Source organism: Schistocerca americana, chromosome 2 (assembly GCF_021461395.2).
Source record: "Schistocerca americana isolate TAMUIC-IGC-003095 chromosome 2, iqSchAmer2.1, whole genome shotgun sequence".
NCBI lineage: Eukaryota > Metazoa > Arthropoda > Insecta > Orthoptera > Acrididae > Schistocerca > Schistocerca americana.
Window position 1 is genome coordinate 639,773,904 of NC_060120.1, and position 72,089 is coordinate 639,845,992.

The following is a 72,089-nucleotide window of genomic DNA, read 5'->3' on the forward strand; positions in this document are numbered from 1 at the left end:
AGAAGGAACAGTAATTTTTTGGACGGAAAATATCCAGACCTACCAATTCCTTTAACAGTTAGACGAATAGGCCAATTATTTCTATGAATCTTTACTTGTGATATTAAACTTTCTGTTTTATGATTCATGTTCAGCAATTTAGCATGATCTTTGGGGGAGAACAGAGAATCGCATGAATGAAATGACTCTTTAAGCTCTTTGGTGCAGTTAATTGTGGGACTCTCGCTAGTGGTATGATTGTTGTATCTAGAAAATAATTTTATCGTTTAGTTAGTACAGTCGTCTTTGTACGAAATGACAGAAGAATTGCCATTATCTGCTTCAAAAGTGAGGTAATTTCCTTCTTTGAGCTTCCTATTAATTCTCTTCTCTGCAAAATGAAAATTGATTTTTCTTTACTTTCTGACTGCTGTCACCAATTTCTTTCGCGACGAGCTCGTTAGCTTTGCATCCTAGCCAAAATTGTTCACATTTGTCGACCTTGGCTGTATCCATAGCAGTGAGATATGTAACACTAGTCTAATGTAGAGGATTTTTGGTTTTATACAGGGTGTTTGAAAAAAAATTATTTGGATTTATTGAAAGAAGATATACAGATTGATTTAGTGATCCTTTGTAGGGAAACACATCAAGTTTTTTACCTTAAACTAAAGATGTTGTAAGTGGCTTCCGTTGGTTATCCTGCACACGTCCCATTGGAAGTAAATTTCTTCCCAAACTCGCTGTGGCGTTGCAGGTGTAACTTGTTCAGTGGTGGGGTAAATTCTTGATCTAGGTTCAGGTAGAGAAGCTGGCACAGGAAACACACACACTGTATCCTTGATGAATCCCCATAAAAAAATCGAATGGTGTCAGATCTGGGGAACGTGGGGGCCATTCAGTTAGCGCATTACCGCCAATCCATTGACCTGGAAAGTGGTCACTGAGAAAATCCCAGACGTCAGCCAGATAGTGTCATGAAGTAAACATTTTGTTCTTGATTATCCTCATTGATCTGTGATTTCAAAAATTATTCGAACATATCCAGCCGCGCAGAGTGGCTGCGTGGTTTGAGGCGCCATGTCACGGACTGCGCGGCTTCTCCCGCCGGAGGTTCGAGTCCTCCCTCAGGTATGGGTGTTTGTTCTTAGTTAATTTATGTAGTGTGTAAGTGAAGAGACTGACGCCATCAGCAGTTTGGTCCCTTAGGAATTCACACACATTTGAACATATCCAGGTATACTACCCCTTTGATAGTTCTCTCACGAAAAAAAAGAGACCGAACACTTTGTTCTTGCTCAATACACAAAAAACGTTCAGTTTACGGCTATCAAGAACATGTTGCAATGTTTTATATGGATTTTCACTACCCCAAATCACAAAGTTATTTGTGTCAACCTTTCCACTTAAGTGAAAAGTTGACTTGTCACAAAAGATGATTTAGTCCAAGAAATGTAATAGATTTAGCATATCCGCACAGAAGTTCTTGCGAGCAGTTTTATCAGTGTCTTTTATTGCTTCTACGGGCCGGCCGAAGTGGCCGTGCGGTTAAAGGCGCTGCAGTCTGGAACCGCAAGACTGCTACGGTCGCAGGTTCGAATCCTGCCTCGGGCATGGATGTTTGTGATGTCCTTAGGTTAGTTAGGTTTAACTAGTTCTAAGTTCTAGGGGACTAATGACCTCAGCAGTTGAGTCCCATAGTGCTCAGAGCCATTTGAACCATTTTGCTTCTACGATTGCTAATCTGTGTGGTTTCAAATACAAACGGTTTCTCTACATATGCCAAACAGTCGTATGTGGGATTTGCAGTTCGACAGATGCACACCGGGTCGATTTCGTATGCTTGCTGACAAAACGTCTCAATCCCTCAACGACATCGTCCGATGTGCTTGGACGACCTGACGATCTCCCATGTCTTACCGAGCACCATGTTTCTACAAAATATTTATGCCACTCATAAATTGTAGGCCTACTAGGAGGATGTTTAGCGTACTTGGTACAGAAACTACGCTGAACTGTTGTTACAGACTTCGATTCTTCAAACCAAGACACACAGCTAACACACCTGGGTCCAGTGAACGCAGTTATATTTAACGAAACTGACGCTAGCGCTCCTTACGGTGCGATTCGGCACTAACCAACTACGCGAGACAAAACTTACTGTATATCCCTACAAATTGACACTACAATCACCTATGTAGGTACTATGAATTAATTTATATGAATTTTCAAAGTTGTAAATTTCTTTTTAAAACACCCTGTATTTAAGACCTTTACGTAAAATTTTCAGTTCTTCTGCAGCAAAGATATGTTGACTTTGTTAATGACTCTTCATAGAAAGTAAAATGACGGACGTTAACTTTTTTGCAACGAGCTTTCCGAGTATATCCAAGGTCTCAAAGTTTTTTTGTGGTGTCGTTGTATGATCAGACCAAGTTTCACATTTAACTGTTAAAATTCAGCCGCCAGTTGAAAAGTTGTTTTGCATACCGGTTTCGATAGAATAATTATTTAACCAAAATAAAAATAGCTGTGCAACTGACAGCTGAATTTTATTCTGAAAAATGCATCTATGGCACTGCACACACCCCACAATATTATGCTGTCAAAAAGGAAACGATTAGTGAATTAGTCAAAATGAAACCAGCTGAGTAAATTCAAACGCAGATTTATGATGTTCTGAATATCGCTTTCATTTGTGGTCTACAAATGTTTGTTAGTGAAAATAAAAGTGCTGTGTAACACCTGATGCTGCTTGTCGTACTTTCTGAGCTGTTCACATAATATGATTAACCTCCAGAGTTCTAGCAAAATGGGTGGTAGAAATCTTTTCGAATTGTCACTTTCAATCATGTCTAGAATATTTCTCGCAGGAGAATATGACCAAGGATTGTCCAGATCCCAGTTACCGCAGCTACAATATGGGGAGTCACAAACTACTAGCTCATTGAAACGTATAGAACGAAGGAGGACTCTGTTGGCTGATTCAGGAGAGAAGAAAATGGATCTGAGAACTATGGGACTTAGCATCTGAGGTCATCAGTGCCCTAGAACTTAGAACTACGTAAACTTAACCAACCCAAGGACATCACACACATCCATGCCCGAGGCAGGATTCGAACCTGCGACTGTAGCAGACGCACGGTTTCAGACTGAAGCGAGTAGAACCGCTCGGCCACATCGGCCGGTTCAGGAGAGAAGAATCTGGATAATACAGGGATACGTTGTGGTTGTTTCTTAAGATGTTGAGTGAAAAATCTCAAAGACAAAGGTCGAATGCTTAACTTCACAGCAGATACTATCACTCAGGCTTCTTACAGATCATACATTTCTGCGGGTTTCGAAATCATTCGCTTTTCCTCAGGAATTTTCGTTCCTCGTTTTTCTTTCTTTTACCGTGTACAGCGGGCTTCTCTGTGGGAATCAGCCCATCTGTCGTATTGCAAACTCTGTCCACAGGCCTCGTCCCTGTCAATTCATTTTGCTGTATTTCTTGATTGTCCCTTATACCGACGTCTTGCCATTCTTTTTGGATATTTCTCAGATTAATTAGTTCGTGCAATATACTTTTTCTTTTTGTATTCTTGCCAATGCTTCCTTTGGTATTTCCCTATTCTTAATTAGCAGACATCCGCCTCCACAGCTAAATGGTCAGCACATGTAACTGCTATGCGAAAGACCTGGGTCAGAGTCCTGAGAGTGTCAGGAAGTTTTTCTTAGTAGGAGAATGGAATGGGGTGCACTCAGCATGTTGAAGGCACCTGAGGAGCTACTTGAGCCTGAAGTAGTCAAAGATCTAGAAAGCTGAAAATAACCAATAGCGCAGTGCGCGAGCCTTTGCCATTCCACACAGCATCTGGGTGACACCGCTGGCACAACACGACACGGCGACCAGTCGGTACTGTATGGAACGTCAGCCACCACACCAAACTGATTAATTGGCAGGTACACTATGTCATTATAAATACATTCAAGACTGTATTTTCTATATAGTGTATAAGTTTATATGCAAAAACATATGAAAGCTTGCTTGACTGACAATAAAAATGGTTAACAACGGAAAAGAATGGCAACAGGAATATGCTCCCAGAGTTCTGCTAGAAAATCTCTACTGTTCAAAGCTTCAAAAAGACGAGGACCAACATACTTCCTGGATGGAACGTCCGAAGTTTTACCAGACACGGTAAACTTCAGTCAGGAGACATTCGATATACAACAGTTATGAAAAGAACTAGTTCGGAAACTTCTGAAACCGAAAATACGCTTTTCATAAAAACGATACATCACTGGATAATCTGTTCCACGTAACCAAACAGTTAGTACAGGGCACTCCCATGCCTGGGCATCACGTTTCTTGCCCTGTATGTAATGCTCCATGAAGCCTACTATTCCTGAGAAACATTTCAGCGGAGATTTGCAAAAGTTTTTGTCGTTGGCTATCTGAATGCAGTGTTTGTCCCATGCATCTTATATTTGGTCTACAAGGTACCGATTTGATGGCCATGGTGGGATCCTGGTGTGGTAAATATCTTCCGACAAACCATCCAACAGAGTGACGTGGCCCTTTTGCATATCTTCGTACTATTAGTTCCTACTGAACACCTTTTACATGTTACAATAGCAAAAATTCCTCTACAAGAACAAGGAGTTGTCAAGGAGAAACTCTCTTAATTTATTTTCAAATTTTACTTTGATGTCTGTCAGACATTGTATGTCAATGGGTTGGTAAACAAAAATTTTTGTTGCAGCACTGCGCAGCCCTTTTTGTGCTAAAGACAATGAGGTAGTAGCTACCAATTTTCTTCTGATATTGTAATTATGTACCTCGTTGTTCCTTTTGAATTGTAGTAAATTGTTTACAACAAACGTCAAGAGGGACTAAGTATACTATGAAGCAATACTCAGAATGCCCAGCTTCTTGAACTGATGTCTACAAGCAGATTTTTAGCAACTAATGCTATCTTTCTCAAAGGTGCGGTACCCCAGAACATTACTCCATATGACATTATTGAAATAAAATATGCGAAACGTGTCAACCTAATGATTTGTCTCTTCCCAAGAGTTGCAATTATTCTAAGTGGAACTGTCGCTTAACTAAGTTCTTTTAGGAGCTCCAAAACGTCTCTTTCCATTTCAAATTCTCATTACTACCTAAGAACTTAAAAATTTCCCCCCTATTTATTATTTCCTTACCACGTGTTGTGCTTATCATTGGTGTAGTATCCTTAGATATGCAAAACTATATATGTTATATCTTTTTAAACTGAAGGTAAAACCATTCGCAGAAAACAAATGAATTATTCTTTTAAGAACATTGTTTACCATTCCTTCTGCTTGGATTGATTAAGTACAAGGCTAGTGTCACCTGCAAAAAAGAACTAATTGTGCTTGCTGTGTATTACATGGAAGATGGTTTACGTATATGTGAGACAACAGTGTTTCTAAGACTGAGCCTTGTGGAACCCCATACGTGATTTGTCCCCAGTCAGAATTATGTGCCCAAACTATACTGGTCGAATTAATAAGTAAAACTTTCTGTATTATTTTGGTTAGACAAGACATTATCCACTTTTTGGCTATACTAAGAATTCCATAAAGCTTCAAATATTCTAGGAGAGTCCTGTGATTCACACACATGCCTTATATACTTCGCAGAAAATACGAACCAGCGCTGTTTTATTTTATACTGCTCGTAAAATTTGTTAAGTGAACATGTAAATGGATTTCTCAATAGAACAGCTCTTCTGAAATCCTAATTGTTATTTGCTGAGGATATTATTGTTACTAATGTGAAATGATAGATTATTTGACCTTAAGAATTTTGAAAAACGACGTTAGCAGTGAAACAGATCTGCAGTTAGATACGTCTCTCTTACCACCATTCATAATAAGAGTTTAATAACGGCATGTTTCAGTCTTTCTGGAAAAATGACTTGAATTAATGATGCATTAAATTTTTCAGATAACACGGGGGTTATTGTGAGGGAACAAACATTTAGTACTTTATTTCTTTTAGTACTTTTATTTTTGTGAGAATGTATAATTTTCTTAATTCGAGAAGAGAAAGTTGGTGATTCATTCATATGACTGAATTTTACGATAGGTATTTTTTCCACATACTGCTGCGATTTTTTTCTGTAACTGTTTTTCTCTATACTATGAACTGTGTTTAAGAAATGATTATCAAATAAATTTGGTGTCTGTGACTTATCATTTATAGCTCTTCCATTCACTTGAACAATGATATTATCCTGTTCTGTGGCTGGTTGTCCTGTCTTTCTTTCTACTGTATTCCATGTGGCCTTACGTCTGGTTTTGGAATTAGTGATTTATGGTATGTGGATGTTTCTTGACTTTTTAATATTTTTTGTTATTAATTTTGAGTAGTTTCTGTAGTGCACAACTACTGCGTTATTTCTACCTGTGAGCATATATATTTCGCTTATCCTTCCACGACATACTTGAATCCCTCTAGTGATCAATTGTTATTTGCAAGACTGTTTAGCTTTCTTTCTGTTTAGCTTATACAGCAAACTATTTTCAAATAATGATGTGAATTTATCATGGAATATATTTAGTTTTATGTCAGAATTTACTTCGTTATGAATTTCAGCCTACTTATCTCTCGTAAACTATTCTTAAAAACGTTTGTACTGGAGCCATTAATTATTCTAACTGATGTTCACCGATGAGTATGCACAATGCAAGTCACTATGTTATTTTTCCTAACTGTGCGTCATGATCAGAGAGAGTTACTGCGTAAACAGTTATTTTCGTGCTCTGAGCTTCACCAAAGAAAATATTACCAATCAGGATCTTACTACCTCTATCCAACTGTTTAGGAGACGTAATTACTGGGATCAAATTGTAGGATCCAAATAAGGTTTCCAGGCCACTTTTCCTGTCAGAATCCTTTAGAAAATCCACATAGAAGTCACAAAGACTATTACCTGCTTGCTATTGTCTGACAAATTTCACAGTAAGGAATCAAGATCCCTCGTAAGCAGTTCAAAATTTCTCAGTGAGGCCCTACATATAATTACAATTAAAAGTGAACTATTTTTCAATATGAATTCACAAACACACGCTTCTATATGCTCATCACTACAAAATTTCAATGTTTTTGAATTCGTCTTAATATATGTAACAACTCTCCTCTTACCATGTTAGTTCTGCATGAGTAATCTGTCAGAGTGTAGCCTCTTACAGGTAATATATCTAACCTGAGGTTACATGGTGCTCAGATAGGCACAGGATCTTTTATCTTTTCAGAGATCTCTAAATTTTCCAAACAGGCAAGACATTCTTCTACCTTATTACTCAGTCGTCTGATATTTTGATGAAATAAGTTGAATTATTTGCGGGAGTCTTCTGCTACTTTTATTTGTTTCAAAACAGGATGCCTAACTCCGAACATGGAAGAAGGTACCTCTATGACGCTAGTAATGACAGACATCTTGCTATGTGTGATTGTGGCACACCGTACGTTATCTGCAAGAAGCTCATCCAGCCAGTCTTTCCCTCTCCTAGTCAGGAGTAGGAAATGTCTAGCATAACCACATCTCCCAATTGTAGCAACAGGCACTGCACTCACATGAGATTTTATTTTGGGATAGCACCAGCCTTAACAACTCAGTATTCCCACAGCTTACAGCATAGTTAACCCAGATCTGATCATTGTGCTGCAGGAGCTCCATAAAAATCACATTTGTGTGTGTAGTTGTACTCATATTTCATCCAGGTCACCTCTAATGCTGTAATTACTGTCCGTGACCAAGTTGTTAACCGCTCCACCTACTACAATAACCTGATCCTCTTTGCCAAACCCTTGCACAAATTACCTATATCCTTCGTCACCTTGGCTTCACAGTACTTGTGACCTGGGACCCTGTTCCTTAGTTTGTCATGTAACATGTGGACTACACATCTGCCATGGCTACTACCTAGCAGTGAGGCCCTTTCCTTCCTACTGTCTTTCTTTGACTGAAGTTTGCTGCATCCTACTGTGACCTATAGCTGGATGAGTCTTTTCCCGTCCTACTGCAAGTAACTAGTCAAGGTCGCTCGATACTCTAAGCTCAGATGTAGATGAAGTTGAAGGCCAGTTCGCCTTACGCCCATTGCCTGTTACTTTTACCCAGTTCCCACAATCTTTTTCTCCCTTCAGCCTATCTGGCTCAAATCTCAGGTAATCTAATTCATCCTGAATGGCGCAAATATTTGCCTCCTGCTCAGCGATTCGCTGTATTGTCTGCAGAACGTACAGTTCCGCAGGAAAATCTCGATTAATTCCCCATTCATTTCGCCACTAAAGTCAGAACAGCGAAATTCCAACCCGCAGTCTAGAGAGACCACTCCCTCTTTGACCATCCTACGAAAACATCTACACTTCTCACACATCGCAACGTGGAATGCACTCAAAAAATAGAATTAAATCGCTTAACACACTTAACAGTACACGAATTTCCGTTACTTACGAGCCACAAGGTTACCGCTTCAGGTGTATGACATAACGTAAAAAGTTAGTTATTTCCGCTTACAAAATGAACTCAGCACTCGCATAACTCCTGTATCTGTTAATTAACTTAATTACAGTAGAATCTAACTTTTAATTTAACTTTAATGTACGCAAACTGTATGTAAACATATTACCAGTGTTGAGGTTTCCAAATCACGCAGCTTAAAATTTACGCTAATATCCAGAAATATGTACTTAGTAATCTATGGACACGCTCTACTTAAATTGTTGGAAAGAAAAGCAGAAAAATGAAAAGGGATTCTGTAAGTTAACTGTATCAAAAAGTAACCAAAAGGACTAGAACGCAACCTTACGATCTTACAACGTTTTCTGGACTAAGAACAAAAGAAAAGGTGTATCTTTAATGATAAGCTTAAAAGACTCATTAACAAACTTATGTAATGAGTAATTTGTACTAAATTAACTGTTTTTACAATCTAAATAACTTATCTTTACGGGAGCGCAAAAACTTTGCATGGTGTAAAAATGTCAATTGTTCCGTGCCCGCAGCGCACGTTTCGTAGGGAAAACTGAGCTCTTGCAGCAGTGGCGAGCTCTGCTGATATCATTAGATATCGTCGTGCAGTTAATGTCCGGTAACACAACTATTGCCGAGAGGCAAGTTTTACATTGTGGCACATGCTTATGACGAATTGTGATGTCAGTGAAGTGTTGCTATACCAATCACAAAACAGGTTATGGCAAATTACAAGCCGCTGAGAGAGGACAGTGTGTCCGAATTGTCTTGAGGTGTCCGGGAGTCGTATCGTGCAAAACCTTAATCTACAAGGGTGTCCTACAGGTAACACGCTGCTCACAGCGAAATTCCAAACACGATCGAAATATATATGGTTTTAATCCTCAATAACACAGATATGAGCTGAACACATCATTAGCTAGATCCCTAAGAAAAATGCGCGATTCATTTTTCATTTTCCATTTAATGTTATTCTATAAGTTTTTGCAATACATTTTCATATATGAATGTTGCATGGCATGAGTAAAAATGTTACTTGTTTGCTAGCAGTATGAAATTGATATGATACAAAAATAACTGAAGCCTTATGGAATACATGAAACGAATCATAGGAGTCGACAAAAGTAAATTATTGCAGACAACTGAATGAATAGTGTCGACTTTTATGCAAAATATTCGTAAATACCACAACTATACTTACAGGAAAGAATGAGAGTTGGCACTGAACTTTAAACACTTTAATATAACAACAATGTGTTTAAACAGATGACATTATGTATGCCACTAAGACGTACATTTTATAAACAAATGGTAAATAAAATGTTTGGTGCAGAATACGATGGATCTTCACTACATTTTAGCTGATTAGAATAGCGTCACTTAATTCGGTAACTGCAATGGAGGTGCTCATCCCTATCCAGACGACGGCCCGTGAGGAGCGTCGGTTTGCAATTTTATGTGAACAGCATAAATCCCTCTTCCACTCGCCTAGTTATGGACTTATTTTTCCTCGATAAACTTAACCGAAATTCATCTACATCCACGCGGATACTCTGAAAATACCATTGAAGTGCCTGGCTGAGAGTTCATCGAACCACCTTCTCTATCCTCTTTTATACCAATCTCGTATAGCGCGCGGAAAGAACGAACACATATATTTTTCCGTACGAGCTCTGATTTCCCTTATTTTATCGTGGTGATCGTTTCTCCCTACGTAGGTCGGTGTCAAAAAAATATTTTAGCTTTCGGAGGAGAAATTTGGTGATTGGAATTTCGAGAGAAGGTTCCGTCACAACGTAAAACGCCTTTCATTTAAAGATGTTCAGCCCAAATCCTGTATCATTTCAGTGACACTCTCCCATATTTCGCGATAGTACAAAATGTGTTCCCCTTCTTTGAACTTTCTCGATTTACTCCGTCAGTCCTATCTGGTAGGCACCATGCAGCAGTATTCTAAAAGAGGACAGACATGAGTAGTGTAGCAAACTCCTTAGTAGATCTGTTACACTTCCTAAGTGTCCTGCCAATAAAACAAAGTCTGTTGTTAGACTTCCACATAACAGACTGTATGTGTTCCTTCCAATTTAAGTTGTTCGTAATTGTAATTTCTGGGTATTTAGTTGAATTTACGCCCTTTAGATTAGACTGATGTATCGTGTAACCGAAGTTTAAAGAATTCCTTTTATCAATCAAGTGGGTGACTTCACATTTTTCATTATTTAGGGTCAGCAGCCAACTTCCGCACCATTCAGGTATGTTTCCTAAATAGTTTTGAAATTTGTTTCGATTTTCTGATGACTTTATTAGTCGATAAACGACGGCGTAATCTGCAAACAACCTGAGACAGTTGCTCAGATTGTCTCTCAAATAGTTTATATAGATAAGGGCCTCTTAAACTACCTTGGGGAATGCCAGAAATCACTTCTATTTTACTCGATGACTTTCCGTCAATTTGTACGAACTGTGACTTCTCTGACAGGAAGTCACAAATCCAGTCACATAAGTGAAACGATATTCCATAAGCACGAAATTTCACTACAAGCCGTTTGTATGGTACAGTGTCAAATCCCTTCCGGAAATCCAGAAATACGGAATCGACCCGAAATCCCTTGTCAGTAGCACTCAACATTTCATGCGAATACAGAGCTAGTTGTGTTTCACAAGAACGATGTTTTCTAAACCCATGTTGACTATGTGTTAATAGACCGTTTTCTTCGAGGTAATTCATAATGTTCAAACACAATATATATCCCAGAATCCTGCTACATATCGACGTTAATGAAATGGGCCTGTAATTTAGTGGATTACTCCTACTGCCTTTCTTGAATATTGGTGTGACCTGTGCAACTCTCCAGTCTTTGGGTACGGATCTTTCGTCGAGCGAACGGTTGTATATGATTGTTAAGTATGGAGCTAATGCTTCAGCATACTCTGAAAGGAACCTAATTGCTATACAGTGTGGACCAGAAGACTTGCTTTTATTATGTGAATTAAGTTGCTTCACTACTCCGAGGGTATTTACTTCTACGTTACTCATGTTGGCAGCTGTTCTTGATTCGAATTCTGGAATATTTACTCCGTCTTCTTTTGTGAAAGAATTTCGGAAGGCTTTGTTTAGTAAATCTGCTTTGGCAGCACTGTCTTCGATAGTATCCCCATTACTATCCCCATTGCTTGCCGCTAACATACTTTACAAACGACCAGAATCTCTTTGGATTTTCTGCGAGGTTTAGAGACAAATTTTCTTTGTGGAAAATATTATAACCATCTCTAATTGAAGTCTGCGCTAAATTGTGAGCTCCTCTAAAAGATCGCCAATCTTGGGGATACCTGAAGTATGGTTTGATTTACTGCACGCCTTTTTTGTGAATGCACTGAATGCCATGTAGTGTTAAGAGACTCAAGAAAAAATATTTTTTTTCACTTTGGAATAGATAGGAATACTGTTGCATTAGACGAAACTAATGTTCCCTGCAGGGTACGCAAAGTAGGCTAGCACCAAATTTCAACGGATAGAGTAAATTCTGGAACTTTTAGAGCAAAAAAGGACTATTTAACATTTCAGGAACGTAATAGTAAGCAGAGTGTAATGTATTTTAGAGCCACTGCAACAGTTCATTCGCCTCGTATAACGATAAGATCTGATTATTCAAAAATTATACGCAAATCAGTAGGGCAAATCAGTAGGGCATATACCAAGGATGAAGGAAAGGAAGTGCTTTTGCGGCACAACATAAATGCTGTATTGCTTGACTATCCACATTTAACTTGACGATTCAGGTCGGTGTATGTACCGAAGCCGCAGTTCTGGTAGCTCTAAAATGTGACGCTATATGTAACTTTTAAATTTCTGAGGTGCACAAAAAGTCTACCACCCACACTTCCTTTCATTACCAGACAGACTATTCCCTGGGGTCTCAGTATGGGTCCTATGAACACTATGAACAGATCCCGTCTTTCATAAACGTATCCCATACATTCCTGTTACCTCCATTTCGATTCGGTACCTCCTCAGCAATCCTTCCTATCTGATCCCCATAGTTCTTTTGTAGCTCCACATTTCTAGGTTTTATTGTCTTGTTGTCTGAAATATTTGCCACCTACGTTTTACTTCCACACAATGCTGCATTTCGGACTAATACCTTCAGAAAAGATGTACTAACGCCTAGATTTATATTCAATGTTAATAGATTTCTCTCTTGCAAAATCACATTTCTTTGCTGTTACTAGTTTGCATTTTATTCCCATCTATTTCAGCCATCGTATCTTACGATCTGCGTTCAATGAGCAATGCAACACATTTTCTTTCTCAGCCAGTTATGCTGAAAAAATACGTAATGCATTATGGGACTTAATAGAATATATCCACTTCAACCCCTAATAGTTCCTCGAAGATTCTATAGGTGGGAGCACTTTTCGTAGCCTTGAAAGTGGCGTCTGTAATGGAGGTGCAATTCAAGCAGAGGACTGTCACTGAGTTTCTTTTGGCAGAAAACCACGCCATTTCAGGTATTCATAGGCGATCGCAGAATGTCTACTGAGACCTGGAAGTCAACAAAGCACGTCGAGTCCTAGGGCGAGGCGTCTGTCCTCATTGAAACGTCATTAGACTATTCTTGCTGATCGACCCTACAGCCGGATCTCGCAACTCGCACCTTGCACCTATTTGGGCCAATGAAGGATGCACTCCGCGGGAAGCAGTACATGGATGATGTGAAGGTTATTGATGCAGCAAGACGTTGGCTGCGTCATCGACCAGCAGAATGGTACCATGAGGGCATACAGATCCTCCCAGTAAGATGGCGTAAGGTGCAGCATTAAACGAAGATTATGTGGAAAAATAGGGATGTGTAGCCAAAAGAATGACGAACAGTATGTTGTACTGAAAACTTGAATTAAACCAACATGCTTTCAGAAAAAAAAATGTTGCAATACTTATCGAAAGCCCCTCGTATTTTGCTGACCATATATCAAAATTTATCTACTACTTCTAGTGTCTGATTTCCTAACCATCTAGGCATCGCCGGATTTAATTCGACTATATTCTATAACTTTTCTTTTTCTTTTGCACACATCAAACTCACATCTGTTTTCAAGACAGTATCCATTCTCCCCAACTGATCTTCCAGGCCATTTTCTGTATCTGACAGAATTACGATGCCGTCACCAAATGTCGAAATTTTTATTTTTTCTCTCAGAAAGAAGCTGTTCTAAGTAGTGAGTATTCCTTCTTAGTATGTGGAAAATATCTACTCGGTCATTTACAGTGGTTACTGAGAATGACACCTCTGATTTTCGTGTCTCATCCGGTATACTTTACTTTTTGACATTTGTGTTGTTTCGTTTTTCTTCTATCTTGCGAGGTTCCATTGGCCATATTAATGTTAGGTATACACTAGTATGGTGAGACACGATACTTTATCAGGCTTTTTTTTTTGTCTCCTGCTGTGCAGTTCTGTGAAACCCGTTTCGAATTACCGGTAATAATCCTTTGCGTTATAGTGTTTCGACTTTTTCTGTTTAATTTGGATCACTGCTATCTGTGTTTTACGTTTATGATCCCCATGGCCGATGTTGCGAGGTGTAACGTGATACAGCAATCAGATGTAGTTAACGAAGTTGAAGCTCCCTGCGAAACGAATCTGTGGAGCAAGCGCGTGTGAGATCGAATTGCACGTGGCCAATTTGGCTTACCAGGTCGAAGCGTAATAGCCTTTGTGTAACAAGGATAGCTACAGAGGACTGGATTCTGTGGCTGCGAGGCCGGTGATACGAACTAAGTGATGAAAAATGTCGACCTCTCAAAGCCCCTTCATCCTATGAGCTAGTTTGCCGTTCTGGTCGTCCGATTTTTCCTAACATATGAATGGCTTCCGCCGGTGAATTATACAATATACAGTGCTATCAAGGACGCCTAGGAAAGCAGAGATTACTGTTCCAGGGTGCCGAATCTTGTACTTTCCCGAACTGGCTTACAGCTTTCTGCGAGAGAGCGAGTTGATTCCTCATAACCACAAATTCTATCACGTGAAGCACTGATAACATTTAATGTATTCAGCATTGAGCGTCTAAATTAAATAAATATAAAGAGAACGACAAACAGACGAGCAAGAGCAGTCGCGATCATATCTGCTTTCGCGAAATATTAGTTTCGCGAAATATTGCTAATATGAAACTTACTGGTACACTGAAGTTTCATGACAGATGAGAACTGTAACTGAAACCTCATTTTCCTCTGTCGTGGGCAGTGCTCTTACGAGAGTGACTGCGAATGGTGGTTGCGACTTACAGCGGCAATGCTTAGTCGGTAAAGACATTTACGATCGAAAAAAGCGATTTCGAGACACACATCCAGTTCTAAACACAGTTTTGACTTACCAGTAAAATTGGCTGCAGAATAAAAGATTCATCGTATTCATGTTCCCTATTTGAACGCGTCCGCAGATCAAGGGTAAGAAATTAATTCCGCAAAATATGTCCACGCTGAACAACACAAATTACAGATGAAAAAGTAGTACATGCTCTATTTTTCGACCTGGAAAACAGTTATTCATCACCATAAGATATATATCTTCGTGTGTTGACAATGTTGTCGATCCGATGGATAATAATAGATCTGGGTTTCTATGCATCTGACAATCAGATATATTGGTAGATGTGCCTGAAGAAAAGCCCAAAGACCATATTTTTTAAATTTCTGGTATAAGAATTTGCGAGCGTAATGAATAATCGATTGCGCACTAAACACAACTGAAAATACTACACTGATATCAAACAAGAATATTTGTTTGTTTCCTTGATTCGCACATGAGAACACTGCGAGTCGCGAGTCTTTCACTTGTGGCCTAGTAAAGACCTATTAGGATTTGCCATGGTATACACTGCAACGCCGGAAATGCATACCCTCCTATTTCCATCTATTGCACTGCAAATTTTTTTCCTTATTTTGTTACCTGAAGATACAACATTTCTGTGTCTTTGTATATTGTAATTGTTTTACTATTTGTATATATATGCATTTATGTCGATGTATAATTGGTTTGTTTTGTGAATATTATTTGTATTTATACGCAGGATCTGGCCTAGGGAAAACTATGCTATTGAACGAATACATCGATAGGTCGTGTGGAGAACCAAAGTGTTTAGGATCTTTGGTGATGTTAACTCTGTCGCGTGGAGCGCAGGCAGAGGGGAGTCTGGCTGGGGTAGGGCGGTGGAGCAGGTGTGATGTGTGACGCTCCCGCGAGCTGCCGCGCTTTCGGGGTTTGGTAGCATGTAATTGCGCTCGATTTGCTATGATAGTTTCTGACACGGTGTCGCGGACGGGAAGAATTAGCTGGCGCACGTCACGAGCCCGTTTCGCCTGGTGACAGTGTCGAGAAGAAGGCGCGCCAACATCCAGCTTCTGCAACAGCGACGGCCGACAATGAGTGACTGTCGCCAGCTCCTCGACCGACGACTTCAAACCTTCAATCAACCAACAAGGAAGACTGGAAGCACGTAAAGTTTTAGAACTGTATGGCAGACCTCACAAAATTACAGCAACTTAGCATGAACCTTTTTGCTCATTGTCCCAATTGCATTACCAAGCAGGGTCCCTTCCTTTTCCGGAATGAACCCGAGTGTCGTTGAAATTCAAACGCCAGCATTAAAGTAATATCATTCCATTTCGCTGCTTTAATTTCAAAATTCAGTTAAAGTATTCATAGCTGGCTACAATATTTAGATTACACAAGCACAAATTAAGAGTGCGAGTTTTGTTACCATATTTTAGCTTACCTGTGACTGCAGCTCAGCTTGGTACGTACTAAATTTTACTGTTGTTAATTGTCCAGAATCATTTAATTCAAGTTCAAAGTTAAATCTCTTATTTCTAAATTGCGTAGATTCAAGTAGCTTTTGAAATGATTGTTGAGGTAGCCCAAGTCTAACCTTATTTTATTGAATTTCGTAGTGCTTCTGAAACAAATCTCACTATTAATTTCAGTCACTAAATTAACTTTCAATTTTCCGGTTTTATTAATTATTTTGCTAAATTAAGTCAGAGTGTAGCGAAATTTATTACTTCTGACAAACTTTCAGTTTTCACCCAACACGTGTCAACCTTCAGTTGCCACGCTTTTAGTGCTAATTATATGTGCAATAACCTTTCTTTTTCAGTTATTATAGCAGTTGTCCATAGGACTGCCGACCGTAATTTTCGCCAAATCTCAAATATCTAATTAACGCCAATTAATTGTTAACGTGACGACCGCACATTTACTTTCTTTATTAATTTTATCCTTTTCTCAAAATTAATTTCCACCAATTTCATTTGCATTTTTCCTTTCATTTGGATGTAACCCTTTCCTCCCTCTTTACCGACAGATTAACTTCGGTGACGATTGCTTTTCCCAAACTTCCATTAGGTACACGCGGTTTAATTTTTCGCTGTCATTAAGGTCGATAAGTGAGGGGGAGGTTACAACACTACTGGCCATTACAATTGCTACACCACGAAGATGACGTGCTACAGACGCGAAATTTAACCGACAGGAAGAAGATGCTGTGATAGGCAAATGATTAGCTTTTCAGAGCATTCACACAAGGGTAGCGCCGGTGGCGACACCTACAACGTGCTGACATGAGGAAAGTTTCCAACCGATTTCTCATACACAAACAGCAGTTGGCCGGCGTTGCCTGGTGAAACGTTGTTGTGATGCCTCTTGTAAGGAGGAGAAATGCATACCATCACGATTCCGACTTTGATAAAGGTCGGATTGTAGCCTATCGCGATTGCGGTTTATCGTATCGCGACAGTGCTGCTCGCGTTGGTCGAGATCCAATGACTGTTAGCAGAATATGGAATCGGTGGGTTCAGGAGGGTATTACGGAACGCTATGCTGGATCCCTAGGGCCTCGTATCACTAGCAGTCGAGGTGACAGGCATCTTATCCGCATGGCTGTAACGGATCGTGCTGCCACGTCTAGATCCATGAGTCAACAGATGGGGACGTTTGCAAGACAACAACCATCTGCACGAACAGTTCGACGACGTTTGCAGCAGCATGGGCTATCAGCTCGGAGACCATGGCTGCGGTTACCCTTGACGCTGCATTACAGACAGGAGCGCCTGCGATGGTGCACTCACAACGAACCTGGGTGCACGAATGGCATAACGTCAGTTTTTCGGATGAATCCAGGATCTGTTTACAGCATCATGATGGTCGCATCCGTGTTTGGTGTCGTCGTGGTGAACGCACATTGAAAGCGTGTATCGTCATCGCCATACTGGCGTATCACCCGGCGTGATGGTATAGGGTGCCATTGGTCTGTCACCTCTTGTTCGCATTGATGGCACTTTGCACAGTGGACGATACATTTCAGATGTGTTACGACCCGTGGCTCTACCCTTCATTCGATCCCAGCGAAACCCTATATTTCAGCAGACTAATGCACGACCGCATGTTGCAGGCCCTGTACGGGCCTTTCTGGATCCAGAAACTGTACGACTGCTGCCCTGGCCAGCACATTCTCGAGATCTCTCACCAACTGAAAACGTCTGGTCAATGGTGGCCGAGCAACTGGCTCGTCACAATACGCCAGTCACTACTCTTGATGAACTGTGGTATCGTGTTGAAGCTGCATGGGCAGCTGTACCTGTAGACGCCATCCAAGCTCTGTTTGACTCAACGCCCAGGTGTACTGATTTCTCAGGATCTATGCATCCCAATTGCTTGAAAATGTAATCACATGTCATTTCTAGTATAATATATTTGTGCAATTAATATCCGTTTATCATCTGCATTTCTTCTTGGTGTAGCAATTTTAATGTAATAATAACAATAATAGTAATAATAATATAAAATCGGTAAAAACAGTCTACGTCGCTATAATTATTTTTAAAATGACCAGTTTCGGCCTAGGCTTAGGTCATCTTCAGGGTCCGCAGCTCGTGGTCGAGTGGTAGCGTTCTCGCTTCCCGCGCCCGGTTTCCCGGGTTCGATTCCCGGGGTGTCGTCGTAACTGCCGTCTGCTTCACGTCTGCTGTGCAGCGAGCTACCTTAATTTAAGTATTAGCTGTATTTTTCTTACTTGTCACTTCTTCTTCCGTGTGTATTTGCTTTTAGGAATCTTTAATTGTCGAGTGCTATTAATAGTTCCATAGATTTCGTGTTTGTTTTGAATACAGTCAGAGAGAGTCCCTTTAGTCAACCATAGTGCCAGTAGTGCTAGTGTTTGTTTTCAATACAGTCCAGAGACAGGTAGTGCTATTTTCATTGTTTTCTGCAAGAAGTGCCTAGCAACCACAGTGTAGTGAATAAACAGCCGCCTTTAGTGAATTAGCAGTCTAGTTAAAGGTTGATTAACTCTCTTCAGTAAATTGATTCCTTAGGATGGACAGGATGTGTGACTGCTTGTACGGACGCAGGAGGAGCTGGCCACTGTTCGCGAACAGCTGAGCGTGCTGATGGCCGCGGTCAGCCGTCTTCAGGCTGCTGCCTCGGAGTGTAACGGCAGTGGGGAGTCTGGTGCGTCGCAAGGTATACCCCAGGTGTTACATGCTTCACCCACTGTCTCTGCTGTCGAGACATCTTCGCGTGTACTGGGCGCGGTTGGGCCACCATCTCCCCAAGGGGTGTGGCGGGTTCAGCGGCGTTCGCGGCGCACGAGGCGGAGGGTCAATGTGGAGGCTGGCCGTGTGGCATCGCCCGCTCTGCCTGTGAGTGGACATGTGGCTGCTCCTTCAGCAAGGTCCGAGCAGGCACACGGGGGGAGGGGTTTATTAGTTATTGGGAGCTCCAACGTTAGGCGGGTGATGGAGCCCCTTAGGGAAATAGCGGGAAGGTCGCGGAAGAAGGCCACTGTTCACTCTGTCTGCTTGCCGGGGGGTCTCATCCGAGATGTGGAGGAGGCCCTACCGGCGGCGATAGAGATCACTGGGTGCACCCGACTGCAAATTGTTGCTCATGTCGGCACCAATGACTCCTGCCGTCTGGGTTCAGAGGTCATCCTCAGTTCGTACAGATGGTTGGCGGAATTGGTGTAGGCGGAAAGCCTCGCTCGCGGGGTGAAATCAGAGCTAACTATTTGTAGTATCGTTCCCAGAACCGATCGCGGTCCACTGGTTTGGAGCCGAGTGGAAGGCTTAAACCAGAGGCTCAGACGATTCTGCGGAGAACTGGGGTGCAAATTTCTCGACCTCCGCTATCGGGTGGAGAAATGTAGGGTCCCCCTGAATAGGTCAGGCGTGCAATACACGCCGGAAGCGGCTACAAGGGTAGCGGAGTACGTGTGGAGTGCACATGGGGGTTTTTTAGGCTAGAGAATCCCCTCCCTAGGCCCGACAAGACGCCTCCTGAGACGTAGCAAGGTAGGAGTAGGCAAAATGCAACAGGGAATAACAATATTAATGTGCTAATAGTAAACTGCAGGAGCGTCTACAGAATGGTCCCAGAACTGCTCTCATTAATAAACGGTCACAACGCTCATATAGTACTAGGGACAGAAAGTTGGCTGAAACCAGACGTAAATAGTAATGTAATCCTAAACTCAGATTGGAATGTATACCGCAGAGACAGGCTGGACAGTGAAGGGGGAGGCGTGTTTATAGCGATAAGAAGTGCAATAGTATCGAAGGAAATTGACGGAGATCCGAAATGTGAAATGATTTGGGTGAAGGTCACGGTTAAAGCAGGCTCAGACATGGTAATTGGATGTCTCTATAGGTCCCCTGGCTCAGCAGCTGTTGTGGCTGAGCACCTGAAGGATAATTTGGAAAATATTTCGAGTAGACTTCCCCACCATGTTATAGTTCTGGGTGGAGATTTTAATTTGCCGGATATAGACTGGGAGACTCAGACGTTCATAAAGGGTGGCAGGGACAAAGAATACAGTGAAATTTTTTTAAGTGCTTTACCTGAAAACTACCTTGAGCAGTTAAGCAGAGAACCGACTCGTGGCGATAACATATTAGACTTTCTGGTGACAAACAGACCCGAACTATTTGAAAAAGTTAACGCAGAACAGGGAATCAGCGATCATAAAGCGGCATCGATGATTTCAGGCGTAAATAGGAATATTAAAAAGGGTAGGAAGATTTTTCTGTTTAGAAAAAGTGACAAAAAGCAGATTTCAGAGTACCTGTTGGCTCAACACAAAAGTTTTGTCTCAAGAACAGATAGTGTTGAGGATCAGTGGACAAAGTTCAAAACCGTCGTACATAATGCGTAAGATGAGTATGTGCCAAGCAAGATCGTAAGAGATGGAAAAGAGCCACCGTGGTACAACAACCGAGCTAGAAAACTGCTGCGGAAGCAAAGGGAACTCCACAGCAAACATAAACATAGCCAAACACTTGCAGACAAACAAAAATTACGCGAAGCGAAATGTAGTGTGAGGAGGGCTATGCGAGAGGCGTTCAATGAATTCGAAAGTAAAGTTCTATGTACTGACTTGGCAGAAAATCCTATGAAATTTTGGTCTTATGTCAAAGCGGTAGGTGGATCAAAACAAAATGTCCAGACACTCTGTGACCAAAATGGTACTGAAACAGAGGATGACAGACTAAAGGCCGAAATACTAAATGTCTTTTTCCAAAGTTGTTTCGCAGAGGAAGATTGCACTGTAGTTCCTTCTCTAGATTGTCGCACAGATGACAAAATGGTAGATATCGAAATAGACGACAGAGGGATAGAGAAACAATTAAAATCGCTCAAAAGAGGAAAGGCCTCTGGACCTGATGGGATACCAGTTCAATTTCACACAGAGTACGCGAAGGAACTTGCCCCCCTTCTTGCAGCTGTGTACCGTAGGTCTCTAGAAGAGCGTAGCGTTCCAAAGGATTGGAAAAGGGCACAGGTCATCCCCGTTTTCAAGAAGGGACGTCAAGCAGATGTGCAGAACTATAGACCTATATCTCTAACGTCGATCAGTTGTAGAATTTTGGAACACGTATTGTGTTCGAGTATAATGACTTTTCTGAAGACTAGAAATCTACTCTGTAGGAATCAGCATGGGTTTCGAAAAAGACGGTCATGTGAAACCCAGCTCGCGCTATTCGTCCACGAGACTCAGAGGGCCATAGACACGGGTTCACAGGTAGATACCGTGTTTCTTGACTTCCGCAAGGCGTTCGATACAGTTCCCCACAGTCGTTTAATGAACAAAGTAAGAGCATATAGACTATCAGACCAATTGTGTGATTGGATTGAGGAGTTCCTAGATAACAGGACGCAGCATGTCATTCTCAATGGAGAGAAGTCTTCCGAAGTAAGAGTGATTTCAGGTGTGCCGCAGGGGAGTGTCATAGGACCGTTGCTATTCACAATATACATAAATGACCTTGTGGATGACATCGGAAGTTCACTTTTTGCAGATGATGCTGTGGTGTATCGAGAGGTTGTAACAATGGAAAATTGTACTGAAATGCAGGAGGATCTGCAGCGAATTGACGCATGGTGCAGGGAATGGCAATTGAATCTCAATGTAGACAAGTGTAATGTGCTGCGAATACACAGAAAGATAGATCCTTTATCATTTAGCTACAAAATAGCAGGTCAGCAACTGGAAGCAGTTAATACCATAAATTATCTGGGAGTACGCATTAGGAGTGATTTAAAATGGAATGATCATATGATGTTGATCGTCGGTAAAGCAGATGCCAGACTGAGATTCATTGGAAGAATCCTAAGGAAATGCAATCCCAAAACAAAGGAAGTAGGTTACAGTACGCTTGTTCGCCCACTGCTTGGATACTGCTCAGCAGTGTGGGATCCGTACCAGATAGGGTTGATAGAAGATATAGAGAAGATCCAACGGAGAGCAGCGCGCTTCGTTACAGGATCATTTAGTAATCGCGAAAGCGTTACGGAAATGATAGATAAACTCCAGTGGAAGACTCTGCAGGAGAGACGCTCAGTAGCTCGGTACGGGCTTTTGTCAAAGTTTCGAGAACATACCTTCACCGAAGAGTCAAGCAGTATATTGCTCCCTCCTACGTATATCTCGCGAAGAGACCATGAGGATAAAATCAGAGAGATTAGAGCCCACACAGAGGCATACCGACAATCCTTCTTTCCACGAACAATACGAGACTGGAATAGAAGGGAGAACCGATAGAGGTACTCAAGGTACCCTCCGCCACACACCGTCAGGTGGCTTGCGGAGTATGGATGTAGATGTAGATGTAGATGTAGAGGTGGTCAGGGATTTTCTCTGCCTCTTGATGACTGGGAGTTGTGTGATGTCTTTAGGTTAGTTAGGTTTAAGTAATTCTAAGTACTAGGGGACTGATGACCATAGATGTTAAGTCCCATAGTGCTCAGAGCCATTTGAATCATTTTTTTTTCATCTTCAGGCAGCACCATGAGCTGAATTTTGCGAGGTATAGAACAGTCAGTTGTCCTCAATCGCTGAAACTGCAGTTTTAAGTATCGTCAACTACAGCTGATGGCTTAAGCCATAAAATACCCATCGCGATCTAAACTGTTTTTTCACTGATTTTATGTACCTTATTAGATCGCTGTTTCCCAAGAATATTATCAAAACTTTTGAATAACAATAATAATAAGAGAATAATAACCAACAAGCATGGAACAACTTGACCTGACGCTATGGAAAGGAGTATAGGTAAAAGAATACTCTCAAATGTTCTTTGTTGTGTAGTATAACGGTGGTCCATTAGCGCCCAAATGTAGATCATAATAATAATAATAATAACTGATTAATTTATAAAGAACATTTCTATCTGGCACTCTACTCAGCATAGCTTTCTTACAAAGTAAGAGGTCAACAAGTGTTCGCATTGGCAACGGCCTCTACTTTTAGCGCAGATGTTCAACATATATTTTTCGCTGCTTGGAAATTCACATTTCTCTCTCTCTCTGTCTTAGCAGTTCTTGTTTCAGCAAGGCGTCACAATTTTTGCATTTACAGCAGAGGCAACGAAGTCAATTATCCCGCTTTACTCTTTTTTTAACCGAGATGAAAGTGCGGTGCGCATAAAGCAGGGTTGTCGCTTTTGCTGCCTGAAACTTGCTTCATAAAGGCGGACGTAATCTAATTTGCTGCACGGGGCTGTCCCACAAAATAACACACGCTTGCTGTCTGTGTAACGGCAAAATCGGGCAGTTGCTGGATTTTCGCGATTCGGTTATAACGGTGGTTTGAAGAAACCTTTGGTGTCAGTTAACTGGCTGAGTGGCGGACGGGGTTTGCGTATGAGGGATGCGTTATGGTGTGGCGTTGTAACACACGTAACACTTCGTTTGAGAGGGATGGTTGCTTCACTCAGGACGTGTGCTCACATCTACCGTGTTGATCGTATCCTAGCAACAAACGTCTGATCTCCAGAAAAAAAAGAAAAAGGAAAAAAAATGAGATGATCGTGTGACAATATTGGCCTGGTGTATTTTCCCTTTATTTTATTTTATTGTATTTCATTTTATTGGCGTTTGGGAGGTACCCATTCGCCCATATCAACAGTGGTATGTGAATTATGACGATACGAACGTGAGGACAACACAACACCAAATCCCCGAGCGGAGAAAAACGTCGATCCGGCTGGGAATCGAATCTGGGTACCTTTGTATGGCAATCTCCCACGCTGACAGCGCACCTACGTGCGCTGACGTCTGGCAGTGATCACCCGAAATTTGTATGTTTTTCTGTTTGACGCCACATCGGCGACATGTGTCAATGACGGTGAGATGAAATGACGCGGACAACAGAAATCTTCGAGCCGAACTGGAATGGAACGTGGGACACTGAGATCTATAATGAGCGACATTGCATATCTGCTACCTTATATGAGTGCTGATTAAGCATGAGGACTGTTTTAAAATCTAAGTACTCTCCCAACTCGCTGAAATCTGCTATGGGGAGGCTGTGGTGTCTTCTAAACTCTAAAATAAAACAAATATTAAGCAATATCAAAATGTTCAATTATCACACATAAACAATAAATTTACAATAAGACTTACATTAAGCAAAATATAAATAATGGTGGTGGTGTTCCGTATAAATCTGCCGTAATTACAGAAAAGCGTCCACCTTGGCTATTCCTGAAACAAAAAGGTGCCGTCCCATTCACCAGGAGAGCTGAGGAACGTAATTCTATGTTTGTTTCTTCGGTTGTGTCATATAGTCGATACAACCGTTCAATTTTTAATTGATATTTAACTTATTTATTTATTACGATTCAAATATTTTATTCGTAAAATCCGCTCTTCCCGCAGATGTACCTTTAAACACTATTTTGTTTATATTGGTTTTAATATAAAACAGTTTCTCCTTTGTATGTTAAATTAATCATAATGTACGAGGACGCGCTAAAAAATAATGACTCCAAATTTTTATATGAAAACATTTAAAAACCTTTTAAGTGATACGAGCATTATCACATTTTACATCCTTATTCTTCTTGTCTACATATTTGCAGACTTCTGCCACTAGAGGGCTCCGATTTGTAGCGTGCAACACGGCGGTGTGGAATGTAACTATGACGGTGCGCGACACACAGAGCTCTGTAATCGAGTTTCGAATTCAACAGACATGCAACATCCCCTCTTTTAACATGACAATGCCGGACCATACACGAGCGCTGCGATATCTGCAACAATCAGGTGCCTTGGGTTCACTATCACTGATCACCCTGCATACAGTACGGAGTGGGCCCCTTCCGATTTTCATCTATTTGCAAAACTTAAAGTGCACCTTTGTGGACTTCGCTTTGATGGTGATGAAACGGAGCAGAACTGAGGTTGTGGCCCCGTCAACAAAATGAACAAACTGGTCTCTCGTTAGGAGGAATGTGTTCTTCGTAAGGGTAACTAGGTTGAGAAATAAATATAAAGACGTGAAGAATAAAGATGTAGAATGCTAATGACGTTTGTCTTATTTAAATATGTTTTAAGAGTTCCACATAAAGAATTCGGAGGCATCGCTTTTTTAGCACGCCATCTTATATTAATGTCATTGCAAAATTGTTTGAGTGAATTATTCCTTCCTTTCTTAACAGAATAAAATAAAACTCATATTATTTATAAAATATCAATGACAGATAAATTATTTGTAAAATATCTCGTCTTAAAGTGATTCAGTGCTATTTCCAAATCTGTTCTTGGAAGTTATGGAGAATTTAAAATTAGTATTGCTATTTTATTAACACTAATTCACATGTTGTGTTTGCATAACTGTTGCCTGTGTAAAATATATTTTGTTCTCTTCTATCAGCCGAATGAATTTTACTTTTAGAACAGTCGTTTAATTGAATTTCAGTATTGCATCATAAATTTTCTCGTTGGTACTTGACACAATTTTTGAAGTAGTCAGATGAATAGGTTCCCCGTGAAAACTATTATTCTTTTATGAGCTTTACTGGTTATTGATTCTCACTTCATGGTGGTAAAATATGGGGTGATAATTTTAAATGATTTCAACATTCGAAATACAGACTTATTACCTGACTCTTCAAATACAGTTTCACAAGTAGTGTTTGGATTCTATGGAATCAGGAAGCAATTAGCAATATTGTGCTGCTGGTATCAAATTATCTAATGCATAAAAATGAATTTGTGTAATATCAGTTTAAGTTAGGTTCATTGTCCGTAGTGGTGGCGATAGACTTTTGTTTTGATACCGGTAATCGAAAGCCGGTGAGAAATTGTATTGCAAGCTGTGTTGTAAGTAGAAGATACCTGTAGAACGTTCTTTGGACAAACCGCTATATGACAGACAACGTCATTAAGTAAGTCCGCGAATGGAAGAAACATTGGTTTCTTGGGGAGGTAACAAATGCATTGCTTTTGAAACCATCGAACACTTCCAGACGCTGCAAGCATTGATAAATAGGGAATTACTTCTAAATGGCCCAGGCGATGAAGTGGAAGTGGCTTTCTGTAGTTACACCGAGACACAAGGCGAGATGTGGCAGCGAAACCTGAGAGCTGGAGGCAGCCTTAGAGGCTGCTCTGTTACTCGCCATCTATATGAGTTTTAAGCTTCGTTTCTTTAATGCCACATGATAACCACATTGTCTTAGCAACTACTCTATAAATTTTCAGAACGATAGTATAGTGAAAGGTTTTGTCAGCAATTCGTGAGTCACAGAGAGACGGAATTTTGTGAGAGCAAAAGATAGTTGTCCGTTATGTTATTCAATGAACAAAATATTCTATGTCGGACGAAACCCTTCATGTCAGTTAACAAAACGTGATTTAGATGGTTTTGTTCATTAAATCCATCATTCATCAATACAAAGCCACCTAAATTTTGAGGTGTGTGCAGTGCGAATCAGTCCCGTCACGAATATCTGGCTGTCATCATGCGGATTAGTAGCTTATCACCCGCTGCTTCACTCGCATAAACTGAATTGTCTGCACAGATTTTCTTGTGTATATTTAGCCGAAGTCTTATGTTGTTCACAAACCGCAACGTCTTCTAAACTTTGCACGATAATTGAGGCCGTAGAAGCCTGGTTCAAAAATGGCTCTGAGCACTATGGGACTTAATTTCTGAAGCCTGGTATTAGCAGAACTTACTTCTCACTAAAAAGCGATTCTCGTAGCTAGGTCTTTGTTAATCTTGCACTTTGAGTTCATGTAGTGATATTTCCATGGAAATTTTCATTCCCTAACACATCTTTTTCATTAAGTCAAATACAGATTTTCGTAGATTTAGCTTTAAAAATGTTTCAATATAAAGAAGTATTACCATGATAAATTTCATCCCGTATTTCTACTCCTTGGGGGATGAATTTTGAAAAACGCGGGAACACGCTATTTTTTATTTCCATCTCAGAAGCCAAATACAAATTTTCATAGAAGTTGTTTATTTTACCCCCTTGGTTGTTGAATTTCCATAAATTTTGAAAAATTTGTTCTTATTTCTGACCAAGAAACCAAACACCAATTTTCGTAGTTCTAGCATCAAAATAGTCTTAATAGTGACGTATTTTCAAAAAAATTTTCATTCCCTAATTCACCACCGTAAGGGTGTAATTTTGAACAGTTCCTTACTAAACGATGCCTACAATGTTTCTATCCTTAGCGGTTTGGGCTGGGCGATGATAAGTCAGGGGTTGAATTTCCCAAAACACTGAAATACATAACGTTTTAATTCCAGCAAAGACGTCAAAAACTATTTTTCATAGATGTATATTAAACATGAGTTATTAGTTCTCTAATAATGATATGTTTCCAGAAAATGGTTCAGCCAATATTTTACCCTCATACGGGTTAAGTGTCCAAAAATGCAGAAACACGTATTTCCTTATTTATTGACGGAGAAACCAAATACCAGTTTTCGTAGCTCTAGCTTCGAAACTGCATTCATAGCGAAATATTTCCAAAAAACCTGTCACGCAATGTTTACCCTTCATAGAGACAAAATTCCGAAATATCGCTTCTTAACCGATACCTACAGCATTAGATCAACATTGTCGCCGTACTTCAAGTTTCTGTCCTTAGCTTTTTGGGCTAGGCAATGACCAGTCAATCAGTCAGCCACACAGCCAGTTAGGACATTTAATTTGATATGTAGAGAGAACGTGTCATTCTGCATTACAAATAAAGTAAAAATAAAGTTTTTGTAGTTTCATTCTGGCTCAGTTTACATAATCCATCAGAGTATGGTATATTGTTAACACTATTTGTCAGCACGATTAAATGAATACCTACAGACGCAAGTACGAGGAATAGTAAAGCGCTAAATCGAAAGCACAGATGAAGATTTTATTTAGCAGTATAAGGCGGTCTTAAGGAGACTTAAATGGCAGTCTGTGAAACATGAAAACCATTATACTAAAACATCATTCTTGAGCGTGAACACGAATGTACTCAAAAATAGAAGGATCCTGAAGGATATAAGCGATTGGTCGACCTGTAAAACTTAGTGCCCTGAATTCGCAATGGCTTATTCGAGTGCTATACTGATCTGGGTTGAAGAGAGGATGAACGCAGTTTCGCCAAAGAAAACAAAGGATACCTGCCACTTATATTTTAAGGATGTTTTATATGCAATGGAAGTTGAGAGGGGCAAAATCATTCCCGTAAGGCTATGGAGCAGTGCAAAAACCGATTTTATTTTATGGTGATGAAAGAGGTCGATAGCTGCCTGAAAAACAACGATCGCACAGTTTTCTTCGTTCGTGTTACTTGGGATAAGAAACAATGACGTAGCCGAATGAACGTGTCCGAAAAGTGTGACTGCGAAGGGATAACATAAGCAATAATAGCAGTTGACTTAAACCGTCGAATGAACTAATGATTTTTTTCAGACACACGAACGCTATGTTGAGGAATGATGGTGGACATATTGAGCATTTCCTGTAAAGAACATCATCTTTGCTTCGACTTACTTTGTTATGCTATTTATTGCTATTCTGATCAGATGAAGCGCCATCTGTCGGACATTTTTTTAACTTTTGTAATTTTTTGGTTCTAATAAACCCCCATGTCATTCCAAGCATGTGTGTCAATTTTTACCTCTCTATCTACATTATTCCGTGGTTTATTAAGTTTTCAAATTTATACAGAATTTTTGATCACCCGGTATATCCATTTGTTTACTGACGCATAAAAAAAGGCAATGACGCTATAAGCTAGAGCTGTTACAAAACCACGTACCACTGATTTTCACGGATAGGAATGCTAGAGCTGTTACAAAACCACGTACCACTGATTTTCACGGATAGGAATGCAATCACATGTATTCAAACAAGATGAAAATGTAATATATACTAGCGAACCTGGCAGTGCTTGGCAACTGCTCAATGTATTTGGGAATAGGATATATTTCCTAATCTCCTTCTCACTCGTCTCTCTGTCCGTCTCATCTTTCCCCTCTCTGTCACCTCAAGTCTTGTTTAACGTTATTGTAAATTCAGGTTCCCTAACCATTAGCAGGTAAGTTATAGATACAACCTTCCTTTTTTCTGGAAAACCGACTGTGAAGGAGAAAACAAAACAGCACATCACTGTGTATACAATTTTTGGTTATACAGGGTGATTCAAAAAGAATACCACAACTTTAGGAATTTAAAACTCTGCAACGACAAAAGGCAGAGCTAAGCACTATCTGTCGGCGAATTAAGGGAGCTATAAAGTTTCATTTAGTTGTACATTTGTTCGCCATTTCAGCCAATAAAGTTTTTGGTCCCTTTTTCTTCGAAGGTGCTACTGTAACTGGACTACAGTATCTGGAGATGTTAGAGAATTGGCTGTTCCCTCAGCTCGAACAAGAAGCACAACAATGAATATTTCAGCAGGATGGAGCGCCACCACATTGGCACTTATCTGTCCGTAACTACCTGAACGTAAACTACCCGAGGCGATGGATCGGCCGCCAGGCAGCCCGTGACAGAGCACTTCATCACTGGCCTCCAAGAAGCTCTGATCTTACCCCCTGCGATTTTTTCTTATGGGGGTATGTTAAGCATATGGTGTTTCGGCCACCTCTCCCAGCCACCATTGATGATTTGAAACGAGAAATAACAGCAGCTATCCAAACTGTTACGCCTGATATGCTACAGAGAGTGTGGAACGAGTTGGAGTATCGGGTTGATATTGCTCGTGTGCCTGGAGGGGGCCATATTGAACATCTCTGAACTTGTTTTTGAGTGAAAAAAAAACCTTTTTAAATACTCTTTGTAATGATGTATAACAGAAGGTTATATCATGTTTCTTTCATTAAATACACATTTTTAAAGTTGTGGTATTCTTTTTGAATCACCCTGTATATCATGAAAACAATATATATCGGAGAAGAACTTTCCCGCCGGCCACGGTGGTCTAGCGGTTCTAGGCGCTCAGTCCGGAGCCGCGCGACTGCTACGGTCGCAGGTTCGAATCCTGCCTCGGGCATGGATGTGTGTGATGTCTTTAGGTTAGTTCGGTTTAAGTAGTTCTAAGTTCTAGAGGACTGATGACCATAATTGTTAAGTCCCATAGTGCTCAGAGCCATTTTTGAAGAACTTTCCCTAATAGTTTAAATCCTGTGCTATCTCAGTTGCAACTGACTGCAAGAAAGAAAACAAAAACGCTCCTTTTCTCAACAGAATATATCACAAAATGTTCTTCGCGACACTCAGTTTTAACAGAAACCCTGCACATTCTTGTTTACAAAAATATCATCTAAAAATTTGAAGTAAATCGCTCAAGAACTGTCTGAGATATTTCGTTATAACTTTTCTCTTTGTATACTGTATGTATATTTATATGCCAAATACATTAAAAGATACATAGCCTGTGTCTGTCTGATTGTTAAGTGGATTGTGTAAGGATATGAAGTGAGTCAGTCAAGTACTTTTCGAGATTTTTGGTAACAACGTTGAACGATGAGTTGTCTTTAGCTAATAGTATAAATACCCATTTCTTTCTGGCATAAAATGAGGTAACCGTTATCTCTTATTCCAAAGCTTTCGTCGAATTGACATTTTGATCAGTATCAGGACAGAATTATTTATGAAACAGAAAGCTGTAATTAATCTTTCAACCGTTTCTAACCGAATCAAAACATTTCCTTTTACTCACATCCATACATGCACAAGTTCCGTAATTTGTCTATATGCCAAGTATCGAATGTCAGTGAACAATGGCTATACATCATATTCGAGCAATGTGCATGATGGTTGTGAAAGCGCTATACTTACATTACGTCCTGTGGCAGAGCATTCTTTCATCCCACTTGATATCGTTTTCAAGGAAATTTAGGTTGTCAGTAAAAAGGCTGAAAATTTAACTCATGATACGGAATACTTAAAAATTATTTCCATGCAACAATGATCAGATTGTAAATTAACTTCCACGCAATCGATTGGAAGGAAACCCTTTTCAGGATACTGAAAACAATGGTAACTGCCATTTTAAGATTCAGCCCTAAAACGGGATGATAACAAAAGAAACGAAATTTGCAAACTGTATCGTAACAGCGAATTGCACTAAAATAGTGACTATAGTGAAGCTGCACGCTACACTTCAGTTATTTCACGATCACCAGTACAGGAAGAAATATCTATGAAGTGCGGAAAACTTTAAAACTTGAACAGTTTACTGGTTCAGACATCATGAGAAAGACTGGATGAAATCAGAAAGCCTTCTTTGCTCTGAAACTCTGTCTGGCCGACAAGAGAGTTCAGCGAGGGATCAACTTGACTGTGAACCAAATGTGGGAAACACTGTTGAAAACTCGTGAATTACTCGTATTACAGATGTTAATAAATTAGTGACTCTTACGAGGGTTCCAAGCAAACATGCTTTCAAAATGGACATCGTAAAATAAGGGAAAATTTTCTGTTTCAGCAGGGAATAAGTGAACAGTACACACAATTATTCAGTCATAACATATGGCATATTACGTAATAGTAACGAAAGTAAAAAGTGATATTAATCTGTGTTTCCATCTTAACAAACACTAGCGCAAAGGCCATTGTATACATTAAGTTGTTGAAAAATTCGTTGTATCCAATTTGTGAATAACTCGCAAATGAAAAATTATTTTATTTATGTGAATTTGTGGTAAGGCGTTGAACTCCTTTTTCCATCTTATCCATAAAACGCAATTCCATGTTTTCACCGTAAGGAAACACTGTGTTTTGAGTTTCCAGCAGTTGGCATGACGTGTTCTGCAACTGAACGATTCATTTGTTTAACACATAGTTCACGTTTTACCGTAATATTTGTTAGCCGATATCAACTCTTGGGGGACCAACAAAAACAGTATCATTATTTTTCGTTGTGTTGTATTTCAAAGTTATTGGTGGCTTTCTAAGGAGAAAATGGTATACATAAAGCAAAAGATTCTGTGACAATAGCTATTCATCCTTGATGGATTATTACTAACTTTTGGAAATAATTCTACTGGAAAGTGTATGTATACAACTCATTAAAAATTATTAAAAAGAGAACTTCTCGCTGTTTAACAACTTTCTACATCATCTTGTTGCTTGAAACTTTTTGCGCTCTTGCATACTTGTTAACTTGAATGTGTAGACCAGAAACGGTTACTGTAGTACGTATAAAGAATAGCCAATTTGGTTGGCCACCAGAGACGAGGGCTCGCCTGTCAGTATCGCAGATTATTTCCTGGTACCACTGTTCATTTAGTTCTAAGAGTATGCGGACACGCCTTGCGTGGAGACTGGGGACTGAACCCAATAAGTCCACGTTATAATAGTTGATGCTAAGCCCTGTTTTAGGTATCTCCCAGACTGTTATTATAAAACTTTTAATCTTATCTTCTTAATCTTCATAGATAATTCCAAATTTTAATTTTGTCCAATGCAAATTGAAAAAGTATTATATAAATGGAAATGTCGTGTGGCTACGGCCTCCCGTCGGGTAGACCGTTCGCCTGGTGCAGGTCTTTCGATTTGACGCCACTTCGGAGACCTGCGTGTCGATGGGGATGAAATGATAGGACAACACAACACCCAGTCCCTGAGCGGAGAAAATTTCCGAACCAGCCGGGAACCGAACCCGGGCCCTTAGGATTGACAGTCTGTCACGCTGACCACTCAGCTACCGGGGCGGACAGGTATTATATAAATGTAATTGTCAGCAAGATAACCAAGAAAATAGACAAATTAGTAATTTAGTACAAAAATGTATTGACTTCGTGCGTGAGACTATGTCTTTCAGGAGCCATATTCAGGATCCATGTAGTTTGTGATGTTAGTATCTGGAGGTTTGTTGTGGCAGGGTGTACTTGTTTACTAACTCTGTAAGGAACACTTTTACATGTGAGCTTATCCTTTCCCTGCTGAGGATTAGAGAGTTTCGTATGTAATCTCTGTGTATTTTTTCATAAGAGACGAAGATACACATTCAGGAAGCACAAAATGTAGTTTTTAGTTTAAACTTTTTATTCAGTTCAGTAGTTTCGTATTTTGTCAACAATTAGGACAGGACGTGTTTAATTCTATCGGAATCTGAATGAAGTTGATGGAACATTTTTACCTCCATACAGATTAATACTTAGTTTTAAATACAAATAACCGGGCATTTTTGAGTCTGTCAATATAAATAGGGTCTGCAGTTTTGTTATTTGTCTAAGATAATATCTTTTAGGTAACTTGTATGCTCTCAGTAGTGCCATATTTGCAGTTGAACGCATTTGCAAAGTGAGGTGAGGGGAAAAAGGTTAGCTTATATGCAGATGATTTATTAGTTTGAACTACGAGGTGCGGCTAGAAAAAAACCGGACTGATGCTGGAAAAAACATTTATTTACAATTATTTACAATTTCATGTTATCTCCTTCAATGTACTCTCCTCCTCGGTCTCTACACCGCTCCATACGAATTTTCCACTGTTCATGGCAATGCTGCAGATCATTTTCGCTAAGTCCATACATTACTTCCGTCGCTTTTTCTTTTGCTGCTTCAACAGTCTCAAATCTAGTTCCTTTCAAAGCTGACTTGACTTTAGGGAAAAGAAAAGAGTCACAGGGGGCCAAATCAGGTGAGTAGGGTGGATGATCTAAGATGGGAATGTTGTGTTTTGCCAAAAACGTCTTCACTGACAACGCACTGTGAGCTGGGGCATTGTCTTGGTGAAGGATCCATGACTTTTTTCTCCACAAATCGTTCCGTTTTCTCCGTACTCGCTCACGTAGGGTAGCCAGGACGCTAATGTAGTAATGCTGACTCACTGTTTGTTCCTCTGGTACCCAATCAATGTGCACAATCCCTTTGATGTCAAAAAAAAACAATCATCATTGCCTTGAATTTCGATTTTGACATTCGTGCTTTTTTTTGTCGTGGAGAACCAGGAGTTTTCCAATGCATCGATTGGCGTTTAGTTTCGGGATCGTAAGTAAAAAACCACGATTCATCGCAAGTAATAACATTTTGTAAGAAGGTGGGATCACTTTCAATGTTTTCCAGGATGTCAGAACAAATCATTCTTCGGCGTTAATTCTTTTCAATTGTGAGACACTTTGGAACCATTTTTGAACACACTTTGTTCATGTTGAAACTTTCATGAAGAATCTGCCTAACACTTTCCTTGTCAACTCCTGTTAACTCAGACACTGCTCTGATTGTTAAACGGCGATCTTGTCGAACAAGTTTACCGATTTTTTCAATGTTTGCATCAGTTTTTGCTGACAACGGTCTGCCAGTGCGAGTGTCATCACTGGTGTCTTCGCGGCCATCTTTAAATCGTTTAAACCACTCAAACACTTGTGTTCGCGATAAACAATCATCGCCGTACACTTGTTGTAACACTACAAACGTTTCACTTGCAGATATTCCTAGTTTGAAACAAAATTTGATGTTAACACGCTGTTCTTTCTGTACACTCAACATTTTCCGACGCACAGACAAAACGTCAACTACTTAAAACAGACGCCACGGGCAGACTGAGTGCAGGAGGCAGATGAAACTCGAGCAGTAGGCGGAGCGAGAGTCACGTGACAGGCCACGCGACTTTCAGCATTATTGCATTCGTTTTATTGTTTCACCAGTACTAGCCCGGTTTTTTTCTAGCCACACCTCGTAAGATATGGAAGAAAAACACCACTACTCTGGATTTACTTTTTAATCGCTTAGCAGGGAACATCACTGGCAAGTTGGCAAAGCCTGATTTTGGCTGCGTTAATATTAAATTTCTTAGTATGTGGTAAGTAGTAATGGAGTGAACCAAATCCAGAAAAGACGGAGACTGACCACTTCCAAAAATGAGAAAACAATAGAATGGATATGTGGGTTTATACATTGCTTACTGGAGATGTTCTCCAGAGGAAATTACGAATTGCAAACCCATGATGAAACTTTTCAAGAAAGCAGCAGGTTGGATAGGGTGTGAAGAATGTAAAGCAGGTTTTCAAAAAAATAAGAGAAGCATTGATTAACTCTAAGCCATTCAGCATTCCTGACTTATCAAAAGAATTTCATATTAATACTGATGCTTTAGCTTAAAGGACATCAGCAGAAATCTTTCAGGTTGAGGGCGGAAAAATCAAATAACAAGAGGAACTATTGCTCTACCTATAGAATACTCACTTGTTGTGAGTGGAGATATTCGATTACAGAGAAAGAATGAGTGGCAGTAGTATTGATTTTTCACACGTATCAGTATCTATTAAACGGTCATACAAAGGTCTTTCATATCAAGCCATTGCAATTATAATCCACAGCAAATTGTTGAACAACCATCTGATTCAATGGGCATTATTTCTGCAAGATGTGACTCTCGAAATTCGCTGTCTGAGAGGACATGACACTTATTTGTGGATGCACTGCCTCGTCTTCCAGTTCGAATGTGGAAGAATAACGAGTTGTGAAATACAGACGCTGAGATTATTTCTTTCTAGAAATATGCACATTACAATAAAGAAATAAAAGAAATTATGAAGAAAATTAAGGAAGAAGAAAGAGAAGAGCTTGGGATTGGATGAGTATTATGAAGGTTGTGTGAAGTGCATGAAAAGTGCGAGTGCAAGTGCGAATGAAAAATTAATACTTCACTATGGAGTATTGTTCAAAATTCAATGTCAGGAATCGAGCTGTGGAGATTATGTATTCCAGCTGTATACATGGTGTCCTTAATCAAATATGTTTACACTGGATATGATTATTTCAACACACATAAATGTTTTAAACATTTGAAGAAACTGTATTCCTTTAAAGTGATGAGCAGAAATGTGCAAAAAGTTATCCAGAAGCGTGAGCCATAGGGTAAGATAAAGTGGCCGGCTTACAAAACCGTATATCTCGATTATTCAACAGTATCAAAAACGTTGTATCCATTGATTTGAATTGACCATTACCACAGGGAGGATTACAGATTGTTTTGGTAGTGTTAAAGGTCTGGTCAAAATTTACAAAACTGTATCCGATAGTCAGAGCTACTGGGAAAACAACAACGTGTGTCTTGAGACACGAATATTTTGTCAGTGAATCTATTATCAGACAATGGTACATAACTTCAACTGAAATATTTCAGGAATTCTTGTTGGAGAAGGGTGTAAAACAAGTGTTTTTTTTCAAAGTTACAGGCGTAAGTGAAATAAGGCATCAGTTGTACTGTGTTTGAAAGTAAGTCATAGAATGTGTGTGATAACACATGTACAGAGTAACAAAACAACTGAAGAAGCGTTTTTTAAATAATATTAGGGCCGTTACGCAGTCATAAGGTGAAGTACCGAAATGCATAAGTGCTACAAGATCCAGTTTATACAGAAATCATAGGGTTACTCGACGTGCTGGAATCGCAGAGAGGTGTACCAGCTCAAGAAACTAATAGTGTACACAAGAACCTATTCCTCCACTGAATGAGGATAGATTTTTCTACAACTGAAATGTTTTATGTGAGAGAATGAGTTAATTTTTGAGCGAGGATTGTGAGCAGATGGGATCAGTCAGAAAGGTGTTATGGTAGAAAGTAGCGGGATACAATGATACAAGCTGTGTTAATGCTGGGCTCAGAAACTAATATTAGTCTTATTTGGGAAGAAGTATGGGAAAGAACTGAGGCTTCAGAGGCGTTAATATTCCCAGTGGCTGATGTCGATATTAAGAATATTACTAGATGATAAAGAAGTAAACACTGTGGGAATTTTCTGTCAAAAAGTAATGTGTGATAGATGCAGTCAGTGTTGGTTGTTGGCAAAATGAGTGAGGACACTATTTTGAGAACTTATTTGATAATAGAAAATTGAATACATTTATATATTGCTGAAGAAAAAGTAGAATTTAGTACCAAGCACAGAAGAAAGAGGCATATTTCCAGAAAATGTGAAGATAGATGCCACTATAAAATTGAAGAAGAAATATAAGTATGAAATCTGTATACAGTGTATGATAAAACTATCATTTTTTGATACATTGTTTAGTTTTAGTACTGGTCTACTAATTATTTTCTGTGAGTTGTACAGAAATTAAGATATGTATTATGAACATTTCCGCAGAGTAACTCATTCATTCCATGCACATTTCAAAGGAAGTAGTATAAACACATAAAACTAATTAAAATCAGAAGAGTTTTATTGAATGAGTACTATCAAGTGAAGTTTAGATTATTGGGAGCATATGAACTGGCATGCAAGAAAAACGGAAGGTAACTGATTTTTGTTGCAGGCGACAACATTAGTAAGTAAGAGAGTGAGTTTGGTTTGACTGAAGGCAAGATCCCAGTATTTTGTGTCCAAGAGGGCATGTATGATAGGCGAATGTGGCCCCTAGTGTTGTTGCGAGACTAAGAGGCAATCGTCATTCAGGAGGAGAACAATGTTATTTATTTATAGCATAAGTTACCTAGAATGAGTAGCCAGATGCAATAATGACTGTGTGGACGACGCGGCCTATTCTACACCTTATTTTAGATCTATACGACGATGCTATGCTGATTATATTTATATGTTTTGAGGATGCCATTATGGGCTTATCACTTTAGGAGATGGTGTAAAAAAGACCTGAGGATGTTCATTACGGACTGAAACCGGTCATCGTCTAAAGAATTCATATTGTGATCAAAGACTGGAATAAAAAACATTTGACAGTATTGGATCACTGTTTGTATAGCGACCACGTCGCAGTTGGTGACTACAATATTTGTAAGCAGTTACAGAGACAAAGTCTGCTCACTGAGTGCTTTCTTTTTAAACCACATTCTTTTGTGTTTCCGTGTGGAATTTGTTGTGTCTTGGTGTGTGATGCTGGATGTGCAACCAATTTTAAACTGGAACACATTTTTACAGTCTGCTAACAGCAGTATTTTTCTCTTTTAAGCTACCACATAGACACTAAAAGAAAAGGTATTTAACAGTGATACACGTATGAGAAAAGGTCTCAGATTCTATGAATGAAGGGTAATTAACGAAATGAGCTGCGTTTGGTCTCTGAAACAAATCCAAAGATGACAAATGAAAATTTGTTCCGGCCGAGGACAAGAACCAGGATTCCCTGCTTAACGTGAGCGATCGCCGTGAGTGCCTCGGCTATCCTGGGACGCCTGCCATTCAGTCCAAATTAGCATCAGAGTCGCCGATCGTTTCAGGTTGGAATTTATAGTTTCTACCAGTCACTTAATTTCAGATACATGTATATTGGCTATTAAGTGTACTGGCGACCGTCTGTTGGTTTCAGTCTAGCTTCAATCAGGAGTGTATTCACTTCGCGGAGGAAGACTGATTCACGCGGTGATTTTATATATTTACTACTGACAGTAATGTCCGCCCCCGGTAGCTGAGTGGTCAGCGCGACACAATGTCAATCCAAAGGGCCCGGGTTCGATTCCCGGCTGGGTCGGAGATTTTCTCCGCTCAGGGACTGGGAGTTGTGTTCTAATCGTCATCATTTCATCCCCATCGACCCGCAAGTCGTCGAAGTGGCGTCAAATCGAAAGACTTTCACCAGGCGAACTGTCTACCCGATGGTAGGGCCTCGTCACACGATTAACAGTAATTAACTTCCACTGCCTTAATTCCTTTCTAGATGACAAAATGAATTTTGGAACTTAACCTATAATTTCTTTGGGTTCTGAGAAGATATACACAGTGTTTCCGTAAGAGCGTGCAAAAATGTAACAGGACACAGAGAATGCTCCACTGAATAATTTGTGGTATGGAAACTGGGGTCCGTCCGCAGCTCGTGGTCGCGCGGAAGCGTTCTCGCTTCCCGCGCCCGGGTCCCCGGGTTCGATTCCCTGCGGGGTCAGGGATTTTCTCTGCCTCGTGATGACTGGGTGTTGGGTAATGTCCTTAGGTTAGTTAGGTTTAAGTAGTTCTAAGTTCTACGGGACTGATGACCATAGATGTTAAGTCCCATAGTGCTCAGAGCCATTTGAACCATTTTTTTTTGTATCCTTAGCGGAAAAATATGCACAAATTACGGAATGAAATTCGGTAACGCACACCATAGAAAAAAAAGCTCACAGATAAATGTGTTACCTTGGAACCCGGCCGGTGTAGTTGTCTTTCCTGTTCTTGTCGTGCTGTGTTCTCGCATTATGATGCTTATGGTAGCATGGCGGTTTCATGGTGTTCAGCAGTTTGTTGGTTTGTGTGATAGATGGCATTTCTCAGCTTTTTAAAGGGGTGTTCTAACGCTGTGATCAGTAAGTTCATAGTTTCTTTATCTTTAAGCTTTTCTTATTCTTGTTGGTCCCATACACAAATTATAAGTTTTGATTTCTCAGTGTGCCACAGGGTCGTCAGGATGTAGAATATTAGCGACAATAGCGTTTTACACCCTTCGACATTGGAGTATGCACCAAGGGGTGTAAATCCACCAACAAAGTAAGGCTGTCATCTGCATACATATTACTTCCTCGTTCAGGTGCGGAAACAATGTATCAAAGACAAATCACTAAAATACGTCCCGTAAGTTGCAGGGAAATATCCCGGAAATATATTCATTGTCTGATGCCCATTCTCGGAAAGTCACGGAGAAAGTTAGTGCAACAACATCGAGAAACTTCCGTGCACTGCTGAAGGAACTAGCACGAATTCGGGGTCGACTGTAGAGATATAGCATTATTATGAAGCTCTTCCTCCGGAGCGGACAAGAAAAACAAGAAACAGGGAGGATAAATATCGTTAGAAGGCAATCTGAACTGCGAAAGAGAAATTACCTCGACCTAAAAGCGAGAGAGAGAGAGCCCATTTAAGTTTGGCTCCGGGGAGATAATATCGCGGCAGGCTGCGACTACTGGCGCGTATACACACAGACGGGAAACCGGCGCCCAATCGGCCGCGAGGGAGCCGGGCCGCAATTAACGACTCATCAGGCGCTGCCAGGGGTGGCTGGCGGCTGGCGGCTGGCGGCTGGCCACAGCACGGCACTCCGTACCGCGCCGCACCACTTTGCAGGCTGCGCAGCTGCCGCCACTGACCCGGGCCGAGGGCGCTGCAGGGAAGGCAGCGACAACCGAGGGCGCTTGTTAGCGTACTAATGTTGCGGGCTGCGCGCTGTACAAAGCAAGGCGCCGCTGCTCCGTCAATGCTACACCGGCGTGGCCAACGGGGTGTACACTGAAGTGAAAAAAGTAATAGAATAGGGTCACGCACGTACATAGAAGGAGGCTGGATATCGCACACAAGGCGGCGGAGGTGTCATTTGTACACTACTGGCCATTAAAATTGCTACACCAAGAAGAAATGCAGATGATAAATGGGTATTCACTGGACAAATATATTATACTAGAACTGACATGTGATTACATTTTCACACAATTTGGGTGCACAGATCCTGAGAAATCAGTACACAGAAAAACCACCTCTGGCCGTAATAACGGCCTTAAATGTAGGGTTTCCCAGGGATCGAATGAAGGGTAGAGCCACGGGTCGTAACACATCTGAAATGTAACGTCCACTGTTCAAAGTGCAGTCAATGCGAACAAGAGGTGATCGAGACGTGGAACCAATGGCACCCCATACCATCACGCCGGCTGATGCGCCAGTATGACGATGACGAATACACGCTTCCAATGTGCGTTCACCGCGATGACGCCAAACACGGATGCGACCATAATGATGATGTAAACAGAGCCTGTATTCATCCGAAAAAATGACTTTTTACCATTCGTGCACCCAGGTTTGTCATTGAGTACACCATGCGACCATCATGATGCTGTAAACAGAACCTGGATTCATCCGAAAAAATGACGTTTTGCCATTCGTGCACCCTGGTTCGTCGTTGACTACACCATCGCAGGCGCTCCTGTCTGTGATGCTGCGTCAAGGGTAACCACAGCCATGGTCTCTGAGCTGATAGTTCATGCTGCTGCAATCGTCGTCGAACTGTTCGTGCAGATGTTTGCTGTCTTGCAAACGTCCCCATCTGTTGACTCAGAGATCGAGACGTGGCTGTATGATCCGTTACAGCCATGTGGATAAGATGCCTGTCATCTCGACTGCTAGTGATACGAGGCCGCTGGGATCCAGCACGGCGTTCCGTATTACCCTCCTGAACCAACCGATTTCATATTCTGCTAACAGTCATTGGATCTCGACCAACGCGAGCAGCAATGTCGCGATACGATAAACCGCAATGGCGATAGGCTACAATCCGACTTTTATCAAAGTCGGAAACGTGATGGTACACATTTGTCCTCCTTACACGAGCCATCACAACAACGTTTCACCAGGCAACGCCGGTCAACTGCTGTTTGTGTGTGAGAAATCGGTTGGAAACTTTCCTCATGTCAGCACGTTGTAGGTGTCTTCACCAACGCCAGCCTTGTGTGAATGCTCTGAAAAGCTAATAATTTGCGTATCACAGCATTTTCTTCCTATCGGTTAAATGTCGCGTCTTTAGCACGTCATCTTCGTGGTGTAGCAATTTTAATGGCCAGTAATGTATCCAGGTGATTTATTTGAAAAGATTTCCGAAGTGATTATGGCCCCAGAGAGACTGTGAACGCGGAATGGTAGTTGTATCTAGACTCATAGGACGTGCCATTTCGGAATTCGTTAGGCAATTTAATATTCTGAGATCCTTACTGTCAAGAGTGTGACGCGAATACCCAATTGCGGACATCATCTCTCACCACGGACAACGCAGTGGCCGATGGCCTTCACTTAACTACCGAGGGCAGCGGCGTTTGCGTAGATCTGTCAGTGCTAACTGACAAGCAACACTGCGTGAAATAACCATAGAAACCAATATGGGGCGTACAAGGAACGTGTCCGTCAGGACGGTGTGACAAAATATGGCGTTAAAGGGCTGTGGTAGCAGACGACCGACGCGAGTGGCTTTGCTAACAGCACGACATCGCCTGTAGCGTCTCTTCTGGGCCTGTGACCATATCGGTTGCACCGCAGACGACTGGAAAAGCATAGCCTGATCAGATCGGTCCCGAGTGCAGTTGGTAAGAGCTGATGGTAGGGTTTGAGTGCGATGCAGACCCCACGAAGCACTGAACCCAGGTTCTCAACAAGGCGCTGTACAACCTTGTGGTAGCTCCATAATTGTACGGTCGGTATTTACATGGAATGGTGTGGGTCCTCTGGTCGTACTGAACCGATTATTGACTGTGATTATATACTGCTACGTGGAGACCATATGCAGCCATTCGTGGTTTGCATGTTCCCAAACAACGATTGGATTTTTATGGAAGACACCGTCGTTCACGACTGGTTTGAAGAGCCTTCTGGACATTTCGCGCGAATGATTTGGGCACCCAGATCGCCCGACATGAATACCATCGAACATTTATGTGATTATATCCAGAGATCAGTTCGTGCTAAACAATTACGGACGTCCAAGGAGGCAGTATAGCTCAATATTTCTGCATGGGACGTCCAACTACTTGTTGATTCCATGCCAGGTCGAGTCGGAGCACTACGCCGGGCCAAAGGAAGTACGACACGATATTAGAATGTATCTCACCACAGTTGTCACCTCATTGTATGGGCCCTGCTGCGTGCATAATAGCACGTGACACTACACGTCTCACGAGTGCAAGTGGTCTTCTCCAGTTGGGAGCGAGCTACTGCTTCAGACGAGTTTTCTTAACTTTGCGTTCAAATACATGCAAGCCCTCGATAGCACACGATAATATTAACATATTTAGTTCGTACCTTTTCACTGATATACAGCACGGAGCCGAGCGTTCCCATTGTAAGGCGAGCAACGATACTAGTATGACGTCATAAGTTCGTTGCAAGGCCCCGTATTTCTCGTGGGCCTCTTACACCGGCTTCCTAGCTTACAGATGTAGTTCTGAGTGTATGACGAGGCTGATACTAGAGTGCTAGTCGGTGGGAACCACTCCTTTCAGGTTTTCCAGAATGGACTACTCGGTGCAGCACAATGAACAGAGTCAGCATGGAGCGTGTGTGTGTGTGTGTGTGTGTGTGTGTGTGTGTGTGTGTGTGTGTGTGGCACTAAGGCCTGGCTCTCTTCTCGGAGCCAATGCCTGCTTTGTTCATTTGTGGATTCTATCTTTTTGTTTGCTCATTCTTTCCTGTTATATTTTTTTGAAAACGTTGTAAACGCGTTCTTGTGTGGGCATATCACATGTACTTTAATGAAGCTGTGTTTTGTGAAGTCGTTGAGGATGAAGCACGAAGCTTCATGCATTGTATACAATTAAAATGAGTTCCATTAGAGGATGAGTGATGTCTAGAATAAATTCCATGCTATATAGTCCACGCTTCAGACGAAAAGCGTCCAAACTTCATCGTATGAAAACTAGGTGGTTGTGTTCTTGCTTGCTTCAGTTCAACTGCGAGAAAACTATGTACTCCGTCAAACGGGAACTGAGCAAAAAACACCGTCAGTTTTACGTCTAAGTTATCAAAAAGTCCGCTATTTTTGAGTCTTTAGGTCATGGGAACTCGCATTTTTTGGTGGGCTAACAGCCAGTTGTGTAGCTTATCATTCATTCTGTATCTTTTTCGATGACTGTTGTAAATTTATTACAATAATTAATCAGAATTTGCATTGTGTTTCTCCTACGGGCCGTCAGTGCATTTTCTCTGGAGTTGCAGGAATAGAAAAGCAACTGGAATCACTCAATAGAGGAAAGTCCACTGGACCTGACGGGATACCAATTCGATTCTACACAGAGTACGCGAAAGAACTTGCCCCCCTTCTAACAGCCGTGTACCGCAAGTCTCTAGAGGAACGGAGGGTTCCAAATGATTGGAAAAGAGCACAGATAGTCCCAGTCTTCAAGAAGGGTCGTCGAGCAGATGCGCAAAACTATAGACCTATATCTCTTACGTCGATCTTTTGTAGAATTTTAGAACATGTTTTTTGCTCGCGTATCATGTCATTTCTGGAAACCCAGAATCTACTATGTAGGAATCAACATGGATTCCGGAAACAGCGATCGTGTGAGACCCAACTCGCCTTATTTGTTCATGAGACCCAGAAAATATTAGATACAGGCTCCCAGGTAGATGCTATTTTTCTTGACTTCCGGAAGGCGTTCGATACAGTTCCGCACTGTCGCCTGATAAACAAAGTAAGAGCCTACGGAATATCAGACCAGCTGTGTGGCTGGATTGAAGAGTTTTTAGCAAACAGAACACAGCATGTTGTTATCAATGGAGAGACGTCTACAGACGTTAAAGTAACCTCTGGCGTGCCACAGGGGAGTGTTATGGGACCATTGCTTTTCACAATATATATAAATGACTTAGTAGGTAGTGTCGGAAGTTCCATGCGGCTTTTCGCGGATGATGCTGTAGTATACAGAGAAGTTGCTGCATTAGAAAATTGTAGCGAAATACAGGAAGATCTGCAGCGGATAGGCACTTGGTGCAGGGAGTGGCAACTGACCCTTAACACAGACAAATGTAATGTATTGCGAATACATAGAAAGAAGGATCCTTTATTGTATGATTATATGATAGCGGAACAAACACCGGTAGCAGTTACTTCTGTAAAATATCTGGGAGTATGCGTACGGAACGATTTGAAGTGGAATGATCATATAAAACTAATTGTTGGTAAGGCGGGTACCAGGTTGAGATTCATTGGGAGAGCGCTTAGAAAATGTAGTCCATCAACAAAGGAGGTGGCTTACAAAACACTCGTTCGACCTATACTTGAGTATTGCTCATCAGTGTGGGATCCGTACCAGGTCGGGTTGACGGAGGAGATAGAGAAGATCCAAAGAAGAGCGGCGCGTTTCGTCACTGGGTTATTTGGTAACCGTGATAGCGTTACGGAGATGTTTAATAAACTCAAGTGGCAGACTCTGCAAGAGAGGCGCTCTGCATCGCGGTGTAGCTTGCTCGCCAGGTTTCGAGAGGGTGCGTTTCTGGATGAGGTATCGAATATATTGCTTCCCCCTACTTATACTTCCCGAGGAGATCACGAATGTAAAATTAGAGAGATTAGAGCGCGCACGGAGGCTTTCAGACAGTCGTTCTTCCCGCGAACTATACGCGACTGGAACAGGAAAGGGAGGTAATGACAGTGGCACGTAAAGTGCCCTCCGCCACACACCGTTGGGTGGCTTGCGGAGTATCAATGTAGATTACAATCAAAGCGATTTTTAGAGTGGAATTGTACGTACCTATTCGTTAGAGCGGTCCCATATTGGTCTGGCGTGTTTTTCGTTTTATCGATCTGTATTAATAGGAACAGTAAAACATGAGGAATAAGCAGTATAATACCAGCGACTGACCAACACTCATGCGTGGCGATAGCAGCCGGCGCCGCCCGGGCCCGTGCTGTAACTGCTAGAGTTCCCATTTTTCTTCGTGTTTTACTGTCCCTTTTAACAGATATAGATAAAAAGAATATAGAACTGGATTAGTTGTGACTGCTGTGTTGAATGGGTAAGCAAAAATCCACTTTAAAATCTTTTTGTTTGTAACGGTAAACAAACCAACGCTTTCTATCGACGCTGGGCGTCAGATGGAGAACATAACGAGAAGTATTTGTTTGGGCGGACTCCAGCTACACGTTGCCAAAAAGAAACTGCAAATATCTGCCGAAACACCAGAGAAAATGCGTCCGATGACTCTTAGGAGAAGTGACCTCTATAAATTCACAGGATAAAAAATTAGTCACCCCTAGAGAAATCAATATATGCATCGTTCGGTGCAGTGTACTTCCAGGAATTGATAAGAGCTTGCATTAGGTTATGAAATGAGTCCACAAGGTTGTGTAGGTACGTCACATCGAGGTGAAGGCCCTCGCCGAGTATTTGATCGCGCAACCCCATCAAACTGCGGGAATGGTGACATCGGCGCTTCACGCGCAGTTCCTACATGTTCCACAGATATTTTTATGCGTTCAAAGCAGGTGATTTCGCAGGCCAGTCAAGATTTAATAGGGTGGGAAAGTGTTCAGAAAACCAGTCACATATTGGTCTAGCCAGGTGAACTTTGCTTACACAGGAGCATAAAGACGACAACAGCAACGATCTTTTGCGAGTTGTCGGACTCTGAGTGTTTACTGCGTGTAGTTACCGTCGCAGTGTTCTCTCGCTGACAGGCGAGGATGGACCTTCATTCACTGCGTGCACCAGTTGATTTCGGGCATGGCACAGATTTTGGTTCACAAAAGCCGTGAAACACGTCTCCGGACTGAGTAAGCGTCTTTCCCCGATCACAGTTCTGACGTCGTGTTTCGTGGCAACGTGTGTTTCATCACTGCTTGTAGAAACGTTCATTCGTCAGCCGCGAAACATTAACTGATCCACCTACTTCATACACTGTATGTCCTTGGACACAGCCAGACACGACTGCCGCTTTTCGCCATTCTGTCACGTCTTACATTTATCCATGTTTGCGTACAACGTTTACTTGAAACACGAATATCTTTCTGGTCGTTACTTCATTGTGGTCACGTAGAGGCAGTGTACGTGTGGTTAAGAATGTGACTCGATCGCTGCGCGTCTGTAAAGGTTTAACGATTCATCTGTGCGGATGGGGTTATACGAACAGAACAATATTCACTGCTAACTGGTTATTGTACTAGTGTACAATATGTCTCTTGATATTTTCAAAAATATCAGGAGACCAATATATCGTTATTTCGAAGGTATGATTAACTGCTCTCGATAAATCAACAAAAGTGTCGATGTATCGACGGAGAGTAGATCGACGTACGGGCCCATAAAATATCCTATGCACACTGTAAATATATGTAGATTTCAGAGCAGTATATTTAATTACTGATTTATTATTAGATATTCTGTACATCAACAAGCAAGCAATCTGCCTGTCGCCCTTAGAGCAAGAATTGAAAGGAAAACGATGCACGTTCACACATGACGATAACCGCTTTGCTAACAATGGTAACTGCACGCAAGTGGCACAATACAAATTGTCCTATGCTTCCGTCGATCGGTTTCGTGTCACATATCGGATTTGTCCGGAACATTTCATGTAGACTTCCCTGTTTTTGTCATTTCTGCCAACACCAGAAACGTAGCAGTAGTAGTGTGAAAACTGCGCGGTTAAGCTAAACGCTATAGTTTCTGCTGGAAGCGCCGAGCGCCGACAACGTCAGCAGTTCCTTTCACTCGTGTTCATCCAACCCAAATCAATCTTATCATTTAGATTTTTGTTCATCATTTTCAGCAGCTGTTTTTGAAGAATGTCGATGTGAAGAAATAGCACACAAGTTGCGTTAAAAATTGTTTTCTAAGGTAACTGGTGTGCCGTTTCTTCACATCGGAAACCATGTTATTCCATTCATATTCTCCACCCCCCCCCTCCCCCCCCCCCCCCCCCCCCCGCAGTGAAATTCGACTTCTTCTTTTGTGCCACCTATACTTCTTCACAGAGTCAATGAGAAAGACTGGACGTGATGAAAGCCCAAAAAGTAGTAAGACTTCTTCACACAGTGAAAGTAAAAGTACGTTCTACTACAATTTCAAAAGAACAGCTTCAAGTAATTACCGAAAATTGTGAAACAAGTACAATATAAAATAAAAATATCGACACTCACTATTCCCATTTTGATATCGACATATCGTCGGATAAAATATCGTCAATAAATATCGATATTTTTTGGAAAATGTTTGACATTTCGATACTTTATCAGCAGCCATAGTGTAAAGTGATCGTCCTGCCAAACGGTTGCGTATATAGCGACAGTGCAGATAGTCTGGGTTTAAGCTTGCGAAATTGCGTACTCGTTCTCCTCTCCACGTGGGTCGAGTCCACACTCAAGTGACTTATTTTCAGTTAAGTGAGCAGCTGCGGAGACTCGAGAGTCGAGTGTCAGAGCACACGGATGCGGCGAGTTCCGAAGTAACGTCACAGGACCCGCTGGCGAGTTCAAAGCGAGTATATGGAGCTCATTTTGAATCTACATGAAGCAGAATTCCCGCCGGAACGACGTTTCCGCCAGTGAGTGTATAAAATACGGGGCCTTATTGTGGAATAGCGTGAACGTAGTCTCCTAGAAGAGCCAACGAATGTATTACCTCCTCGTGAAAAGATCGCAACATTTAAATTAAAGAGATTAGGACTCACACACAGCGTTACCTCCTATACACCACTCACAAATGTAAAAGAGAAAGAACCCACTTAAGTGACGGATCGTGAAATATTATATCCTACTTATAAACTGAGGACTGGATTATTATTATTGTCGTTAAGTTACATAATTTTAGTTTTAAAGCACGTGTTAAATAAACGCAATTCGAGTGGAGTTCCAAATTAATTAAGTAACGCTGCTGCATTAATCCTGTTACTCGCAAATGTAAATTTTTGACTTCCCTCAATTTCATCAAAAGTATTTTCATTTTATTACGTGATTACCTTATTTTATTTAGTGTTGGCTGCTTTTTCACACAATTACTCCCAAACTAATGCGGAAGTACTGAAAGGTAGCTTAACTTTTTGATTATAAGGATTTCGTGTATGTAATTGCGAATTCTTAGTATGAGGACGGCTATAAGGAAACACTTTTAGTGAAGAGCTTCAAAATTGTTGACGACACGAATCTATTTTAAATTATGCTGCGATAGTAGGTACTAAGCTGACACCGCTTATACACTAGGAATAAAATAATCTGCCTCGAAAATTTGTACATTCTTTGTTTGATCTGTACTTATAGTTTTGGGATGTCGTGCACATACATTACCTACAAGAGAAACATAGCCACATGAGGACATACCTACCCAGTGCTGAAGGAGCAGATTTCCTACGCTTGTTCAGAAACTTCCGGCGAATCTCTGTTGGCGCCTCCCTTTGTTTTGTTTCCCTTACTGTACATTTACAAATGTATCGGCGTACTAGACGACAAAATCTACAGAAGTAAATTTTACTTCATCGAATGGAATATAATGTGGTAAAATGTAATTAAGAAAATGAAATTTTATTGTTACACGGAATTACCGCTTATATATCTGAAATTATAAACGTTTCATTATTCAGATGATGATTTAGTGTCACTGTGCACCATATACCAACATAACAAAACATAATTCCTATGTTAGAAGTGCTCTGTCTAAACCTAGGTTCAGATATTTATCACCTGCCACTTGCTAGTCTGTATGAATTTTTTTGTTTCAAACGGCTATTTCAGTCAGCTTCCAGAAAACTGACCTTCCATTTTGGGCTCACACGAAACTATTACTCGCTGAGCCTAGTTGGTGGACAATTTTCGTACTGGTGTTATAGACACCGTTGTGAAACTAGACAGCTCTTCGTTAACACTCTTCACTTCAATCTCTCATCATCCCTTCCCGACGTATTTGGACGTGACCGGCACAGGAAGTTCGCTGCTTTTGTCGGGTAGATGTTCACTTTCCCCTGTGAAATAACGCCACTTTTAGTTCACAAGAGTGCTACTGAATAACAACGGCCTGTGCGTGGAACAGAACTGTTTCTCGAAGTCAACTTTATCCCCTTAAAATTACCTTCGATCTTCAGGTTTATATTTTCCCGTTCTGTGACTGCCTGCAACGTTTATCGCTGCATTGCAGTACGCGCAATCGTGGGTAAGAGAATGCAGAGCCTGTAAGAGCTGTAAATATAACATCTTCCCAAATTACGGCACATTCTCTTCCGTCGGAGAAGGCATAATGGAGGGCGCTATGCGAATGCACACTGCCTGACACGCCCCATTTATTTCGCGGCTTATCTACGGTGGCACAATACAATAATTTTGTATCATAGATTATCAAAACTGCTTTAGTAAAATTCGTAAAAGTATTCTCGCTGGAAGCTTCTAAAACGACCAACAGAAGAAATACATGTGACGACTAGTTCTGTTACACAGATCAAATAATTTCATACTTCATACATGAGACGCCCGCTCTAAACCCGCAAGGCAGAACAGGTGATTACGATTGTGGAAAGGGCCAAATAAGGTGTCGGTCAGGTTCACTCAAAATTGTAATTTATTATAATTTAGTATCACCTTTAAACCAAAACGGCACATAGCTGAACGTATAGAACTACGAGTTTCAAAAGGCAATTATTTCACGGCTGAGGGCCTCCAAATAAGAAATCTTACAAGTCAACAAAATAAAATGCAGTAAAATAGCAAATAAAATGATTAAAATATATATGCTGCAGATATGGTTGCACTATTGGTCGGAGGATGGCATCACGTATCGTACAGCCGTTACGGCGCCTTCCATGACCACCAGAGGCGTACGTCGGCCCCACAACATGCCACCCCCAAAACACTCGCTGGACAGTGTGTCTAAAGCGTTCAGCCTGACCGGGTTACCTCCAAACACGTCTCCGACGATTGTCTGGTTGAAGGCATATGCGACACTCGTCGGTGAAGAGAACGCTATGCCAATCCTGAGTCGTCCATTCGCCATGTTGTTGGGCCCGTCTGCACCGCGCTGCATGGTGTCGCAGTTACAAAGGTTGACCTCGGCATGGACGTCGCGAGTGAAGTTGCGCATCATGCAGCGTATTGAGCATAGTTTGAGTATTAACTCGACGTCCTTTTGCTACACGAAAAGCGTTTTTCAAAATGGTGGCGTTGCTGTCAGGGTTACACCGAGCCATCATCCGTTGGTTGCTGTCATCTAGTACAGTAGTAGCTCTTTGGCGGCCTGAGCGAGACATGTCATCGACCAGTTCCTGTTTCTCAGTGTCTCCTCCATGTCCGAACAACATCGCTTTGGTTCACTCCGAGACGCCTGAACACTTCGCATGTGGAGAGCCCTTCCTGGCACAAAGTAACAATTCGGACACGATCGAACCGCGGTGTTGACCGTCCAGGCATGATTGAACTACAAACAACACGAGCCGTGTATCTTCTTCCTGGTGGAATGACTGGAACTGATCGGCTGTTGGATCCCATCCTTCTAATAGGCACTGCTCATGTATGGTTGTTTACATCGTTGGGAGGGTTTAGTGACGTGTCTGAACAGTCAAAGGGATTGTGTCTGTGATACAACATACACAGTCAACGTCTATCTTCAAGAGTTTAGGAAACAAGGATGATGCAAAACTTTTTTTAATATGTGTATTTTAACGTCCCATTTTCTTCATTTGTTTCCATTGTTACAAATTATTCCGTTTTCTTTGGAGTTCCCCTGGATAAAGATAATAAAATTAATCGAAAGGTCCACAGGTGTTCTGACAGCTCAGAGTGACGAAGAGGCACAATATTTCAACGAGCGGACATGTCACCAAAGTCAGGTGTGCTGACGAACTGATTTCCGGTTTCTTTAACCTTTGTTTCCCTTTGCTGAGGGTGGCCTGGGTGAAAGTTCTGACTCTTTGTGGCTGGTGTCCCAAAGTTTGTTATGTTGTGGCAATGTTTGTTTGTGACTGGGGAGTTTGATTTGGGAGGGCATGTCTTCTAATTAGAGGTTTTTCGGAGGGCATTCATGGGGACTGATCGAGTGCGTGCACCTCACGTAGTTCTGTTCTGCTGGGAGGCCTCTCTTTCGCAGTGGATCAGCTCGTTCTTTGTCAAAATCGATTTGTGTGTCGATGCGGTTTTCAATTGTCATGAGGAAAGCGTATGGTCCGATGAATCCAGTTCCTGCACTGCTGAGTTTGGGGAGCGCGGACTACTTACACTGAGGTGATGAAAGTCACGGGTTACCTCAAAATATCGTGACGGGCCTAATTTTCACCGGTATAGTGCAAAAACTCAACAAGGCCCATTGTCATCCATAAAAATTCCCTTGCAAATCGCTGCAAATTGTCTTGAAGTAGCTGATCATAACTAGTTCCAGTCAGTGATCGGTTAAGTTCGACCAGAGGACACAGTCTATTCTACGTAAACATAGCCCACACCATTATGGAGCCACCACCAGCTTCCACAGCGCCTTGTTAACAACTTGGGTCTATGGCTTCGTGGCGTCTGTGCCACACTCGAACCCTACCATCAGCTACTACCAACTGAAACTGGCACTCATCTGGCCAGGTCACGGTTTTCCAGTCGTCTCTGGTCCAACCGTTATGATGAGGAGCCCAGGAGAGCCGCTGCAGGCGAAATCGTGCTGTTAGCGAAGGTACTCGCGTCGGTCGTCTGCTGCCATAGCCCATTAACACCAAATTTTGCCACATTGTCCTAACGGATACGTTTGACCTACGTCCCACATTGGTTTCTGTGGTTATTTCACGCAGCGTCTATTATCTTTGAGCACTGACAAATCTAGGCAAACCCCACTGCTCTTGGTCGTAGAGTGCGTAGAGTGAAGGACCTCGACCCCTGCGCTGCCCGTGGTGAGAAATAATGCCTGAAATGTGGTACTCTCGGCACACTCTTGACACTGTGGATCTCGAACTATTGAATTCCTTAACGATTTACGAAAGTCCCATGCGTCTAGCTTCAACTAACACAGCACGTTGACAGTCTGTTAAATCCCGCCATGTGGCCATAATAACTTTGGGAACCTGGCGACGTGAACCACCTGAGTTCAAATGACGTCTTAGGCAGAGCATTGCCCTCTGATACCTTGGGTATGCGAAAGTACAGCCATCTGTATACGTGAATATCGCTTCCCATCTCTTTTTTTAATCGCAGTGTATATCCTCTTGCCCGGGAGCCGTTCCCTCCGCAGGTCGCGCCCATGACCGCGCGTTCGCGGCTGCGGAGGCGACAGCGTCGCCGTGTGTGCTTAGCGTCATTGTAGTTGTTCTGTCCGACCTGGCCGTCAGATTGTTGTGTTTGCTGAGTGTCTTCTTACTTATTCCCAGCGCTGGTTTTGAAGCCTTACCAAATCTACAGGAGGGGTCCCGGTTGTAAGGATAGTTGCTAGTCTGAATTTCGGTGGGTTCTCTAACGACTCACCCCCCCAATATCTAAAAGTCCGTCTTGAACAAATCTTGAAACGTTCGTATTCCATCGCATGATTTTCTGACAGACCCTGTTCTGGGGCCACCTCCTTGTTTGGATACATTAGTCGAGTGTGGCGCTCGTGTTCTCAGTGTCTACACTACTGGCCATTAAAATTGCTACACCAAGAAGGAATGCAGATGATAAACGGGTATTCATTGGACAAATATATTATACTAGAACTGACAGGTGATTACATTTTCACGCAATTTGGGTGCATAGATCCTGAGAAATCAGTACCCAGAACAACCACCTCTGGCCGTAATAACGGCATTGGTACGCCTGGGTACTGAGTCAAACAGAGCTTGGATGGCGTGTACAGATACAGCTGCCCACGTAGCTTCAACACGATACCACAGTTTATCAACAGTAGTGACTGGCGTATTGTGACGGCCACCATTGAACAGACGTTTTCAGTTGGTGAGAGATCTGGAGAATGTGCTGGCCAGGGCAGCAGTCGAACATTTTCTGTATCCAGAAAGGCCCGTACAGGACCTGCAACATGCGGTCGTGCATTATCCTGCTGAAATGTAGGATTTCCCAGGGATCGAATGAAGGGTAGAGCCACGAGTCGTAACACATCTAAAATGTAACGTCCACTGTTCAAAGTGCAGTCAATGCGAACAAGAGGTGACCGAGACGTGTAACCAATGGCACCCCATAGCATCACGCCGGGTGATACGCCAATATGGCGATGACGAATACGCGCTTCCAATGTGCGTTCACCGCGATGTCACCAAACACGGATGCGACCATAATGATGATGTAAACAGATCCAGTACTCATCCGAAAAAATGACTTTTTTCCATTCGTGCACCCAGGTTTGTCATTGAGTACACCATCGCAGTCGCTCCTGTCTGTGATGCAGCGTGAAGGGTAACCGCAGCCATGATCTCCGATCTGATAGTCCATGCTGCTGCAAACTTCACCGACTGTTCGTGTAGATGGTTGTTGTCTTGCAAACGTCCCCATGTGTTGACTCAGGGATCGAGACGCGGCTGCACGATCCGTTACAGCCATGCGAATAAGATGCCTGTCATCTCGACTGCTAGTGATACGGGGCCGTTGGGATCCAGCACGGCGTTCCTTATTACCCTCCTGAGCCCACCGATTCCATATTCTGCTAACAGTCATTGGATCTCTCCCAACGCGAGTAGCAGCGTCGTGATCCGGTAAACCGTAATCGTGATAGCCTACAACCGACCTTTATCAAAGTCGGAAACATGATGGTACGCGTTACTCCTTCTCACACGAGGTATCACAACAACGTTTCATCAGGCAACGCCGGTCAACTGCTGTTTGTGTATGAGAAATCGGTTGGAAACTTTCCTCATGTCAGTACGTTGTAGGTGTCGCCATTGGCGCCAACCTTGTGTGAATGCTCTGAAAAGCTAATCATTTGCATACCACAGCATCTTCTTCCTGTCGGTTAAATTTCGCATCTGTAGCACGTCATCTTCGTGGTGTAGCAATTTTAATGGCCAATAGTGTATCTTTAATGGTATGCTCTGTTTGTGCATCATATGTTTTACCATATCGACACGAAATCTCATTTACATCGGCCTTCCGCAAATCAGATTCATCTTTCACGCTTCCCAATAATCCCCGTGTTTTATTGGGTGGGTATGTATGATGACTGAAATGTTGGTCTGGCCACCATGAGCCGACAGTACACCCATGGACCTTCCTGTCAGCAAACGCGCTGGGAGAATCTGAAGGATAACATAAGAAAATTAGTTTCATAATATTACTTCAAATATTTGTAAACGAAAGGAGGTTTTACAGTTTTCACCTTTGTTGTTTTTGACAAAGATTAGCTGTATTAGGTCTTCTATGATTGTCCAAAATGGCTCTGAGCACTATGGGACTTAACTGCTGAGGTCATTAGGCCCTATGATTGTCCAATTCCGGCCTTACAGGCATTTACAGGTGAAGTAGGTATCGATGTGTTGTACGATTATCCTGTTATAAAACACTCGAAGAGCATCCAGTACTCTAGCAGCGACTCGTGTGCGCCCCGGCCCCCACTGACAGCTGCCGCCGTGCAGCAGCTCTAGTCCGTCGCAGTACTGGTTATTCTTCAAGTTTTGCTGTCCCTCTAAATACATATCGATAAAACGAACATCATACTGGAATAATTCCTGAGTGCTCTAGAGAGTGAGCACACAACATTCCGCTTCAGAAATCGTTTTGTTTGTGAAGATAAACAAACCGACTATCTCTGTCGTACGATCGGCGTCGCCTGAAAGGCATGATGAGCAGTATGTGTTTGGACTAACTTCAGCTGCATACAGCAAAAACGAATTTACAAATACCTGCCGAAACTCCAGAGAAAACTTGGCTGACACCCTGTTTAAAATACACTCGCGAACCTGGGAGTGCTTCCAACTGCTAAATATCTATCACAACTGAATATACGTCTTAATCTACTTCTCCCACCTCTCTCTGTTCCTCTTCGCGCTCTTTTTGATCATTTCCTATTCCTCTCTCTCACTCTGTCGGTCGTCTCCTCTCATACTCTGCCTATCTCCTCCTCCATCCTAACTCTCTCCACTCCCTCCTTCCGCGTCTGTCTTCTCATCTTCAAATGGTTCAAATGGCTCTGAGCACTATGGGACTCAACTGCTGAGGTCATTAGTCCCCTAGAACTTAGAACTAGTTAAACCTAACTAACCTAAGGACATCACAAACATTGCCGGCCGCGGTGGCCGTGCGGTTCTGGCGCTGCAGTCCGGAACCGCGGGACTGCTACGGTCGCAGGTTCGAATCCTGCCTCGGGCATGGGTGTGTGTGATGTCCTTAGGTTAGTTAGGTTTAAGTAGTTCTAAGTTCTAGGGGACTTATGACCTAAGATGTTGAGTCCCATAGTGCTCAGAGCCATTTGAACCATCACAAACATCCATGCCCGAGGCAGGATTCGAACCTGCGACCGTAGCGCTCTTGCGGTTCCAGACTGTAGCGCCTTTAACCGCACGGCCACTTCGGCCGGCTTCTCATCTTCTCCATGCCCTATCTATATCAATTTCCTCCACCCTTTCTGCCCATCTCTCCTTCCATCTATTTCTGATCTTGAGCCTTGTTTATTGTTAACGCCAACGAATCTTGGCTTGGGAATTGAAAATGCTTGAAATGAGTGGGTGAATAGGTTGGTATCATCGGTACATGGGGCATGGATCTGTAGGGGTAGTTGCTTCATTGACAGTATTTCGTATAGCTTTAATCAAGAAATGGGTAGTATTACAAAGTTTCAGATGACTCCGATTCCGCAGTAGCACTATAATTATAAGTCTATAAGCATACAACTTTTCACCTGGAAGACGGAGTGGCGCTCCGTGGTCTACAGCGATGAAAGCAAATTCCGCCTGCACGCAGGTGACGATCGTTTGCGCATATGATGTAGACGTGGTGAGCGCTGTCTCGTAGAATGCGTTCGTCCATAACGCACTGGCTCCGACCCGGACCTTACGGTCTGGGGTGCGATAAGCTACAACTCTCGTTGAGCTTTGGTGTTTCTGAAAGGGACGCTAACCAGCGCCCGGTACGTGTAGAATGTTGTTAGGTCCGCTGCTTTGTCATTCTTGCAACAAGAAGGTGATGTGTTGTTCTAACAAGATGATGTTCGCCCACACACTACCCGTCATACTCAGCGTGCCCTGCAAGACGGGGCGCTTCCCTGACCAGCACGATCTCTGGACTTGCATCCATTCGAGCACGTGTGCGATGTAATACGACGAGAAGCGACACGTGCAACTCGTCAAACAACAACTACGTAAAGAGGTCGAGCAGCTGCGGCATAATATATCCCAGGATAGTATTCGCCATCTGTACTATCGACTGGATAACAGAGTTAGCACCTGCACTGCCGCCCGTGGGAGCTCCACCAAGTGCTAATACGAACGCTTCAGCGTGGTACCTCATAACCAGTTGTTCTGTTGATCTGTAGATATAATCGTTTACTGTACTCCATATGCACTGTTGCAACAATAAATGTAAAGTGTATAGGAAACATCTAAAAGAATGTACGAATTTTTGTGCCTGTTTATATATATATATATATATATATATATATATATATATATATATTCTGCCAGTGTACAAATTTTTTTCTGCCAGTATATATTTGCAATAGTGCATATGCAGTACAGGAAACGATTACATCTACAGATCAACATCTCAAGTGGCTCTGAGGTCCCAGGTATCGACCCACGCCGAAGCACTCAAATTAGTACGTGGTGAAGCTTCCACGGGTGGCAGTGGAGGCGCAGTCACTGGCATGCAGTCGATGATACGTAATTGTTTCTGCCTACGTGTGTAGCAACGTTTATTAGAGTATCGTATGAAAATTGTAACTAAAAGGATCAAGAAATTTGTGGAATTTATGCCAATAAATTTTCCCTTTCTATAATATATAATAAAGACAAGCCCTTTTCTCCAAGACAGCAGCTGAGGCACTGAAGTGTGAAAGCGTAGACACAAAGCGGGTAGTTTATAGTTTACACTGAGAGGCGTAGTCCATTACATGGCACAGGTACAACAACGTAGAAAACATCAGGTAGTAAATTAAGTGGTTCGTTCGAGGGTGATTCAGAGAAAAAGCACGTAATATACTGAAGATGGTGCATATTACGGTCCAATTAGCATAATACACTACTGGCCATTAAAATTGCTACACCACGAAGGTGACGTGCTACAGACGCGAAATTTAACCGACAGGAAGAAGATGCTGTGATATGCAAATGATTAGCTTTTCAGAGCATTCACACAAGGTTGGCGCCGGTGGCGACACATACAACGTGCTGACATGAGGAAAGTTTCCAACCGATTTCTCATACACAAACATCAATTGACCGGCGTTGCCTCGTGAAACGTTGTGATGCCTCGTGTAAGGAGGAGAAATGCGTGGGCCTACCATCACGTTTCCGACTGTGATAAAGGTCGGATTGTAGCCCATCGCGATTGTGGTTTATCGTATCGCAACACTGCTGTTCGCGTTAGTCGAGATCCAATAACTGTTAACAGAATACGGAATCGGCGGGTTCAGGAGGGTAATACGGAACGCCGTGCTGGATCCCAACGGCCTCGTATCACTAGCAGTCGAGATGACAGGCACCTTATCCGCATGCCTGTAACGGATCTTTCAGCCACGTCTCGATCCCTGAGTCAACAGATGCGGTTGTTTGCAAGACAACAACCATCTGCACGAACAGTTCGACGACGTTTGCAGCAGCATGGACTATCAGCTCGGGGACCATGGCTGCGGTTACCCTTGACGCTGCATCACAAACAGGAGCGCCTGCGATGGTGTAGTCAACGACGAACCAGGGTGCATGAATGGCAAAACGTCATTTTTTCGGATGAATCCGCGTTCTGTTTACAGCAACATGATGGTCGCATCCGTGTTTGGCGACATCGCGGTGAACGCAGATTGGAAGCGTGTAATCGTCATCGCCACACTGGCGTATCACCCGGCGTGATGGTATGGGGTGCCATTGGTTACGCGTCTCGGTCACCTCTTGTTCGCATTGACGACACTTTGAACAGTGGACGTTACATTTCAGATGCGTTACAAGCAGTGGCTCTATCCTTCATTCGATCCCTGCGAAACAATACATTTCAGCAGGATAATGCACGACCGCATGTTGCAGGTCCTGTACGGGCCTTTCTGGATACAGAAAATGTTCGACTACTGCCCTGGCCAGCACATTCTCCAGATCTCTCACCAACTGAAAACGTCTGTTCAATGGTGGCCGAGCAACTGGATCGTCACAATACGCGAGTCACTACTCTTGATGAACTGTGGTATCGTATTGAAGTTGCATGGGCAGCTGTCCTGTACACGTCATCCAAGGTCTGTTTGACTCAATGCCCAGGTGTATCACGGCCGTTATTAAGGCCAGAGGTGGTTGTTCTGGGTACTTATTTCTCAGGATCTATGCACCAAACTGCGTGAAAATGTAATCACATGTCAGTTCTAGTATATTATATTTGTCCAACGAATACCCGTTTATCATCTGCATTTCTTCTTGGTGTAGCAATTTTAAAGGCCAGTAGTGTATTTGTTCCCATACTCGTAATACCTTGTATACACCGAGGAGACAAGAGTCATGGGATAGCGATATGCACATATACAGATGGCGGTAGTGTTGCGCGCAGAAGGTATAAAAGGGCAGTACATTGGCGGAGCTGTCATTTGTGTTAGGTGATTCATGTGAAAAGATTTCCGACATGGCTATGGCGGCACGAAAGGAATTAACAGTATTGAAAGCGGAATGGTAATTGGAGGCAAACGAACGGAACATTCCACTTCCGAAAACATTATGGAATTCAATAACCCGTGCCGAGAATATCACATATCAGGCATTACCTCTCACCACGGACATGCAGTGGCCGACGGCCTTCACTTAGCGATAGAGAGCAGCGTCGTTCAAGAAGAGTTGTCAGTGTTAGCGTACAGGCAACACTGTGTGAAATAACCATAGAAATGTATGTGAGATGTACGCCTCTTCTGGGCTCGTGACCTTATCGGTTGGGCTCAAGACAACTGGAAAACCGTCGCCTGGTCAGATGAGTCCCGACTTCTGTTAGTAAGAACTGATGATAGATTTCGAGCGTAGCACAGACCCCACGAAGCCATGATCCAAGTTGTCGAAAAGGCACTGCGCGAGTTGGTGATGGCTCCATAATGTTTAGGGCTGTGTTTACGTGGAACTGACTGGATCCTCTGGTTTAACTGAAGCGATTATTGACTGGATTGGTTATGTTTGGCCACTTAGAGACCATTTGGAGCCATTCATGGACTTCATGTTCCCCAACAACGATGTCATGTCACCGGGAAACAAATACAACTGGTTTCATGAACGTTCTGGACAACTCTAGCGAATGGTCAGGGCACCCTGATTGCCGGACACGAATCACGCCGCACATTTATGGGACGTAATCGAGAGGTCGCCGCGCGGGATTTGCTGAGCGGTCTCAGGCGCTACAGTCATGGACTGTGCGGCTGGTCCCGGCGGAGGTTCGAGTCCTCCCTCGGGCTTGGGTGTGTGCGTTTGTCCTTAGGATAATCTAAGTTACGTAGTGTGTACGCTTAGGGACTGATGACCTTAGCATTTAAGTCCCATAAGGTTTCACACATATTTTTGAACAATTGAGAGGTCAGTTCGTGTACTAGATCCTGCACTGACAACACTATCACAATTATGGACTGCTGTAGACGCAGCGTGGCTCAGTTTTCTGCAGGGAACTTTCAGTGTCTTCTTGAGTCCATTCTAGTCGAGCTGCTGCACTATCCGGGCGAAAGGAGGTCCGACACGATAGTAGGAGGTATCCCATATCTTTTGTCACCTTAGCATTAACAGGGTAAACACATGTAACTGAAAGTGCACGGTACGAGAAGCAAAAAAAGTCTGAGTATACACGGGCTCTTTAGCGCGTAACTTAGGAGCTGTGAACACTTCTTCAGCTTCGCTACTGTGAAAACTATCTATGCTACTCAACAGGTGGTCGTAGCTCTTAAGGCACAGTTGAGCAATTTTTTTCTTGTTTCTAAACCATATTACGGCTTTGCGAAATTTGGGAAGCAGATTTCTCCACACTGTCGAAGACGAAGAAGTGCTCATTGCTCTCAAAGGTGGGCTTTAGAGTCCATGTGAAGTAGAATTTTTTGATTAGAATGATCGTGTGATATCTGGCTATTAACCATTCTCCTGTGATACCCTGTATAGTCATAACCAAGATACCACTACGACAGTCGAAATAATCGAAATAAAGGATGAAAATAATTCGAGAAGAAGAAGATATCACGTTTGTGATGCTTTAATATGTATTAAAATATTAAGGCATCACTTGGTGTTGTGACCCTGACCTGCGTTCTTTCGTGACGAACGCTGTAGCTGTTGCCATGTCTGCGTGTGGTGGCGTGCTCTCGTATCCTTGAAAAGATATACGATGGCGCGGGCTGATTTGGAGCGCCGCTGGCGGCTGCGTTGGTGATGCAGAAGCGGCCTTACGGCCCGCGCCACTCGTGCGGGGGAGGGGCGAACAGCGGGGCACAGGGGTCTCTGCGCGCCTGCAGGATTAATGGCCTGCCCGAGCTCCCGTACTGCCCCAACCCACCCACCACCACCACCACCACCACCACCACACCCCTGGGGCACCGACGAGAGGCCGCCGGAGAGTATTTATGGACACTGTACACGCTTCATACGCGCACCCGGCGCGCCGCTCGCCCGTTCATATTATAACTTCAAATATTAAATGGCGGCATTGTCTTTTTGACGGAAAGCTGTAAATTTCGCGCTGCTGCGCCCCTGGATTAACTGCCTGTTCGGTCCTGCCCTGCCCCGCCCTGCCGCCGGAGTCGCCCACGTCCGTCGCCCGAAACTCGGGCAGCACATATATTTTTTTCTTCTTTTTCGAAAATCTCTCTGTCACCGCGCGTGTCGAAATTAATTGCCGGATTTTCTCTTCCGTTCCTCGACATCCGCGTCGTAGGCAGTCCGTGCCGCAATAACTGCATCACTATTTCGCACCCTAAGCTTTGATTTAAAGGATTTTTTTTTTGCCCCCATGGATCAGCTATTGTTTTCTGCGTGTAACAGCTGAATATTTTTCGAGCACCCTTGAACAGTCGTCCTAACAAATTCCGGTAGCAGAGTAAATGAACCAAAACGAAAGGGCTGGATTTGCAGGTATCCTATAGACAGCTGCAAAAGGATCATTTTTACTCGTATTTCCAGTTTGTACAGGGTAGTCAAAATAACCTCAATGCAGGACATTCGACTTACGTCATCTGTCCTGGATACAGATAGTGTTTGGTGGTCTATCTTCAGGTGCACAAATTATTTTTTATAACAAACACCCTCCGAGCAGGCCTTGAAGACCCAATGATACCGACTGGCCCTTAGGCGTCAATGGGTGTGGGTATGGAGGGGCATGTGGTCACCACACTGCTCCCCTGGCCATTGTCAGTGTGGTGTGCATACTGTAAGACCTTCGGTACACACACCATCAGATTAATTGATCTGTCGCTCTAACGAAGTAGGCGAGTGTCAGCAATATGTCTCGTGTTCTTATCGTGGCGTGTTTATCTTCTGCCGTTAGGTCAGACGATATATACATATATTTCGATAGAAATGCCACTTGCACGCTTCGAGTAGCAGATTGACGGTGACCAACTTTAAACAGAACTTGATTAATTTTCACACACATTTATTAAAATAATAACAAGCATAAAAATTACTTAACTTGGTTCTGGATGATATTTACAATTGACAATCTGAAGTTCCTTTGGTATTGGTATGTTAATCTTATTCTCACATATATCTCTGATAATTGACATAAGTGTCTATACGTTTATCTTCGTGGCTATGTACAAGAATATGGTAATCTTATTAGGCGCAGCCTGAAACTTGACTATAGACTGGTACAGACAAATATAGAACTCGTACAGACTGGTACAGACTGGTGCAGCCAAATGCAGACTGACTAATTGGAAGTCTGTATGCTTGTTATAATACCTCGCGCGTTCAAGTATCACTGCGTGACTGTGATCCATGAGGAGAAAAGGTTCTACGTTAGCAGCAATCTCATTGGCTGCGTTACATATTAATACGCGGATCGGCGGAAGCAGAATTTCGTCCGTCTCTGTGGCAGCGCCATCTCGTAGTGTGGAGACGGGCGAGCGCTGCGCCTGCGCTTTTGTGCTTAACGGGGCGTGCTCTAGTGGGAAAGTTGTGTACGCGCTGACTACGCGGCACTATGTACACAACAGTCAGTTTTCGTGCCTGGTATCACTATTTTTCAATCAAGCAGCTCCTCAGTTTTCCTCACAAGGGTTGAGTGTGTTGTGTTCTGTACACTCGTCTAATATGGGGTGCCTAGGAAACCTGCTTTCTCGAATCGCTAGACAACAATTCAAGCAAATCGTATTAATTAATTTTTATTACAGTAAGGTAATTGACAATACTCAACTTTGAGAAATGTGCAGTGAGATGTCGCATGCAAAAGGCGACATGAAAAGTAAGCAGTCTCTTCAGTGTATACAATTCCAATACAAATCCGGTAATACAGTCCTAAGCCACTGCTGTAGCGTTCGTAAATCGGCTACACTTCAATTCGGGCCGCGGCGAGGCGGAGCGGCGTTTACATTCTCTTCGTGTAGATGCCGCCCCTGTCTCGGTGTCGTGCTAGAGAAGGGTCTCTGCACTGATGCTCCCACCTGACGTGCCGGCGTTTGGCGTTACGCCAGAACAGTGTGGACCTCGCCTGCCAGGCCCAAACGGTGACCACCCAAGTACTACACAAGACCGACAGCACCTAACTTCGATTACCTGAAGGGAACCGTTGTTACCACTGCGGAAAGGCTGTTGGCAACTATTTCTTGCCCAGCTCTAATTTGCCTACCCCATAGTTGTCTGTCGTGTGGTTCAGTGGGCGCTATTCAGAAAAGAGCCGACTAATGAAATCTTCACTGTGACTTGAAGCTTGTCTCTTCTTCCGCATTCAGACATTACATGACCTCGTCTAAGCAGACTTTGCCTCTTCTAATCTAAGAATGCCTGGTCGACGACCACTGTGTCGAGCACACTGTTCCGTTAATATAGTTGCACATGGTGGACTGCTAATTGGCTGGCTGCAATCTCTTTGATATCGTAGTACAGACAATTCTCATAGGAGGTATGTTTACCCTCAAATGCTATGGTGCTACATAACTAATGCAGTACCTTTGGATTGGCAATTTAATTTTGCAAGTAACGTGAACTGACGGTCAATGAAATTCACAAACGTCATGTTGTGAACAATTACTTAGCTGTACAGAGAAAAGGTTTTTTATGTATTTTGTAGGTTGTATACATGGAAGAATCCTGGAGATACTAGAAGGTATCAGATAGATTGTATAATGGTAAGACAGAGATTTAGGAACCAGGTTTTAAATTGTAAGACATTTCCAGGGGCAGATGTCGACTCTGACCACAATCTATAGGTTATGAACTGCATATTAAAACGGAAGAAACTGCAAAAAGGTGGGAATTTAAGGAGATGGGACCTGGATAAACTGACTAAACCAGAGGTTGTACAGAGTTTCAGGGAGAGCATAAAGGAACAATTGACAGGAATGGGGGAAAGAAATACAGTAGAAGAAGAATGGGTAGCTCTGAGGGATGAAGTAGTGAAGGGAGCAGAGGATCAAGTAGGTAAAAAGACGAGGGCTAGTAGAAATCCTTGGGTAACAGAATAATTATTGAATTTAATTGATGAAAGGAGAAAATATAAAAACGCAGTAAATGAAGCTGGCAAAAAGGAATACAATCGTCTCAAAAATGAGATCGACAGGAAGTGTAAAATGGCTAAGCAGGGATGGCTAGAGGACAAATGTAAGGATGTAGAGGCTTATCTCACTAGGGGTAAGATAGATACTGCCTACAGGAAAATTAAAGAGACATTTGGATAAAAGAGAGCCACTTGTATGAACATCAAGAGCTCAGATGGAAACCCAGTTCTAAGCAAAGAAGGGAAAGCAGAAAGGTGGAAGGAGTATATAGAGGGTCTATACAAGGGCCATGTACTTGAGGACAATATTATGGAAATGGAAGAGAATGTAGATGAAGATGTAATGGGAGATACGATACTGCGTGAAGAGTTTGACAGAGCACTGAAAGACCTGAGACGAAACAAGGTCCGGGGAGTAGACAACATTACATTGGAACTAATGACGGCCTTGGGAGAGCCAGTCCTGACAAAACTCTACCATCTGGTGAGTAAGATGTATGAGACAGGCGAAATACCTCAGACTTCAAGAAGAATATAATAATTCCAATCCCAAAGAAAGCAGGTGTTGACAGATGTGAAAATTACCGAACTATCAGTTTAATAAGCCACAGCTGCAAAATACTAACGCGAATTCTTTACAGACGAATGGAAAAACTGGTAGAAGCGGACCTCGGCGAAGATCAGTTTGGATTCCGCAGAAATGTTGGAACACGTGAGGCAATACTGACCCTACGACTTATCTTAAAAGCTAGATTAAGAAAAGGCAAACCTACATTTCTAGCATTTGTAAACTTAGAGAAAGCTTTTGACAATGTTGACTGGAATACTCTCTTTCAAATTCTAAAGGTGGCAGGGGTAAAATACAGGGAGCGAAAGGCTATTTACAATTTGTACAGAAACCAGATGGCAGTTATAAGAGTCGAGGGGCATGAAAGGGAAGCAGTGGTTGGGAAGGGAGTGAGACAGGGTTGTAGCCTGTCCCCGATGTTATTCAATCTGTATATTGAGCAAGCAGTAAAGGAAACAAAAGAAAAATTCGAGGTCGGTATTAAAGGCCATGGAGAAAAAATAAAAACGTTGAGGTTCGCCGATAACATTGTAATTCTGTCAGAGGCAGCAAAGGACTTGGAAGAGCAGTTCAACGGAATGGATAGTGTCTTGAAAGGAGGATATAACTTGAACATCAACAAAAGCAAAACGAGGATAATGGAATGTAGTCGAATTAAGTCGGGTGATGCTGAGGGAATTAGATTAGGAAATGGGACACTTAAAGTAGTAAAGGAGTTTTGCTATTTGGGGAGCAAAATAACTGATGATGGTCGAAGTAGAGAGGATATAAAATGTAGACTGGCAATGGCAAGGAAAGCGTTTCTGATGAAGAGAAATTTGGTAACATCGAGTATAGATTTAAGTGTCAGGAAGTCGTTTCTGAAAGTATTTGTATGGAGTGTAGCCATGTGTAGAAGTGAAACATGGACGATAAATAGTTTGGACAAGAAGAGAATAGAAGCTTTCGAAATGTGGTGCTACAGAAGAATGCTGAAGATTCGATGGGTAGATCACATAACTAATGAGGAGGTATTGAATAGAATTGGGGAGAAGAGGAGTTTGTGGCCCAACTTGACAAGAAGAAGGGACCGGTTGGTAGGACATGTTCTGAGGCATCAAGGGATCACAAATTTAGCATTGGAAGGCAGCGTGGAGGGTAAAAATCGTAGTGGGAGACCAAGAGATGAATACACTAAGCAGATTCAGAAGGATGTAGGTTCCAATAAGTACTGGGAGATGAAGAAGCTTGCACAGGATAGAGTAGCATGGAGAGCTGCATCAAACCAGTCTCAGGACTGAAGACAACAACAGCAACATCAACATGTATTTTTCCTTGTTGTGTGGCTCTCGGGAATACCGTGTATATGGTCATTAATGTATTATGCTACCCAAAATTAGATGCTAATTTACAGTAACTATAAATAATGTGAAACTGACATCAGCAATGTTAATTAAAGTAACAACCGGCAGCGCGTCGTTAACAACCAAGGAACTTAAAGGACTATGTTCGTCAGCTGCATGAATATTATTAAACTACATTATAATTGTTTTTAGAGTTCCGCGCCTCAGTCTTAAAAAACGGAACCCTAGTAGTATCGTTTTGTTTTCTGTCTGTCTGTCTGCCTGTCGAACTGTTAAGGATCCATTTTCTCAGAGACGAGTAGACATGTCAGATTCATACTTATCCCACATATTAGGGTCTATGGTCTGTTTTGACAGTATTTTAAGCATGTAAGTCAATACAATCAAAAGATTCAACCATTTATGTCACATGCTTTATTAGTCGAAAACTCACTCATCAAAACCTTTAGGATACTTCCCATTGACCTAGAATCATGATATTTGATAAGAAGAGAGATTGCACAGCACAAGTAAAGGAAAGATCCGAAATTATTAATTTGTAATTATATCACACGAAAAATATTTCTTTTGTCATTTGTTAGCTGACTTCAAACTTGAAACTGAAACATTCTCGAAAGTCTTGGAATCACTGTGACTGATATCTTGCCTGTATCAATGTCGATATCAGGTAAAAATCGCCAATATTTGTTCCCGGATGTATAAAGTGCCTATATACGAGGGTTGGATGAAAAGTAATGCCTCCACTTTTGATAATTAGGTTTGGATGGGAATATTTTAATAAATCAAACGCAGAAATGATTCTTAGAATGTTATATTTAATTATCAATATTCACTTTCAACATGAACACCATCCAGTTGCATACATTTCTGCCAACGATGAACAAGTTTTCTGAAGCCGTCACGGAAGAAGTCGACACTCTCTTTCCGCAAACACAGTTTCACAGTTCTCTCAACGTCTTCATCAGAAGCACAATGATGCCGCAGTTGAATGGAGAGAAGCGTCACCTTCTTTCTCATAACGTGAGAGGAGTTCCCGGAAAATTTCAAGTTTGTGTGCTTTCATTTCAGGATTCAGCATCCGGGGTACCCTTCGAGCACAGATCTTCCGATAGCCAAGTAAAGCAATAATGTGACCCACACGTTCTTGTGAGATGCCGATTGTGCTTGCAATTTCTCTCTGAGTGATACGACGATCGTCCTGAATCAATCTGTCAACATTTTGCTTGTGACATTCGGTGGCTGCTGTCACAGGACGTCCATCTCTTTGTTTGTCACACAGGTCAGATGTTCCCGCCTCAACATCTTCAAACTTACTCGCCCAACGACGCACAGTACTCACATAAACTCAATCACCATAAACTGCTTTCATTCTATGATGAATCTACTTTGGGGTTACACCTTGTGCTATCAAGAATTCAATGACTGCACGTTGCTTAAATCGCATTGACCGACCGTCTGCGCAGGGTTCCATACTGTACACTGTAACAACACAACCGTTCAATACTAAGGCTTCGCGCAAAGCGGAGTTGTAGGGAAGAGATTACGGAACAAGCCAGTGCCTGCTGCATACTAATGCTGCCAACTGTTGAAGAGTTACGAAGGTGGAGGCATTACCTTTCAGTCAACCCTCGTACATGACTAAGTTTGTACGGAACCCTCAGTAAGTGAGTCCTGCTCGCATCTGGCCTCTTTCTTTTATTTACAGTATAAAATGCATATCATGTTATAGTTCAGCTGATGGTAGTTACCGTTCAAAAATTAGTTGTACCGTAACCTGGTGCTTTTGAACCAAACTAACTGACATCATTTCACTGAAAACATGATTTAAAAAGAATAGCGCGGTACTCTGTTAATTATAATCTCTGTGTTATTTTTCTAGATGTGAGTCATTCAAATCTTTGAGACACTTTGAGAAACGGCAGGTGGGTTTGTAAGGCAGTGCTCCAGTGCATACCCGTGCCGGGCAGTACGTGCCCTGCGTGTTTGTGTCATTCTACCTGAATGTATTTGCGTTGTGTATTACCTATGGACTTTGTTTACATGAAGTTTTATCCAGGATAGCGTGCACAGGCCATCTAATGGCTTTAATAACCGTCACTGCTTGCACTTACGTCCAACAGTAAATGAAAACCTAATCTGGGCTGAGCTTGTACAAACTATCAGAGTCTCTGTGTGCCTTATAAATCTGGTATGTAAAAACCTGTTGATCTGAAAGAAGATCTTCATCCGAAACATAATAATGTGCGAATACTTGTACTTCTGATTATTGATTTCTGCCGTGTTATCCTCCATGATGTTGTCAGGAATATTTACGGGGGCTGGAGATGATGAAAAACGACAGTGTGCAACATATCTGCAGCTTTCTGCTTTGTGTTCATATTTCACTACCGTAACCACAAGTATCCTTACTACATTTAGCCAGAGATTTTCATAGACTGTTCTCTTTTCAGTCTCATCAATGTACATCTCCTAGACCTCAACGCTCTTGTCTGAACAACACAGCAGTAACGCTGCAGCACCACAGTAAACAGATTTCTGTCGCACTCCGTCACTCAGCTGCCTTCTCCTTATCAACAGCAGGATTCCGAATCTGGAATTATCTCCCTCACTATATCAAAGTGATGAAACTCCGTCTTCAAATGACAGCTAGTGAGATTTGTACCAAAATGACAGCAATGGCTGCTTTTCTTCTGAATGCACCTCTTACCCCGTTACACCCAAGTACCCTTGATTCCAATCAGACCTTTCTCATTTTCCGAAGCCCCCAGCTGAATCAGTAGAATTTCTGCGTCTTAGAACTCGCTATGTCATAAAATTTCTCTTATATACATGAATTCAAACAATACATGTCTTCCACTGCAAAAATTATATTTTTTCATAGTAGTAGTAATAGTATCGCTAGTATTATTGATAAGAGTTCCTGTGAGTATTGGGAATTAGACACATTCAGATTTGTTTCAAATAAGTATAAATTTTATTTGTCCTATTTTATTACTATTCATCATATTAGGAACATTTTAATTACTTAAGTAACGTTTTTCGTACGAAATATATGGAATCATGGGTTCACTGTACCACTATACGTTTCGATGGTTAACATCATTTCCTTCGGAGGATCGGTTCAAATGGTTCAAATGACTCTAAGCACTATGGGACTTAACATCTGAGGTCATCAATCCTATAGACTTAGAACCACCTAACCCTTACGAACATTAGGGCATCACACACATCCATGCCCGAGGCAGGATTCGAACCTGCGACCGCGGCAGCAATGCGGTTCCGGACTGAAGCGTCTAGAACCGCTCGGCCACAGCGGCCAGCTTCCTTCGGAGGAATAATTATTTACTTGCCGTCTTGGTAGTAGGGAACAGCATATATGCCTATTCACAGCCGCAGGCAAGTTGTAACTTTTACTTGTAGTAAAAGGTATATTTTTTCCAGAATGGGCGATACTAAAGTAAAAAACAAATTAAGTAAGAGTGACGGGCACTTAGAGGTGAAGTAGGAACAAGCAGCTGCCGAATATTACTTTTGTTGTGTGTGTGCTTCACTGCACATGGGCAGTTACACTGTTACCCTATACACACATCCTATACGTGTTACAGATATGACTACGTTAACGTTAAGTGCAAAGATAACCAGTGGATGCAACTGCTACAGTTTCGTTATTTAAACACCCCGTAGACTTGAGTTAATTTACCACATTTCGTACCGTGTGTGCCCTGGGAGATCCAATCACTGCCGTTGCGTATTCCTCTCTACGGTAACACGAACTGTCATCTGCAGACCGTCCAAGTTGTTTAAGTCGTCGCGTCCCTCGGTCTTTCACCAGTCCAGTCAGCCCAGTTGTAGAAGAGGCTCTCATACAGGAAGATGTCTAAGCCTATACTAACGACGATCCAACAACTTACAAGTCTTGGATTTTCTCGGCTGTAAGGAAAATGGCGCCCTGTTAAATGGCAACGGACAGCCACATCTAGGGATTCACTTCTCTCTCTCGATAGGACAGCTCGAAGTCAGTGTATGCCCTGGGCAACGGCACAGTAAACTCTCTACAAGAATTTTTTCGATCAGTTGTGTGAGTAGGATTATGGATTGCTCAGTTTTGCTCTGGTATTATCCGGGGTGATTACTTTGGGCGAGAAAGGCAATTGACACATTAAGGAACGATCTTTGTGTTTATTGACGGGGACTGTTCACAAGTTACCGATGGTAGATATCCAGAAAAACAAGTAGTATCATGGTGACACTAGGCAGATTAAGCTGTTAAAGAACAACGGGAAAACAAGTGGGCATTTAGTAGGATATAGCTCGCTGATTGGGATGCGATATTCTGGAGGAACGTTCGTCAAACAAGGGACGCACTTGTGCAGCCGTATCAACATGGTTGTCTTCATATTGTAAGACACGAATGACCGCAATATACTCGTTTATGAAGATGGAGAAGGAATTGGAATACTTAACCACTTTTCATGTTCACGGTAACCTGAATTATTAAACCCATGTCATGATATGAAAAACACCCCAAGTGGACAATGAACCAGCTGCAGCCCGAACTACACCATCCGCACACTGTAGAATAAACGCCTCGTTCGGCAGCCTAGACACTCGACGGGTTGCATCATTTGGAAAGAGACATAACGGCTACTCGCTGGAATCCAGTACATGCGTCAGTCAGCTACTATCCAGTTTCTGTGATGTATGGCCCACTCAACACTTGCAACCGTGTGTCTCCCGCCACTAATCGACTTTTGCCAATTATCCGAGTCCGATAGAGCACTGCATGCAGTTTCCTTCGAAATGTTCGCTCGGAACATGGTTCAGATGGATCTACATCTACTGATAGTGGCAATTGCTGTCCAGTCGTAAACCGATAGTGACTGACAATGTTAGACACTGGTCTCCAGTTCGTGGCGATTAAGACCACTGTTCTTAAGCCGTGTTACATAATTTTCAAATGATGCAACGCGTCCGGTGCGCTCGTTTAATATTTCTATGTACACAGGAAAAAATACTAATAAGAAATGTTAAACGAGCACAAAGATTTTTGGACACAAATACTGCCTCAAATACTTTACTAAACTTTTAGAATATGAAAATGGATAAATCGTAAATAACATATTCAAGAAACAAAGGCAATCGTGACAACAGGTAGTTAATAAAATAATATTTCTGTTCATCCCCGTAATCTTTCTAAACTTACACTTTGTGATCAAAAGTATCCAGACACCCCCAGAAACAGATGTTTCTCATATTAGGTGCGTTGCGCTGCCACCTACTGCCACGTACTCCATATCAGTGACCTCAGTAGTCATTAGACGTCGTGATAGAGCAGAATGGGGCGCTCCTCGGAACTCACGGAATTCGAGCGTGGTCAGATGATTGGGTGTCACTGATGTGATACGTCTGTAAGCGACATTTCCACACTCCTCACTGCTAAACAACCCTCGGTCCACCGTTTCTGGTGTGATAGTGAAGTGGAAACGTGAAGGGACACATACAGCACAAAAGCGTACAGGCCTATATCGTCTGTTGACTGACAGAGACCGCCGACAGTTGAAGAGGGTCGTAACGTGTAATAGACAGACAACCATCCAGACCATCACATAGGAATTCCAAACTGCATCAGGATCCACTGCAAGTACTATTACAGATAGGCGGGAGGTGAGAAAACTTGGATTTCATGGTCGAGCGGCTGCTCGTAAGCCACACATAACGCTGGTAAATGCCAAGCGACGCTTCGATTAGTATAAGAAGCGTAAACATTGGGCAGCT